The 60907-nt window shown below is 44.3% G+C and overlaps 3 protein-coding genes across 9 annotated transcripts in view; all 3 read left to right on the top strand.

Moving 5' to 3' along the window:
• Positions 1 to 12342: 12342 nt before the first annotated feature.
• LOC101936567 (acetylserotonin O-methyltransferase) lies at positions 12343 to 27144 on the top strand. 2 transcript variants are annotated; one of them, XM_065580778.1, is made up of 8 exons: positions 12343 to 14295; positions 15908 to 16082; positions 18280 to 18409; positions 19568 to 19636; positions 20197 to 20315; positions 23914 to 24054; positions 25282 to 25404; positions 26050 to 27143. In XM_065580778.1, the coding sequence occupies exons 1-8, from the start codon at positions 14182 to 14184 to the stop codon at positions 26259 to 26261; spliced, it is 1083 nt and encodes a 360-aa protein (XP_065436850.1). In that variant the 5' UTR covers positions 12343 to 14181; the 3' UTR covers positions 26262 to 27143. The 2 variants fall into 2 exon arrangements, with proteins under 2 accessions (XP_065436850.1, XP_065436851.1); XM_065580779.1 differs by lacking the exon at positions 19568 to 19636 and having other exon boundaries at positions 26050 to 27144.
• A 256-nt stretch (positions 27145 to 27400) lies between these two features.
• On the top strand, positions 27401 to 48654 carry LOC135980767 (acetylserotonin O-methyltransferase-like). 6 transcript variants are annotated; one of them, XM_065580782.1, is made up of 9 exons: positions 27401 to 27539; positions 28329 to 28462; positions 28561 to 28735; positions 36483 to 36612; positions 38019 to 38087; positions 38658 to 38776; positions 43608 to 43748; positions 45717 to 45839; positions 46566 to 48654. In XM_065580782.1, the coding sequence occupies exons 2-9, from the start codon at positions 28391 to 28393 to the stop codon at positions 46775 to 46777; spliced, it is 1041 nt and encodes a 346-aa protein (XP_065436854.1). In that variant the 5' UTR covers positions 27401 to 27539; positions 28329 to 28390; the 3' UTR covers positions 46778 to 48654. The 6 variants fall into 6 exon arrangements, with proteins under 6 accessions (XP_065436854.1, XP_065436855.1, XP_065436852.1 ...); XM_065580783.1 differs by having other exon boundaries at positions 27403 to 27534; XM_065580780.1 differs by having other exon boundaries at positions 27404 to 27539; positions 28206 to 28462.
• An 8402-nt stretch (positions 48655 to 57056) lies between these two features.
• The window catches only part of LOC135983961 (acetylserotonin O-methyltransferase-like), a 7796-nt gene continuing 3945 nt past the window's right edge, over positions 57057 to 60907 (top strand). The window contains exons 1-2 of the mRNA XM_065597937.1: positions 57057 to 57257; positions 57355 to 57529. Of these exons, the coding sequence (XP_065454009.1) occupies positions 57186 to 57257; positions 57355 to 57529 (247 nt within the window). The 5' untranslated portion in view covers positions 57057 to 57185. The remainder of the gene's footprint in view (positions 57258 to 57354; positions 57530 to 60907) is intronic.

The following is a 60907-nucleotide window of genomic DNA, read 5'->3' as shown; positions in this document are numbered from 1 at the left end:
CCTGCTGTTGCCGATCTCTGTGTAAGGGGTAAGATTTTCTTATAGCCTGAGTCTGCTGAAAACTTTTCACCTTCCCCTCAGTTCTAGCTGCTGAAAAAGGAGCATTTCCCCAACCCTCTGCATGTGGCTACTGTACCCCACCCCTAGGCTTTTTAAGACTTCCTTCCCTCTGAATAGCTCCTGTACCTTCGTCATCTGTTTTTAGAGCTGGGAAAATAATTGATTTTATTTTTCATTCTCTGGGAGTTCTGAAAAATAAAATAAAAATTAGTTCAGACTCAATGGAAACGGATTTTTTTTTTTTAATTTTTGGGTGGATCGAAAAAATTTCACATAGGTTGAATGAAACATTTTGTTTTGGGGCATTTTAAAAAGGTGTGTTTTTTTTTTTAAAGCAAAAAAAAATGGCCTAGATTCAAAAACAGTGGTAGCAGTGGTGCCCCCCTTATAACCTATAGCCCAGTGGATAGGGCACTCACCAAGGATGTTGGGGGATATTGGAATCCCTGCTCCGGAGCAGGATTTGAACCCAAGTCTCCCTCTCCCAGATGAGCACCTTGACTTCCAGGCTATTGGTTATTCTGGGGTGAGTCTCTCGATCTCTCCTGTTGAAGCAGTTCCACTTTGCATAAAATACTTCAATAGTGATAGGAGCAGAGAGAGAGAGAGTGTGTGTGTGATTCTGGTGGTTAGGTCACTTAGGTGGGAGGGGGAACACCTGGGTTCCAGTTCCTGTGCCAAAGAATATTTATTTATACAGAGTGGAACAGCTTGAACAGGAGGTCGAGAAAGACCGTTCCAGAATCTCTTATAGCCTGGTGAGTAGGGTACTCAAAAGGGTGGGTGGGTGGGGATTAGGTTAATCTATGTGTGTGATGGTGGTGGTAGTGTCAGGGGAGATTTGGATTCAAGTGCCTGCTCCTAAGCAGAAATTCGAGCCTGAATCTTCAACATTGCAGATGCGTGGGCTAAAGGTTAAAAGGGGGCAGTGGTGCTGCTACAATTACCAGTGGTTTTGTGACCGATGCCTACATCCCCTTGTGAGGCTAGCTTAAAAAAAAAGATTCATTTTGACATCTCAAAAAAAAAAAAAAAAAAAGTTTTATCTGAAACAATTCACCAAAATAGATACAGTTGACCCAAATCTGCATATTTTGGTGAAAGAAGTTTTGTCCAAAAAAATATATGCTCAGCTCTGGTTAGCTTTTTCGCTTCCCCAACTATCAAAGTAAATGTTGCAGTTCTTGTCAGATTAACTACTATCCAACTCCTGATTAGCACTAGTGAAAGATAACAATAGTTGATGCTTGGCAAAGACATGAGTAGAAACAAAAGCATTGCCCCACTGTCTGAAGTAATCTGTCTGAAGCTTTGTTGCTTCATCTAGGAGCCATAAAAGGGGTGCCAATTGAATACAAGGAAAGAGGCTTCTACTTCCTGATTTCCTTATGTCTTCATCTTATTCTAGATCTGAGCAAACTACATACAACTTCTCAGGTTCAGGATGGTACCCCTTCCCTCCCATTATTCTGTCACTTCAAGCTCAGGACGGTTTCATGGCTCTCGACTTCCAGGATGCGTACTTCTATATAACCGTCCATCTAGCCGCAGGAAGTATCTGAGATTCACAGTACCTGAGGTAGTCATGACCAGTACAGGATACAAGCCATTCAGATTCTCCACATCAGCAAGCGTTTTCACAAAAGGCCTAGCAGTGGTAGCACTGTTTACCCATACGTAGATGATTGGTTGATCTGAGGCAGGTCCCAGCAGGAGACAGACAGCCCTAGAGTATGTCCTCTCCTTGTTCACCAGCTAGGTCTCCTTGTATGCTGTGAAAAATTCTCACCCCATCACAAATAAAGAGTTCAGAGGGACCATGATCAACTCTGTCAGTGAAAGCCTACCTCCCAGAGGACAAGTTCCAGTCTCTCCAGCCACTAAAAAATGACCTAAAGTCAAGTCTGACTATGATGTTGAATACTTGCCTGCGTCTACTAGGCTACAGGTCAATGTGTATATCTGTGACACCGCTTGCCAAACTACTCCTGTGGTCCCTGTAAGTGTTGCAGCTTCCCCATTATACCCTCTTACAAGCGTATGAGGAGACGGGGTAAATGTGTGGTCCTGAGGAGACTGCTTTTCAAAAGATGCCAATCTCATGCGCATAAGGCACATGCACATCTACATTGGGATCCACATTGACTATAACATCTTGAATAAACACATTTACTAGAGGATAAGTAACTCTTCTTTGCTCAGAATCCGTTGTGTATCAAACACGTTTGTTGGTGACGTAGTGTCTTTAGCTTTCAAATCAGATGTCATTGGATCCCAATGGAAACTAAAACAGGTTCTGGAAATCATGTACCTGAATTTTAAAAACTTGACTAATTTTTTGCATCCACTAAAAGTGTTTTGGTGGCAATAGATAAGTTGTTCTATGTGAAATCTTACAGATTTTTTTAAAAATAAATCACTGACAATCTCATCACTTTAACAGGCAAGACTGACTTCCAAGAGCAGTCTGATTAAAATCTGGTACTATTTCTGTGATTTTCTACTGAATTAATGTAGCCTTGGCGAGTGACTTCATGGTCATATAATCAGAAAGATATTTGTTTAATCTATTACCCTTTGCCATCTGTAGTGGCTTTAAAACAGATACTCCTGTTCACTGAGGTTTAATCTCTCTGATCAATGGGCTCTTAGCCTAATTAACATGTACTGCTTACACTCCATAGCACTGTTGTTGTTTTTTTCCATTTAAAATGTGAAATGAACATTGCTGGGGGAGGTACTGGTATGTCAAGAATACCAAGAGTAATGGATCTTTTTAGCTTTCACTGCAGGTATGTCTGTAAATTAACAAGTAGTTGCAAATCAGTTTTGAAACAATTTAAATTTAAAATATAAATAACTTACTACTTTGGGACAGGGAGTTTCAATGTCAAAGAGATGCATTACTGCAATAAAGCAAACTGTAAACTGTTGCCTGATTTAGGATGTTAATCGTATTAATTTGGATAGTATGGGGGGCTTGCCAATTTGTTTGATTGGAAGATGAGTTTTTTGTTCCGAATTAGACTTCACAGAATTTACCTTTTCCTTCACTGAAAGGACCCTACGGGGTATGACAGGAAGCTTATACTGAGACAGGTATAGCGTTAAAGACATTTTATTAAGATAAATGAAGTAGTAATTAAATGGTAAAATAATTAGCATTACAAAGTTACAATTGTATTGCTGCTATTTAAAAGATACATATGATATTATGGAATTATATGCTACAAAGCTTTGGTTAATATACTCACACCCTTCCTTGATAACCCGCTGGTGAGAGAGACAGGACTGGCCTCGCCTTTGGTGATTTAGGTTGCTTAATTTTTGAGTGAGAGGTGCAAAGCTTAGGAGAAGCTAGAGCTAAGAGCTACCAAAGGTAACTTAGAGTTTACTTAACTAACTTAACCTTAAAATTAAAACCTAATAAAACTAAGAAAAGCTTAGGGAAACCAAGCTTAGCCTAGTTCCCTTGGAACTTAGAAAGTTTAAGAAAAACAAGTACAGCCTCCTAATTTACTCTAGCAAGATGGGTTACCTCTTTTATAGGGCACAGGTGCCTGAAATCCTTTTTTCTATGCCCAAACTTTATTTTTCACCCACAAAAATGTTAGGTTACACTTACTTCATAGGCTAGTATGTTTGTATGTATTGATGACATGTACATACATATTAATGACATTAGATTATACACAGGTGTTATTTTTGTTCTCCCAGTTATTTTGGTTCTTTTTTTGTGGTGTTCCTGTTAAGTCTGAGGGTACAGACTTGGAAACCCCCTATGCCATTCTACCATTATCTATCTATCTATCTAGGTGAAAGGTCTTAGCAAAGTCAGCACCCACACATATGTCTATCTGGGTGAAAGGTTCCAGACATAGATTTGCTAATATAGCCTTAGCTTAACATACAGGACATGGCCTGTAGGTCACTGCTCCTTGTTGGTATGAGATGTTAACACTGCGTTTTCAAGGGTGGTATCCATATCCCAGAGTTTCGTGCATCACAGGAGATGTTCTAGGAATAGCTTTGATTCATATGGTTGGAATTGGTCTCTGCCTTCACACATCAGTGATGGCAGCTCCCACTCACCTCTCCCTTCTGCCCGAAGACATGGACCAGGTCATGAATGATAGGGTTCTGTTCCGACACACAAGAAAGGTTCATGACGCCAGGGTGCTCAGGAGATTGGGATTGTACTCGCAGAAGGAAAAAGGGACTCTGGGAGGGATAGTCAGTGGTTTGAGCATTGGCCTGCTAAACCCAGGGTTGTCAGTTCAATCCTTGAGGGGGCCATTTAGGGAATCTGGGGCAAAAATCTGTCTGGGGTTTGGCCCTGCTTTGAGCAGGGAGTTGGACTAGATGACCTCCTGAGGTCCCTTCCAACCCTGACATTCTATGATTCTATATTCCCCAAGAAACAACATAGCTCTGCACAGCGTCTCAGGGCAACAATTATTGTAGGGGACCTTGCCAGCCCGATTCTAACTTGGCTTATGAAGCTGTACCCTGACAGCAGCGACCCAGACAAAAATTCAACTACAGACTAAGGCCTGGTCTACACTGCGGGCGGGGGGATCGATCTAAGTTACGCAACTTCAGCTATGTGAATAAAGTAGCCGAAGTCGACATACTTAGATCGACTTACCGTGGCGCCTTTACTGCGGTGAGTTGACTGCTGCTGCCCCCCCCCCCATTGACTCCATCTGCCCCCTCACGGTGGTGGAGTACAGGAGTCGATGGGAGAGCACTTGGATCAATTTATCGCATCTAGACTAGACACGATAAATTGACCCCCGTTGGATCGATCACTGCCTGCCGATCCAGCGGGTAGTGTAGACATACCCTGAGTAGCTTCAGAATGGTTGTTGAGTAGATGTTTGGATGGCTTAACGCTCATTGGCAATGCCTGCGCACCTATCTAGTTTCCACTGGGGCCAGTGTGGTTCAGCTTATAGTGGCTTACTGTGCCATCCACAATGTTTGTGAAGAAAAAGCAGAGTACTTCTGTACCAAGTGGGCACAGGACAGAATGGGTTTGCAAAGCTTGTACAGACAGCTGGAGCTCAGCTGTGTGCACCCTGTCCTAGTTCTCAGTGGGCAAGAGAAATCTGGGATGCCATATGCTCATGCATCCTGGAACAGAAGGGAACCAGAGGGTAACTTCTAATTCCATGCCAAGGGACATATCCCTCTATGCTGCTGCAAGAAAAGCGTGGGCTGACATTGGCTCTTACTTGTGTGCCTGTGTATCTTTGGGTTTTGATCCCCTGTAGCCAAAGTCTACACCTATGGACCACAGAACAGGGAGCGGTCAGACACCAGGGATTGGGAATGGTATAAAATACTTCCAATGAAAGAGCTGATGTGAGCAAAGGGTTCCTTTTCCCTTCCCAAACCTAAGTGGGCCCATTCCTAACCCACTCATGTACCCTCCTCCCCTAACTTCTGTGTGGCTCCCATTTATAAGGGGATGGGGAAAAGGGGGGAAGGCAAGGCTGTGGGGTCTTTGAACAACTACATTTTCTAAAACTGTCCTATCCCCAAAACCAGTCCCTGGCCAAATCCATCCCCACCTCCTGTATGGCCCTGGGACTACCACATCCAGCATGCTCACTGGGAAATACACAGACACAGGGTCACAATGATAGTTCATTAATGATCTGTGTTATTGCTTCCACAGAATGTGTAACAGTGGTTCATGGGTTTTCAATAAAATTGTTCTGTAGACGTATCTTGCTGCTGGAGCATTTTGGGATGGAGTGGCAGGAGGGCAAGGCTTCAGGAAGGGGTACTGGTGGGGACAGAGAGGATAAATTGTAAAACTTTCCAGCCTTAGATTCTGGTTCCTGCCATGAGTCAGAGTCCTCCTCGGGGGCAGAGAGAGAGAATGCTGCTGAACCAGCTGTGCTAGGTAGTGGTAGTGGTGCAAAATTATATGCTCTTCTTGGCCCTCATCAGCTATGTAAAGCTGTTACTTTGTTAAATCTGCAAGGAGTTGTCCATGCGCTTTTGATTAATGAACCTCTCTTTCCACAAATCACTTGCTGTAGACAAAGATTACAACACAAAATAATTACAGCCACAAAAAAGTCACGCAGAATAGGAGAGATTTTAAAAAAATGATATGACTGAATCAGATTTGAGAATAAAATGTGATTACATATGAAAAAACAACAAAGCCGCCCATGAAAAATGAGGACTGATACCAATTTACCATGTAATATATACACTTGATAAGGATAGATATGTTACTAGTATGGAAGTGACTAGGCTAGTGAGATGATGTAATGCTAGTATGGCAGTAACTATGCAACTGTTGGTATGAAGGTACAGAGCATACTCAATATAAAATAGATGTCTTTAGAAGCATGAGCAGACGCAGAGTGAGCTGAGGGCTTATGAAGATAACACAGTGCTGTGCTTTTTTGCCTGACTCCTGAGTGCTTATTGAACATTGCACTGTATGTCTGTTTGAAGGAATATGCAATATTGATATGCAACAAGTTTTCTTTCCTTGTGTATTGTCTTTAGCTTCTAGACACTGCAAAATAAATCCAGTTCCCATCTGCATTTAGCAAACTTTTTGCACAACACACCAGAAATGGTGACCAAAATGAGTTTCCCTGCTTATGTTAGATTAACTATTAGCAGACACTTGGAGTATATGGCGCTCCAGAGATTCCCACCACCTCCATCTCCAAACAAAAAATTCACAGTTTCAATCTTCCTCACAGCTCTAGGAGGTCTTTAAGAAATAAGCCTTTTAAGAAGAGAGCTGGGGACCAGAAGCCATTGTTGCTCCATTCAGTTTTGCAGAGACACTGTCTGTCAATAACCCACTTGAACTCAGACCTTGCTACCAAAATGAAGCCCCAGAAAAAAAAATTGCTTTGTGAGGCCTGACAGATTCAGAGCACGAAGCAGTGCGGCTGAAACTGAAACAAAGGAGAGAGTCAAAAAGGGGAAATAAAGGGGATAGTGACTGGTGCAGGCGTGGCTGTAGGGAATGGCTTGCTCCAACCCTCATCACAAATGTAGTAGGTGAACACATGCCTACTGGCTACCCCATGCAGATCTTGCCATTACCTGACCTTCTCTCTCCCTGTCTGCTGTACAAACTAATCTTCAGCAAAAACTCTAGCTACAGCTTCATCTTGATGTTGTAGAACCACTGGAGTCTTCTGTTTTGGGGTCCTTCACTCTGTGTGAGTGGGGAAATTGTATATAGAGGGGAAAAGACTCAGAATGGTGGACCTTGAACACCTGTACTCACTCTCTCGGGAGAAGCACCTCTTCTTGCTGAGAACTGCTTTCCATGTCACCTGTTGAGGGTTAAGGCAAGCAGGCATAAATGAAGTTATAGATTGAAATAAAGATGGTCTCTATCTACAACAAGACTTGTGGTAGCACCTCCTAGGGTGGTCATTTTTTTGACAGGTGGGAGGAGGAGAAGAAAGGGGCACTTTTCCTCCCTCGGCTATCTGGTTGGAAGAGGTTGGGGGAAGAACCATTCCCAGTCCCCCAAAGAGTGTTGAAGAGACTGATGGTGAGGTTGGAAGGGAGAAGAGACAGATGGAAGTGTAGCAGGCTTCACTTCATGAAGAGCAAGCGGAAATTCAGTCAGCTGGCTCCACCGCACATGACTAGCGCTTCTGTTCTGATTACCCCTCCCAGCACCAGATGCCCTAGATGGTTGGAGCTGGAGCAGAGAAACTCCTCTCTCATCACTCTGCTCCAGTAGAATTATGCTACCCTGTGCCACTGATAACTCTGCCTAGTTTTACTAGATACACTACATTCAAGCACCCTCATATTTCTGGATTCTGCAGGAGCTGAAGAAGTGTGTCCGTCCCCTGTTCGCATGTTCCTATTCTCATTGGAGGACTTTCTCTATCATAATTTTCAGAGGAATCAGAGAATTTTTTTTAATGGTCGATGTGAAGTATTTGCCCTGAGGTATCAAGAGTTGTATTTCGGGAGTGGAGGAAGGCAGTGCCTGACTTCGTAAAATCTCAGCTCCTTTGCCTGTATTGGCTCTAGTGACTATATTTCCCAAAGGGAAAATGGGACACCATGTGGGGCTTACCCAACCTTCCCTGGAGCTTGCCTGAACTGCTCACCTGAAACCCCCCATCTTGCACAGGGCTGGCCTTAAAGGGTCCCCCTTCCCATGTGTGGGGCAGGCCTGAGTTGCCTGATGTCACTGCTCGCTTGAGCCCCACTGCATGGGGCATTGCTGCTCACTCACCCCTCACCGCAAGAAAGGGACAATACTGTTGTACCATGGATTCTTCTAACACTGTATCTTACCTGCTCTGTTCTTTTTTTAGATGACTTTTCTTAAGAGGAGCATATCACATAGGCACACTTTAATTGAGTTTTCCCGGCAATAAGAACGGCTGTCATTAACCTTTCCGTGTATTTTTACTAATTTTGCTTCTTGCTGCTGTAGGTATGCTTCACACACAACATACAGTTTGGAGACTAAATTAGTCTGTTACCCTCAAATTAGGTAAAACCTCCAGAGAAAGTCTGCAACTGTTAGTCACAAGATTTTTGGCAGGGGATGAGGGCAGGGGAGTACAGTGAGAGATCAAACAGCATTCCTGAAGTGGAGTCAGTTATTTGGGCATGTGGCCAGGAATACCTCAATTACTCAGGCTCCCTTTGTCTTTAACTGTAAAGGGTGCTTTTCCCCACCTCTACCCAGTACATCCAACATTGCCGTGAATTAACTGAGATATATATGCTAGCATCCAGGCAACCTCAACTAGTCAAATACCAGATTGGAACAGGAAAAGATACAGTTCTTTGTCTAGCTGGATCCTTCATTCTCCAGCTATTTATCTTCTATATAGACATTGCTAGCTATTTACAAATGGATGACAGATGGAAACAGGGAGACAAATAAGTCCTGGAAAGTGGGTTCAGGGTACAAACTAAGGCCATGTCCACACTGGCATATGTACAGGCATACGTGAGCTTTGTTGTGCCATACCCCTCCCTCTCCTCCTCCCACTGTCAACATATGAACCCCTGAAACACGTGTGAAGGAGAGCGCCTGGTGAGAAAGCTAGCATGCCTGAGAGGTGTGAGTATGTACACGCCTCTGCTGTGGCATGGGTCTGTACCCATGTTACCATGCAGTGTGGACGGGGGCAAGGAACATGCACTAGGTCCTGAGTTTCAATAGTCCTCCAGGCCCATTCCCACAATGCATTGAAGCCTTTCCTATCTGACCCTTACCCATTGTATGTCCCTTCCTCCCCCCCCCCCATCGTCAGTGGTAGTACTGCACTGCCCACTTCAGAACACTTTTCTACTATCCTCTGGCCAGTACAGGTTAACGTGAATCATGTTCCAAGAGCTGCTACCTGATCCACCAAACACATCCAGGTACTCTTCAGTGGGTTCGGAGTACACCATCCTCCACAACTTCACCCAAGTCAGCAGGAACATTAAGCGGGGAGATTTCCTGGAGGCTGGAGGAGGCATGCATTTACTGAACTCCATCCCAGTGCTGGGAACCTGAGGCTCCTATGCTGGAGGGTGAAGGCCTCCAACAGTTGCTCTCCAGCAGTCCCAGACCCTGAAGTGATGCATGACTCCTCCTCATCCTCAACCCTGCTGGCCTCATTATACAACAGCTTTACATAGCACATGTTCTTTGGCATTGTGCTAATATGTCTGATGGTGCTTCCAGAGAACGAAAGCATCCTTAATTTTATTTTTTAGAGTTCCTTCATATCTTAACAGGAGCTTAGAGTTTAAAACACTATCAGGCTAGTGCAGTTATCTGCAAACCTCATCATCACTCCTCGGTCTCCTTGCTTCTAGTAATCTTCTAAGATGATTATCTCTGATGTCCTTCAAAATAATCTTGGTAGCCATGGTACAAAAGCTCTCCAAGTGGGCTTAATCAACTGTATGGCCTTTTTATTACCCAGGTCTTTTCTGTCCTTTGCTGGGACTGAAATAAAATGTCTGTCAGTCTTGTGGCAACACAGCAGTTTAGTTAGTTATTATGCCCTTAAATATCTGGCTATGCAGCCAAAGCTACAGCAAGAATAAAACATCAAAAAACATTTTCACAGTGGTGAACCTTTAACCAAAGTGTAATTCATACTAAGGTGTCATTCACCTCTAGAGACTGCTCTACCCGGATGGAGGCAAGCAGCCTGCAAGCTGGAGGATAATAGCTGCCAGCTAATGGAATTATTGTTTTTAGTTCAAGTGGCAGAAGTCTGTGCCGCAATGCTGGAAGTAGAGCAGGTTGGGAAATTTTAGCCAAAATGTTGTTTTTATCAGAAAATGCAAATTCATCAAAACCAAAACCTTCTGTGGAACAACTCAGTTTAAATGTTAAGTTTCTCAGGTCCAGTGTTGCCGGCACAGGGGCCCGAGGACAGCAACAGTGGTATAAATCTAGCTTGTTACTAACTTCTCCCTGAACTGTTATTTGGTTCTGTTTACCCTTAGTTTATTACCCCTTCCCCAGCTAGAAACATGCAAACCTCATCATTATCGTTTGGTACCTGGTTTGAGCAAGGTCGTAATTGCTAAATGGCTGTTTACACATTCCAATTCCTTGGCTTTTGAGGTCCATTATTGTTAAACATGGAAGGACAGAGTTTAAACATGGAAGAACTTTGGCTCAGGCAGGCCTAGTAACCCCAACACCAGGATGGAATTTTGAGAGCATGAGTGTAGTAGGTTTGCACCGGGGCTCTACCCTCTGGGACGGAGGGGCGCCACACCGACTCACCACAGCACAGACAGTCAAAGCTCAGGCCCCTTTACGCAGGGGCTGAGCGACCCACAGTTCAGGGAGCTCAGGCCCTCAGGCAGGGCTGAGCAAACACTCAGCTAAGGGGCTCAGGCCCTCTGGTGCAGGGGCTGAGCAACCACCAGTTAAGGGGATCAGGCCCTCTGGTGCAGGGGCTGAGCAACAATACACTTGGGGGGGGCCCAGGTTCCTACCTGAGCATTGGGTGAGGGGGAAGCCTGCCACCCGTGAGCGGGGGGTGGCAGGGGGGGGACGCAGGCCCACCCACTCCACTGCGTCCCAGCCCGGGACCCTAGCAGCGGTTACTGCCGCTGCTGGTCAGTGGGGTGTCCTGACCGAAACACACTGACATCGGCTCACATGTGTCTACAGCCTGACCGGGGTCGGCTACCCCCGGGCTACTTCCGTGTTCCCCCTCGGGGCCTACCTCGTTGGTGACGCTGGGTTCGGGCCAGTCCAGCAGCATCGGTTCCTCTGGTGCGGGGCTTGGGAGCAGGTCCGGCAGCTCTCCACCAGGGTAGCTGGCACGGGGCAGGCTTGGCTCCTCCTCGGGGTAGCGGGCCTGGGGCAGGCTTGGCCAGTCCTCCTCGGCGTACCTGGCGAGAGGTAGGCTTGACCGAGAGGAAATGCAATTTGAGCAACAATGGTGGATCTGATTTGAATAGACAATCACTCTATGATTGAGGGAAAGATTCTACAATATCTTGGACATAAATTACTTGTAGGGAATCTGGCATACACAGTGTGGTACACTGTGCAGAAGATGATATGTGTATCTAACACTGTAAAAAAAACTGTATGATATACTGTGCTACTGAGAAATAACAGCTAATTACACATCTACCTTGATATAACGCTGTCCTCGGGAGCCAAAAAATCTTACCGCGTTATAGGTGAAACCGCGTTATATCGAACTTGCTTTGATCCACCAGAGTGCGCAGCCCCGTCCCCCCCGGAGCACTGCTTTACCACGTTATATCCAAATTTGTGTTATATCGGGTCGTGTTATATCGGGGTAGAGGTGTGTGTAATTAGAGTTTGCGTCGTACATACACACAATGAGCAGAGTTAAGGTTGTGAGTTCATCTGCAATAGTCATACCATGACTTCTGAATGGTGAAGCATAGCATTCTCTTAAAGAAGGACAGTGCAATGTAAACCCCCCTCTCTCAATGCTGACTTCTGGCTTTGACCTTTTCAGGGGGTTCATCTACCCTCCTTAGACTTCAGCCAAAGAGGCAGCACATGCCTGTAAAGACAGACACTGGAGGGCTGGGTTGCTTGGAGTTCTTGATTGGGGCTCTTGATTTGCAGCATCCTACTTGGTCGAGGTGTCTCAGTCTTTAAGGCAGGGTGGAGGTGGGGGCTGGGACTGGGGATTCCAGCCCTTCCCACTTCACTGGGTCCCAATCCAGGGCCCTGTGTAAGTCAACTCCTGAGTAGAGGACCTCCCTAAATCCACTGCCCAGGGCTACTTCCTACCACTGTGAATTTGGGGTGTGACCCCTATAGTCCAAGCCACTGTGGTGGCTTGTCTCTAGTAGTGCCCCCTCATGGACCATGAGTTGCACCCTGCCATGGTCCCAGGTTCCTCTGGGCAGGGCAGTCATAAGTTTGGCAGGGTCAGACCCCCACAAGGTCTCTGTGCTTCGGTCAGCTGGGTTTCTCTTAGGCTGGGTGATCCTCAGCCTCTTCCTCAGACTCCCTTGATTCTTTCCTGGTGTCTGCCTTCGCTGCCAGGATAGTGACCCTTCCCCTCAGGTAGGGAGGCAGCCAGCTCCTGCCTCTTTGCCAATCAGCCCCAAACTGAGCCAGGTTCTCTCTTTTTCTCTCTCCTCTGGGCCTGACACTGGCTGCAGGTATAATGGGGCAGGGCTAGCTGGGCCCAAAGGCTCTCCTTAACCCTTTCCATGCTGGTGGACGGTTTCTCTGTTTCATGGCAGACGTGCTCAGAGAATACAGTACACTGGTAATGTAAGTGCATGTAACATGTTTGTAGTGGCACTATGTAGTGAAGACAGAGAAAATATGGCATTTTAAATAATAACATTCTGTACATCCACACGTAGGCCAGAATGCTTGTAATAATTTAGGCCTAAATTTAGGCCGAGTGTCTCCAACAACCTTTGGATAATTGGGGTATACTTTTATTTTGGAATAGAGTTCTCCACATAAGGCACTATTGAGGAAACGCTTATTCTGCAATAGCTACGCTGGTCAATTTCCCTGTGTAGACAAGGCCCAAGTGACTAAAATGCATGATGTTTTGTGAGCTGTATTTCACTTACAAGTTTAGTCTTGTCTAGAAATTATGTTAAATCAGTAAGTAGTTGAGAGTACTGAGGCTGGAGAAACTAATTACATTAACTAAGCCTGCTACTACTATTTGTTATAGGAAACTGTGCTTATCTACAGCAAAAGTGAACAATGAAAAACCCTGAGTGTTTCAAAGAGTTTAGCTTAGAAATCACATATCTTTTTCATGATCAAGAGAATTGATAGTTCTTAGAGAGAAAAAAAGCAAAAAGGAAGAAGCTTTGAACTGGCTTGTAAACTAAAGATTTTCCCATCACTTGTACCTTTACTTAAAATAAGGCTTACAATACTGGTGAAATTCCAGAAAAATTAAAATAGTTTCAAAATGACACCTGCATATTGTATTTTGTGTATAATGGGAGATAGTCTTGTGCTGGTATAGGTGGCAAAACTTGGCTATATATACCTGGAAAAGGTAATTTCAAGCTGTTTGGGGATTGTTTGATAATTCATTTTCCCGAATTTTTAAACTCTACTTTAGAATTGTATGGTTGAACTGACACAAGCAATTCCATAATTCCACTGGCTGATAAACTTGCTTAGAGATAAATAAGGATCTATATTTAAGGATCCTATAGTTCCACACTGGTGCCAAAATCACTGCTCAGAATAGCATAGAACTAGGATAAAAGTTTGTCGTTGTACCATGGTTGTGATTAGACCTTGAATTAATGTAACTGATTTATTATGTCTTTATAAACTGTAACATCCCCTGTTCAGGTTTTCGACATTGTAAACACTATCATCTAAACATTTTTATTTTGCTTTCTATAATTTCTCATTAGCTTTTTAAACACCATTTTGGCTGATGAAATACATAAATTCATAGTAATTCTCCAGCCTGTACTTTATGGACAGAGAGCCAAAGAACAGCAAGAAACCTAATAGAAGTAACTAGCTGATTCAAATTCTTCAACCAATATGTGTGTGTTTTTAATAACGTCTTTCTCACAACTAATAAGGTTAAGTGAACTACCCACTGTGATCTGTATCTAGTGGAAAAGAGGCTTATTTATATGACGAAGGCAAGAGGATCTCTCACAGTGCGCAGAAGGAAAATGAGCTCCACAGAAGACCTTGACTATCCTCAGCTCTTATTTCAATACAACAATGGGTTTTTAGTCTCAAAGGTAAGAATTACAAATAATGCCTGGAAATTATATTAAAACTAGGTAGGTAGAAATTTCCAAACTCAATTTAGATGGTTATTTTAAATCTCGAGAAAGGAACAGACTCAATACAAGAGGTCCCAATTTTAATCTCAATCTCCTAGTAATTTGTCAGATTTTAACTTGAAATAGGCATGATGAAAGTTTGCAGGAAAAAAACCCCGTAAGAGACCTTCAAGGATGGGCCAACTCTGAGATAATTTATCCAACTCCTGGAATTTAGGGGCTTTGGGTAAAGGGAACCCAGATCTGAACCAAGTTGTATTATTATAAAGTCTTCCAAATGATGCTTTGCTAAATTAAAATCACCCACAATCATGCCAGTCTGTTTTGCTAATAGAATATCTCCACATACCTCTACATTTTGGGTTTTTCAGATAAACAGACCACAGATCCAAATGATCCTTGGTTTTGATTTTGAAAAATCCAAACCCAGATAACACAGTTTTGCAAAAATATTCTCAAATGCAGTGAATTTTACATATCTGTACTTACCTTGTGCTGCAAAATAGAACACAGTGGCTTAGTTTTATTTTGGCAAATTTATATCTGTTGGGGGAGGGGGGGAACAGATCTAGTTTAATGACTGTCTTTCAAGAAACAGTAGTAGTGGTAGTAAGGCAAGGTGGAAACCCAGAGATTTCATTTCCCTCTTTGAAGATTTTTTTTACAAACCATGTGTTCCAATTAGTATTTAATATTCCTGCTCTGTCAAAATCCAACACAGCAAAACAAGAAATACCATTCATAGGTGTGTGTGGAGGGTGGGGGGGGGGGGGGAATTAAATGCCCAATGAGTCTCCTTTCCACTGTGGAGAGAATATAGGGTAGTTCAAACAATAACAGTTTTTTAAGCACTCAGAGACGCAGTGGATGGCCAACATTTTTCAAATTCGCACTCTTAAAATATATTTTTGAAAGATAATCTGAAGATAATTTTGATTCTGCTGGATAGTGTTATCTTATCTCTGAGAGGGAGAGGGGGAACTCTGTGAAGGTTTACAAAGGATCATGGCAAGAAGGAGATTAGAACTGCCACATTTGGCATTTTCGTGAACTTTTTCTATGACAACAATAAAATATGCAATCTAGAATTATGCGTTCCATGCTAGATAGAAAGACATTTGTTACAATTTGGGGATAGGCTATTAGATCTATCTAAGGGCTCCAAAGCTTTTAGGATTGTTTCTGGCTTTGATGCATGAGACTTTTATTGTTTTTTTAAACAATATGTCACATCATCAGTCCCTTAATCATAGCACAGTGCCTTTAAAATGTGGTATTGTAAGGGTCTGTTCTAAACCTATAAAGGCAAAAAAAAATGCATACACAATACCTGGCCTTAATATGTGATCATTTAATGGGTAGTTCAGCAGGGAACAGAAATGAAAGAAGCAGTGCAACTTAAGCAACGGTCTCAGTGCTAAAAGCAACTGCAGCGTTTTGATGGTTGAAAAACACTTTAATGGTGGTTTTTACAATTCTTGTAAAAAATTTTCACCTAAGGAGCTGCTCATCAGGGGGCATCTGCACTTTTTCTTACTCCACTGTATCCACCGCCATTTGCTTTCAGATTATGTTTACTGCCTGTGAATTGGGAGTGTTTGATCTATTGCTGGAGTCAGAAGGGCCCCTGTCTTCAGATGCCATTGCTGAACGTTTGGGCACCAGCGCCAGCGGAATGGAACGGTTGCTTGATGCCTGTGTAGGATTAAAGCTCCTGGGAGTCGAAATGAAAAGTGAAGGAGGTAATGTTGTCAGGAAAGGAGAAGACTAACAATTAAATCACTGTTGGTTTTAAGGCCTCATTAAATAGTATGTGTGTGACTGAGTTATAATATTAAAAGCAAAAATGCCAGAATGAGGGAAGAGGTACAATGTGGTTTGAGAAATCTCAATGCATCAGATTTACAAAAACTGAACGTGGGTAGAAGTAAGAGAGTAAAACAGATGCATAGTCACTTTTCTACTTCTCCTAAGAACCTATTTAACTCATTGGACCAAATTCACAAGCAATAGTAATTACCCATGTGTAAGGGAATTTAAATTTAAGCAGCTGTAAGGGAATCTCTAAGAGAATGTTGTAAGATGTGTAACGAATATAGTCTGGAGGCCAGAGGATGGTATTAGTTACACTAATTTAGACTTCTTTAAGATCTCCCGCTAACTTGGCCAATTGTCTTTATATCAATTATCTTTATTACATAAAGTGCAGTTTCAGACTTCCTGAGCTAAAGACAAGAGGTCAGATCCTGAGCAGGTATAAATGGGTGAAACTCCATTGAAATTGACAGAGCTATGCCTGTTTACCCTGTCTAAAGGTCTGAAGCTCTGCAGTGTGAAGTGTACTTTAGAAATATTTAGAGATAGCTTAGAAAGAGATGTGTTCAGACAAAGTAACCCTGATCGAAAATCCTATGTATACAAAGAAACTTCTTTGCTGTGTGTTCTCTGCTTTCAGCCTGAATTGTTCTCTCAGTACACAATTTAGCAGGCAGAAATGAGGAGAAAAGCCCACAGAGAGCAGGAAAAGACTGTACCAGATACAATATCTATCTACTCTTCCTAATCTGTTGTATTCCATATGCAGCAAACATCGGTGGATCTCTCTGTAAATGCCACTCACACATTTTGCTGACAGAAGCTGCAGTAGGTGTTCTCCCCTTGGGAATCAAGCAGTGTTCTAAGGATTAATATAAACCCATTGGTACACAGGGACTGCTATGATAAACACCCAGAAGAGTGGCCTTTTTACAAGTACGTTCTCTGCTCTGAGGCCACGTCTACATGGGGAAGTTATTTTGGAGTAAGGAAGGGGGAATTTAAAGCGCTATAGCCATTCCACAGTAGCTCCCCGTGTGGATACTCTTATTCTGGAATAAGAGTTGGCTTATTCCAGTTTTGCTTGATCCACTTCCAAAATGGATTAATCTAAATTGGAAGAAGATACTGATATTCCACAATAATAGTGTCAGCATGGGGAACTCTTACCAAACAGCTATTTCAGTCCATTTCACCATGTAGACAAGCCTTTAGAAATCTGTGGCCACTTCAGAAGCCACCTACACCCTTTCCATGGCAACCAGCCCAGCTGCAGGAGCATAAATGAGGCAGCATCCACCCTACTAATGGAAATTCAGGTGGATGCTTCAGAGGAACTTTTTCACCTCTGTGGCAGCTGCCTGGGTGTAGAACACACACAGCGACTCTCCTGGAGCTGCCCAGACCCCAGTCTTCCCATCACACAGAGTTGAAGAATAGATTTAAAGCCTAACCTGGCTCTCATTGAATTCAGTGGGAGTTTGCCTGTGCTGTAAGAGAGAGAACACATTCTATACCAGCCCATATATCTGTCCATGAAAGAAATATTGTAAGCATAGTAAGAGCCCAAAACTTTGCATCTGTCAGATGACTCCCATAATCAGCCAGTGAGAATATTGAAATTCTGTAGCACTAGATGACCTCAGAAGTGTCTGAGCTTTTCAAGTTAGGGATTATGGGTAGTTTTATGTCCTGCGGACTTAACTCTCCCTATTGGTTTCCTCAGCAGACGAAAAAAGACTGGTATGTTAGGTATTATTGCTGAAATAAGATGCTTTTGAGCACCTACACTAAAAAGCATAGTGGAAAGAGATGTCACCACAGGCGTTTGGCTTATACACTTTCACAAAGAAATGGTGATGGTGCTGGGGTGTGCTTTTTACATCCTGGAATCCTTCATTCCAGATCTTGCAGAATCTGATGGGTAGCTATGGTATGCTATGCATTCGTGCTCCCAGACCTTCCTCCATCTCTGGTCTATCTAGAGTGGGGAATCTCCTGCAGTTTCCTTGTTGCTTTGGTTGCATTCCTACAGCTTGTTCTTGTTACACGGATTATGCTGTAAAACAGGCTTTGCACAATGACAAGTTTGTAAATGTTAACTTACCTTCTTTTTCCCTTTAGCCTTTTACAGGAACACAGAGCTTTCCAACCTCTACCTTACAAAATCAAGTCCCAAGTCTCAGTATCATAATTTGATGTACTACTCCAAAACTGTCTATTTGTGCTGGCACTACCTGACAGATGCTGTGAGGTAAGGAGATGAAAACTTATGTAGTTTGTACAAAACTCATGTGCCAACATCCATTACAATAAAGCACTTTGCTACATTTGTGAACCTGCTCAGGAAGAGGCATGTCTTTGGAGAAACAATAGAAAATGAAGAGATATGTAACCCACACACTTCCTGGGTGTGGTGCTCTGTCCCATGTAGTAGCACTGAGACCACTTGGAGATTAATGAATGTGCTACAGTGTTAGCTAACAGCCATGTGGCTTGAGGGGCATGCATTTAGCTCCAGAAGTCCCAGGTTCAATCCTGCCTGCTGATGATACATACACCTCTACCCCGATATAACGTGACCTGATATAACATTTAAATTGGATATAACACGGTAAAGCAGTGCTCCGGGGGGGGTTGCGCACTCTGGTGGATCAAAGCAAGTTTGATATAACGCGGTTTCACCTATAACGCAGTAAGATTTTTTGGCCCCCAAGGACAGCGTTATATCACGGTAGAGGTGTATTGACTGGTAATTGTTTCAGAAGCATGTTGAAGTGCAAAGTATCACTATTATTACATGAGCTTATGTTTGCTAGTGCTTCAGTGAATGAATTCACTGCAGAGTCAGGAAACAGACTTTTATACTATGCTTCTTTGTTGTATCCCAAGGGGAACATTTAATCATGATAATAGTTTCTGTGGAGGGAAGCCCTCGGCCAGGCAAATGATGATGAATAGTGACTGAGGGATGCTTGCAGGGATCCTAATTGGTTGTGTTGCCAAAGGCAGAAGAAAGTGAGGAAGGAAGTCAATGTATATTGGGCCAGAATCTCAGCCGATACAACTCAGCACAGCTCTTTATGGAGCTGTGTCAATTTACACCAGCTGAGGATCTGAGCCCTGTCTCTGGTACATCAAATAGCAGTTGTGTTTCCTTCCTCTTAGTGGTGTCCAATAATGAACTTTAAATAATAACAAAGTAGAGACTGATTTCCTTTTTGAATCTTTTGGTGTGGCACAGACAGTTTTCAGAATGATTCAAGCAATCAAAGAGTAACCCTTGTCATGCCAAAGGTGATTCCCTTTTTCCTGAATAAGTTTAATTAAATAGGTACTTTAATACAATTGCCACCAATGCAGCAAGGTGTTAAACCAAAAATATGCTCACAATTTTGTAATTTTTTTTAAGAGATGGGAAAAACCAGTATGAGCGAGCATTTGGCGTTTCATCAAAAGACCTCTTTGAGGCTCTCTACAGGTAATAATCAATTTAGTGTTGGGATAACTTTTCTATTTTGTATTACTACTTCAATGGTGAAATATGATGATTAGTCCTATTCACATGAAAACCCTGTCATTTCAATGGTATCCAGTGTTGAGAAATATCTGGTATTTCAAATATGCTTGTCATTTGGTATCAAAGCAAAAAATTCTTACTTGCAACCTATCATGAAAAGTTTGTTATGTACCATAGTTGGTATAATGGAAAATTCTGTTAAATGAGAAACATCTGGGGACCCTTAGGTTTAGCATCATAACACACTGCTAGATGATAAGTGTAACATGTTTTTCTTCCAGTAAGTCTCATAAAAGTGTAGGAAACAGGGTGGATATATTTTTAATGTTTTGAATAGCTACTAGTGTAAGTTCTTTTTACTAGTGGTCTAGTCTATTGTGCATGCTGGCTGAGAAGTATTAATAATAATTAATAATATAGTATTTGAGATAAAGGTTAGTGAAAGAGTAATATTATGCTAGCCATCAATGAATGTGTCATAATTTACTTGTGCTACAAATAATGTTCTTTGAAATCACTAGATCAGAAGAAGAGATGATCAAATTCATGTATGGTTTAAATGCAATTTGGAGTATATGTGGCAGAGATGTGATTGGTGCATTTGACCTTTCACCTTTCACCATCATTTACGATCTGGGAGGTAAGTGTCATCAGAACTTTTAACTGCCTTTTTTTGTAAGCTGTGGATAAATAGCACTTATACTATGACCTGTGTGAGCAATAGAAAAACAGGACAGACTTCAAGGCCAGGATCAATCACAAGGGAAGCATTTTACATTTTGAGCCAAAGTCATATAAAATTATGAAAATGATAAAAGCATTATAAAGTGGAATGTTTTTGTCAGTCTAAGGAACCCCATAGATCTAAGCAGCAACTTATTTTCCTTCTCATTGATTGGGTAGGTTTTTCTTCTGCCATTGCTTAAGAAATTCTACCGGAACAGCTTCCAGGCTACTCTTCACTTCATTCTGTGACTTTAGGTTGATGAACTGCCTACATACTTCTTACCCCCAAACAGCTTTACCGTTGTCTCTGTATTTCGATCCTGTTAGGATTTATAGCACCATGCAATCTCCATTACTACGTCTCCCCTGCTGTTTTGCTCTCCCAAGTTTCTAAAACACAGAAAGCAGAAATGAAGTCTGGCTAATCTGCTCTGGCCATTTTCATTTCTCATCCTCTAAAGCCATTCAGTATGCCTCAGCTGTGTCTTATTCTTCTTTGCAGTGGCCTTACCTATGATTTTCTGACTAATATTGATGACAAATTTTTCCTCGAGCCATTCATAGCATTAGACCAGCCTCTGCCAATGTAGTTCTCTTATGGCAGGAAATATAGGCAACCTATGGCACACGTGCTGAAGGTGGCACGTGAGCTGATTTTCAGTGGCACTCACACTGCCCGGGTCCTGGCCACCGGTCTGGGGAGTTCTGCATTTTAATGTAATTTTAAATAAAGCTTCTTAAACATTTTAAAAACCTTATTTACTTTACATACGACACTAGTTTAGTTATATATTATAGACTTATAGAAAGAGACCTTCTAAAACCGGTAAAATGTATTACTGGCACGCGAAACCTTAAATTAGAGTGAATAAATGAAGACTCGGCACACCACTTCTGAAAGGTTGCCGACCCCTACCGTGTAATTTGGCTGTAAAAATTCTGCAGATATCTTCAGTCACACAGCAATCACGTCTGTGCTTTTCGTGATGCGACTGATGGATTAAGGTCTGCTGCAGATTATGATGATGATGATGTTTTCAGTGTTGTGTATTATTATTTCAAATTTTTCTTGGCTACATTTGTTGGGTTACTTGCATGCCCATAGCCCTGATTCAGCATCAATGGGAATGATCATGTATTTAGGGATAGACCTGTACTTAAGCACCTGGGTGAATCAGGGTCCGTAAACATGATTTGTTCTGCCCTCCGACTATTTCATTTTAAGTAGATCTGGCTGGGAAAATGAATCTCGCACTGCAAAAGTTTCAAGGTTTTAGAAATAAACTGTATCCCAACTTGGGATGAAAAGCCAAAATCTCAAACATTTTTGCAGTAGAGAAATTCTGGAATACTTCATTTTAGAAACACCAAAGTGCAACCTCACCACAGGAGCTGCAGAGGAGCCAGAGAGCTGGGGGATCCCGGAAAACTGCTCACCAGATGGGCTGCTGGTGAGGCAGAGTAGGCAAGCTGGCAGGAAACCAGGCAGGCTTCTATTGAAAACTCATCTGGTTTCCTTTTGAAAGATTCCCATGGAATATTTTGCATTCGACGAAGTAGCATTTTCTGATGGAAAAAATGTGTTGTGGAAAATTGATCACCAGCTCTATTTTAAGTACGTTATCCTGAAGCTCAATGTGTTCAGAGCCATGGAATCTTTCCAAAACGTCCCATGCCCCACCCATCACTTGAACACAACTTATAGTTCCTTTTCCCCTCTCCTGCCTTCTCCCCAAGACAAATGTACTGGTTGTCTTGCAATTTCAGTCCTCTGCTTCCCAGACTGGAATCAGTGTTTTTATTACAAGGGATTTAAAAGTGTTCTTGGTGGCTGTTTGTATAGAATTAATACTGAAGAGCCACTATACAATTTGGTAGTCTCAAAATTTGGACCACTTGCTTCCCTCCCATCCTTCTTTCTGTTTGCAAAGTCTATGTACAGAAAATCTTTTGGTGCCCTTTTTTGGTCTGAATCCAAACCCTAAAATAGTTGATGGGAATTGTCCCATTGACTCCACTGATCTTTGGAGAAGGCCATTGTTTAATGCTCACTGCCCGCAGTCTTATGCAAATGAATAGCTCTGCAGGAACAAATGCATGTGTGTGTGGGATGGAGCAATAGCAGCCGAAGCAGAGAAACCAGATCAGTTTTCAGTTCACTGTTGTAAACAGTGAGAAAAACATGAATTTAAATATCATGGGAAAAATAACCTCAACATATGCTGTCCTTTTAAGGTAAACTAACTCAACTCATGCTCCTCACCAATTTCTTTCCCCCTCTGGGCTTTGTTTTTACAATACAAACAAAACCCATCCTGAACATTAACTGTATGGTAATGTTTTGAATGGTGAATACTGGATGTGAATCTTTCAGATTTTTAACAATTCAGTTATTTTGCTCATGTCTCAGTGTGGCATTTTCTATATACCAAGACCTGGCTTTGGTGTAACCCTAATGGGAGGAGGTAAGGGCTTTTGAAATCCAGTTTGTAGGGAAGGGTGCCTAGAGTTCTAATGCATTGCTGCAGCGACTGTGCTGATTGTGACTATGCTGGGACACAGGAGACTTGTGTTCTATCCCAGCTCTGCCCCTGGCCTGCTGGATGACCTTAGGCAAGTCATTTCCCCTCTGTGGGCCTCTGTTGTCCCATCTGTACAAAGGAGATTATGATATGTGCCTTCTTTGTGAAGTGCTTTGATATGCATAGATTAAAAGCACTATAGACTCATAGACTTTAAGGCTGGAAGGGACCACTGTGCTCATCTAGTTTAATAGCACTATGTAAGAGGCTAAGTATTATTATTTGCTATATGCATTCCTAAATATTGAAGATGGGAGCTTTAAAACAGAAGAATGGTTCATCGATTTTAGATAAGGGGAAGCTTTTAGTTTCATGCAATGCTGGTTGAAATTTTTTCAGAATGTTTTCATAAAAAATTGAGGTTTCTGTTTTCCAGTGTTCAAAACAGATTTTATTGGTTTAACACCTCCTGTTTTATGGCAAACACTGAAATGGTTATCTCCATTCCTGTTTAACAAAATAGAGGGTTTCAGTGAAATAAACTTCCATTAAAAAAAAAAGTCCTAAAAAATTAATGAAAACGAAAACTTAGAAAAAGTCAATATTTCATAAAGTTTTCATATTCAAACTGGTCATTTTTTGAAAGAGAAAACTCTTCATTTGAAAATTTCCAGCCAGCTATAGCTGCATCACACTGTGTTGTTAAAACAATATCCTTTACAGGCTGGTGGTTAGATCACAGGACTGGGAGCAGGGAAAATTGGGTCCTATTTCAGAGAAGACAGATAGGATGGGAGACCATGAACAAATCACTTATCTCTTTTGTACTTCAGTTTCTACTTCTGTAAAAATGGATAGTAACATTAACCTACCTCACAAGGCACCATGTGTCTGAGTTTATTGCAGTCTAAGTTTCTTAGATGGAAGATATAAAAATGACCAATATTGTTATATTTGAGCATTTACCCTGTATTTCACTTTCACTATAAGGATGTGCAGGTGGTTTGGCCCAGGAATGTATTTCTTTGTACCCAAATTCTACAGTCACAATTTATGACCTACCTAAAGTAGTACAAGTGGCAAAGGAGCGTTTTGTACCCCCAGAAGAACGTCGGATCACTTTCCATGAAGGTAAACTTGGTTCATTTTGTGTATGCTCATATGCAAAGAAAAATGTGCTGAAGGGACCGTGTTTCATTATAATAGAGTGTAATGAGCAATGTACGCCATTTGAGCTTGGTTACTCACCTGGGAGAAGCTGAGCTATTAATTGCCAAGGATGCAAGTATATTCCAAGGCCTTGAACATCATCCCAATTAAACAGCAACGTAAAAATTAAAAACCAAACTCCATGCTGTGTGCCTCCTAGCCCTTCTGTGTCACTTGGTGGGGATGTGGCTTTACTGAACAATTGTGGGGAGGTCCAAAGTGTGCAAAATTGTTGAAAACAGTAGGTTGTATAGATTAGTGCAATGTGACTAGCAACAAAGGCCCCTAAGGAAGTCCATGTTACATTTGAAGGGATAAATGCTGTTGGGGTCCTGTTACGATATAAATTGAGTGTTGAGACATCTTGCTTTTAGATGTCTATTTTTACCGTTTAAATAAAAATAAATGGTCAGTTTTGGGGAAGTGGGGGTCGGAGGAGGAGGGGAGAGACAGAGAAAGGGGATCCAGCAGTGAAGAAGGGGAAAAAGTGGAGGGGGGTGATGACCTAAAAGCAAAGACAGAGAAGTGTGACAGACGGTTTATATGGGTGAAGCAGACAGGAAAGAGAAAGAGAGAGAGAAACGAAATTGGCATTCAATTGGATGGATAAAGAGCACACCAGCAATTATTCAATACTGGGAGATTTGCTCCCTAAGTGGGCTGTGAATCTTCTTTATTTGTATTGTGGTCTCACCTAGATTGGAGGAGTTTTTTTAAATGTAATTGGTGTAGAAGAAGGTGAAAAATAACTTTTTTTGGTTTGTTTAGAGAACTCTCGCCATCCCTTTCTTTTTACTGCATTACGTGTACGTTCATTTCTGTCTCTTCGGAGAAATTGTGAAGCACTAAAATTTTTCCAAAGAATCAGATATGTCTCTTAAATGTTTGGCTGCTTACATTTTTCAGGCCTCTTCCACTCTTAACACGAACAAACCCCCTTCACACTGCCACACAGCATTGAGAATTTTTGCCATACACTCTTAGTCACTGCTTAGCATTAGCCGTGAGCATGACGAGCCAGAAGAGTGTAGTTTCCCAGCAAGTCTTTTGAGTAGTTTTGGAGCTAGCTTGTGCTTTTTGCAACACCAAATTTAAAATGTTTGCTTATTCAGGCCTGTTTTTTGCATTGTTTTTTCTTTTTTGTTACAGGAGATTTTTTTAAAGATCCAATACCAGAAGCTGACCTGTACATTCTGGCGAGGATCCTGCATGACTGGGCAGATGACAAGTGTATGCAGCTACTAGCAAAAATCCACAAGGCTTGCAAGCCTGGTATGTTTTCCTCTTTGCAAAACACAGACTTATAGATATCATTTGGTTTGGACAGGGGTTTTGTGCTTTTTTTTAAAAGGTCCATTTGAATGAAAGATTAAGTAAAGAAACATACACTGAAAACCTTTCTCCTTTTCAGTCAGTGATTTGCATCCAGGCCACGTGAGTAATAATGGCCAATGTGAAATTTTTCACAATTGGTTTCTAGGTTTGGGCACTTCACTTTAGACATGGAAGGCCAGATATTTAAAGTTATTTAGGTGCCTAATGATGTTGACAGGCACCTCTTCAATTTCTGAAAATTGTTAATCTGCGTTTCTAGGTGCCATGGGGTTTGATTTTCAGAGAGGCTGAGCAACCACACCTCTGGGGTTCATTTCTGCTGGTGTAAATAAATGTTTCAATCCCAGCTAATAGGTTCCCCTTCACTCTCTACTTTTGAAGTACAGGAAATAAGTTAATTGATGCACAGAATCCCTCTTCCTATTTCATTAAATACTGTAGCAATATAACATGATTTTTCTTTTCATTTAAGGGAGATCACTAAGGTTTTGGAAATACCTAAAAATGCAGTTGAAAAATAAGCTTTAGCGTCCTCCTCTGACAAATTAACGTGTTTGTTTTTAAATCTCTTTATCCCATCAGGGGGAGGAGTGCTGCTGGTTGAAACACTTTTGAATGAAGACAAAACTGGGCCTTTGGAAACCCAGCTTTACTCTATGAACATGTTGGTTCAGGCTGAAGGAAAAGAACGAACGCCAGCCGAGTACAGCAAGCTCCTCGCTGCAGCTGGTTTCAGAGAGATTCAGGTCAAGAAAACAGGAAAGCTCTATGATGCCATTTTAGGAAGAAAATAATTCTGTCTCTTCTTTCTTGCCTATTGTTAGATGTGTAAATGCAGTGAAGTGACCATCTTTTACTAGACTGCAGCAGTGAACCCTGCTCATAGTTAACCTTGTCACTTTGTTTGTACAACAATACACTGCTAGAACATTCATTCATTATGTATGTTGAGCCTACAGGGATTGACAGTGCCAGCTTGAATGTGACTCCTGTTTGGTTCTGGACTCTAACTGTGGGAATAAAGTAATTAACACATGTTTAACAAGAAATAGCATGTGAAAGCAACACTATGGAAAGCTTATACTCTTTGCATTATACGTTTTTTTCTATTCTGTCAGACTTTGTACTTTCCTCACTTTTTGCATATTTAACATAATGTCTGACCCGTCTGGGTTTGTACTCAGCTTTCTTCTTGTAAATATAAACTGTACATCACTGTACTGATTACTATTGGATGCACTGAGATTCTATGAAAATGTATACAGTGTAAAGGGAGTGAACTCTCTCTTGTCAGGATTTGCCATCTTTCAGTTTCTTCAAATGTTTCTTAATTCAGTCTCACATCAGAACAACAAGAGGACAGTCAGTATAATGAAAAGTATGAGATTCAAAACTGATCAAATGAAGTGTTTCCCCCCACACTGTCTGTGGCACTCATTGCTACAGGATACCACTGAGGCCAGGAGCTTAGCTGGATCCAGAAAAGTGGTCAACTTTTATATAGATAAGACTATTCCTCCTGTTCCCTCCTCCTTCTTAGCAGGCCCAAATATGCCTGCAATGCACTCCCACAGTCCCACCCCTTACAGCTTAGGGTCATGTTCCATTTTGGGCCTGGGGTCTTCATCCCACCCCTTTTGTACCCCATGGGTGGGGTAAGGAGTGAGGTTGTGCTCTTGTCAGTATTTCTTTGGTCTTTTAGTGTTTTATACCTCCCTGTCCCCCACACCTTTGCCCCTCCCAACCGATTGTTTGATTTTGCCTTGAGATAGTGGTTGAGGCAAACTTAAAGTGTGCTCTGAGTAACACTTTAACTGCTCTATTCTGTTCCCATTGTACTAACAAATCCAGCTGACTAGACAGAAGCAACATCACAGTGTCCTTGTCCCTTGTTTACACAGATTAGTATAAGAGTATCAAAAAGTCAACTCCAAAATTCTATTCCAGGCTAACAAACAGACCTATATATTAACACTGATCCCTGGGTATTGGGAGATAGGAGGATAATTTTTCTGGAAGCAAGTCATCCCTCAGACACCTTAACCTGGACTGAGTTGACTTTTTGAGGTGAGGTAAGCGGAGTGGGTTTGGGACTCAGCCTCATCTGTGGCACTGTAGTTTGCCTCACCAGCTGAAGGCAATGAGTACAGAAGTCATGTGTTGGAGACCATGTGACTAAGAACCAGGCTTACTGGGAGATATAAGGGCAGCCTGGGTTTAGTCAAGAGAGAGACTTCAGGGAAAGCAGATGTGGGTCCAATTGCACCTGCCCTGCACCCCAACCCTCTGCCTCAGCCCTGAGCCTCCTCCTGTACTCCAAACCCCACATCCCCGGCCCCACCCCAGAGCCTTCACCCCTAGCCAGAGCCCTCGCCCCCTACACCCAACCCTCTGCTCCAGCCCTGAGCATGATATGGTATTGCCACCTCTACTTCTGCACTGCTGCCTGTAGAGCTGGGTCCTCAGTCAGCAGCTGCTACTCTCCAGCACCCAGCTCTGAAGTCAACAGTGCAGAAGTAAGAATGGCATATTATTATATTACCACCTGTACTTCTGTACTGCTGCTGGGCGCCACCTTCAGAGCTGGGTACCCAGTCAACATCTGCTGACCCCGGCGAGCCGCGTGCCAAATGTTGCCGACCCTTGGTTTAGTGCATGAGCCTCTACTGCATGAGTTAAAAGCCAACTGCCTAATAGATAAGGCTGTAGCGTGGACTAATTTTCTCTCTCCCTCTAAGTGCTCTCTGTGCCACTAGATGGGACAGAACAACACACCTCCATCCCAACTCCCCTGGGGAAGAGGCTAGGGACACTCCTGACCAATCAGATTAAGTGAACTGCCCAGTGTGATCTGTATCTAGTAGAAACGAAGGTTATTTGAACAAGAAAGGCAAGAGGATCTCTCACAGTGCGCTGAAGGAAAATGAGCTCCACACAAGACCTTGACTATCCTCAGCTCTTATTTCAATACAAGAATGGGTTTTTAGTCTCAAAGGTAAGATTACAAATAATGCCTGGAAATTATATTAAAACTCATCAGGGAGCATCTGCACTTTCTCTTACTCCACTGTATCCACCGCCATTTGCTTTCAGATTATGTTTACTGCCTGTGAATTGGGAGTGTTTGATCTATTGCTGGAGTCAGAAGGGCCCCTGTCTTCAGATGCCATTGCTGAACGGTTGGGCACCAGTGCCAGCGGAATGGAACGGTTGCTTGATGCCTGTGTGGGATTAAAGCTCCTGGGAGTCGAAATGAAAAGTGAAGGAGGTAATGTTGTCGGGAAGGGAGAAGACTAACGATTAAATCACTGTTGGTTTTAAGGCCTCATTAAATAGTATGTGTGTGACTGAATTATAATATTAAAAGCAAAAATGCCAGAATGAGGGAAAAGGTACAATATGATTTGAGAAATCTCAAAGCAGCAGATTTACAAAAACTGAACTTGGATAGGAGTAAGAGAGTAAAACAGATGCATAGTCACTTTTCTACTTCTCCTAAGAACCTATTTAACTCATTGGACCAAATTCACAAACAATAGTAATTACCCATGTGTAAGGGAATTTGAGTCTAAGCAGCTGTAAGGGAATCTCTAAGAGCACGTTGTAAGATGTGTAATGAATATATAGTCTGGAGGCCAGAGGATGGTATTAGTTACACTAATTTAGACTTCTTTAAGATCTCCCGCTAACTTGGCCAATTGTCTTTATATCTTTATATTAATTATCTTTATTACATAAAGTGCAGTTTCAGATTTCTTGAGCTAAAGATAAGAGGTCAGATCCTCAGCTGGTATAAATGGGTGGAACTCCATTGAAATTGCCAGAGTTATGCCTGTTTACGCTGTTGAAGGTATGGAGCTCTGCAGTGTGAAGTGTACTTTAGAAATATTAAAGATAGCGTAGAAAGAGATGTGTTCAGACAAAGTAACCCTGATCGAAAATCTTATGTATACAAAGAAACTTCTTTGGTGTGTGTTCTCTGCTTTCAGCCTGAATTGTGCCCTCAGTACACTATTTAGCAGGCACAAATAAGGAGAAAACCCCACAGAGAGCAGGAAAAGACTGTACCAGATACATCTACTCTTCCTGATCTGTTGTATTCCATATGCAGCAAACGCTGGTAGATCTTTCCGTAAATTCCACTCACACATTTTGCTGACGGAAGCAGCAGTAGCATGCTTTAAACAAACAAGAACATTGTTTTTTTTTTAAAAAAATTTGAATTAAACACAGGAAGCATACAAATGTTGTTGTGAGTAGGGTTTTCAAACAATACATAACTTTTAACATTGTCTTTGGATAATTTCAAAAATCCGCAGTTCCAAATGAGCAATTTAAATTAGTGAATGACAAATGTATTCAGCGTTCATGCCAGGCCCCGTGCATACAAACCTCTTTACAGTTGTTGTACTTACTTAGGGTTACCATATCTAATAAATAAAAAAAGAGGACCCTCCACGGGCCCTGGCTCCGCGGCCGGAGGCTCTGCTCCTCCCCTGACTCTTTGGCTCTGTTTAAGAGCCGAGCTGCCCCAGCGCTACCGGCTTCGGGCAGCCCCCATGCCTCCGGACCCTGCGCCGCCGGAGCCCGGAAGGGGAAGTGCCCGGCCGGCGGCTGGGGTCCGGAGGCAAGGGGGCTGCCTGAAGCCCATAGCGCTCGGGCAGCTCAGCTCTTAAACAGAGCCGAAGAGTCAGGGGAGGAGCAGAGCTGCCATTTTCCCGGACATGTTCGGCATTTTGGCAATTCCCCCCGGACGGGGGTTTGAGTGCCGAAAAGCTGGACATGTCCGGGAAAAAGAGGACGTATGGTAACCCTAACTTACTTGCAACCTCAGACTGCTCCTCATAGATCACACACACGTACACGCCCTCCCAGCTATCAAGCTCTCAGGAGATCCTCTCCCCATTCCTTCCATGGAAATCAAGCAGTGTTTGAAGTTTCAAAAACAGACTCCAACGAGAAACTGCAGAATTGGAATTAATTTGCAAACTGGACACCATTAAATTAGGCTTGAATAAAGACTGGGAGTGGATGGGTCATTATACAAAGTAAAAACTATTTGTCCATGTTAATTTTCCCCATACTGTTACTCACACCTTCTTGTCAACGGTTGGAAATGAGCCATCCTGATTATCGCTACAAAAGTTTTTTTCCTTCTGCTGATAATAGCCCACCTTAACTGATTACTCTCATTATAGTTAGTATGGTAACACCCATTTTTTCATGTCCTCTGTATATATATATATCTTCCTACTGTGAAAGTTACTAGTGACCCCCCTTAATAGCTAGTAGCCGTTCTGTCAGCCAGCGGCCATTAGAAAAAAGCAAACACCTTAAATACACAGTAGCCTGAACTTTTCAACTGTCTTCAACTGTAAAAGGCAATCAAAAATCTAAAAAAGTTAATTGTGTCCCTTTTTAAGTAAAAAATTTTAAGCTATAAATAGCTTTAAATCTAAAAGCAAGCCAAAAAGCATCTATATTAATGCAATTTTCTAACTAATAAGGCAAAAGCCACTAAAACCTGAGCTGCCTATAAAACAAATACAAAAAATATAAAGTAATTCCTCTGTTTTGTCTAAAATCAACAAAAATATATGTATATAAAAAAATATTTTAAGCAATAACTAACTGCCCCAAAACAGTAAACCTCTGTTCTTTTGTCTTTCAAATCATCAAAAAACAAAAACAAATGCCAGCTAAATAGCATTCAATGTACCATGCATTTACTGGCGCAATAAAAATTATTTTTGTGTTCCATGGCCAAAATTATTGTTAAAATTTGCATACCAACAGTCTTTAAATGCAAAAACATAAAAAATTAACCCACTCCCCATATTGCCCATGGGATACTTCTGGCTACCTCAAATTTCTAGCGAAAGGGCTAAAAAAAAAAAAAAAAGCTATTAAACACCAAAGGTTGTACCGAGTGGACTCCTCAAAAGTGGGTGTGCTTGTCCTGGTTTGTTGCTCCAAAGCTCTATAATAAAGAAATTTTACTAAAAGGGTATACATAGCATACATTAAGTAGTAAAACTAATGTACTGTATAATAGCAATATGTATGTGTTCATTATTAAAAAAAAGTATATAAGTAAAAAATAAAAATTTCCTTTGTAAATTAAAAAAAGCCAAAAAAAAAACAAAACAAAAAAACCAAAACAAATTAAAAAAAAATCGCTAGCAAGTTCAGTCCAAAAATAAAATGCTGGCCCCATTCAAAAACACTGTCCACAGCTAAAACTTGGCTAACAGCCAAGAAAAGGGGGGTCTAAATGTGCCCAAGCAACTATAAAATCTGCAAAACACTGCCAGGCATTAATAAAATAGTTAGGTTTCTTGTCTCACAAATAAAAGAAATGCTACCCAAAAACCCTAGCAGCCCTGCCATTCATTACAACAAAAAAACTAAATCTATGTAAAAATCCACCAACAAAAAACTGCTTTGGCTCCATGCTAAAAAGGCCCTTTCCAAGTCCCGTTAACCACCAACACTGCTGTAAAGTGCCAAAAACTGCCTACCTAAACCCATGCTTCTCACTGTAAAAAGACCCCTCCACCTCAAAAAAACTCTCCAACTAATAAGCCTATTTCTCCTTCTAGCTCTGCTGTGCCTTTTAAACAGCAAAAAAACAAAACAAAAAAAACCAAGGTAAAGTGCTAGTAACTTCTCCCTTGTCCACTGACAAACCTACTGTGCCTTTAAATTTTTTCAAAAAACGCAAAGCCATTAGAATAATGTGCTAGTAACCTCTCCCCTATATAATACTAAACCATAACTGTTTCAAAAAACAAAACAAAACAAAAAAACACTTGCTTCATTAAAACCACCAAAATCCAGAAATTCCTGCCTACAAAAAACATTAAAAACTAACCCTAATAAAAAAACAAAAAATTATACACTAGCAAAAAAAACCTTTATAAAACCCATGCTTAATAATATGGTATAATGCTACACCAAAAAAAATGTATTAAAATATCAATTAACTGTAATTAACACTACACTAAAAACTGTTAATTTTTTATTACCCTTATCCAGTTTCCAGATCACCTCTACATACCCAAATTGCTCACAGGGGGCTGCCATTAAATTAGCACAACAAAAAGCTTAGGTTATTTCCTCTAAAAAAAAAAAAAAAACTTAACCGAATCCCTTTGGGATGGGGCCAATAATGCAGCAGCAGTTTAAAATATTTTTAAAAACCAAAAACATAATAAAAAATTGGAGCCCAGCTAACCCAAGTACAAGCTAAAATTAGTAAGTTACATGTTATCTTCGCCCTTAGTTCTATAACCCAAAAATTGCTAACAAAAATGGTATTAAATATCACTAAAGCTAAAAAAGCATTGCAATAAAATCTAGCATATTCAGGCTTGGCCCACTGCCCTTACAAACACATCAAAAATACTATCTAATCTGTGGCCATAAAAACATACTTAAAAACTTTCTAAGTAAAAATGCAAACGTTCTCAATGCTCCTTCCAAGCATATAAACCAATTGGGGGGGGGGGGGGGGTGGGTTATGCTCACATTAAAAAAAATGTTATTTCTATGTTAATCATTCCAGCTTAATTAAGCAAAATTTACACGCCATTAAAAATGCTGCTGTTATTTTCCATGCTGTATCTCTTAATCACACCTTTAATTTTAAAAACCTCCTTCCAAACCTTAGGTCATAGTTTATGGGGCTCTTTCAAACAATTGTTAAATAAATTATTTTCTTTCTTTTCTTTCTTTTCTTTCTATGTGTTATTTAAATAATAATACAATGTGCCAAATGCCTGTGTAATGCTATAATCAAAAGCTCTGCTGTCCATAAAAAAACCCAGTATCTGTCCCTCCAGCTTAATCGCAAATTGCATAACGGGCCTGACAAGTTTTAAACTTGTCAGGCCCGAATTGCCGTTATGTCAGCCAGCGGCCATTAGATAAAAGCAAACACCTTAAATACACAGTAGCCTGAACTTTTCAACTGTCTTCCCTTTCAAGGCCTTAAGGTAGTTGAAGCTGGTCCCAAGCCGGTTTTCACTGACCAGATAGCAAAAGCACGGGTCTGAAAACCACCAATCAAATGTTAACACGGCAAGGGCCTTTGTCTGAATGTGTATAAAGGAATGGTAAAATGTGTGTAAGACAGAGTCTTTTAGGGTTACCATATTTAGTGCCTCCAAAAGGAGGACACTTTAAAGGGGCCCCAGCCCCGCCCCCAGCCTCGCCCCAACCCCGCCCCCTCCCCAAAGTCTCCGCCCCCTCCCCTGCTTCCCGCGAACATTTGAGTCGCGGGAAGCCTGAAGCAGGTAAGGGTGTGTGTGTGTGTGTGTGGGGGGGGGGGGGACGAGGAGGCGCGGCCCACCCCCGGCACCGCAGGTCCCCAGCCCGTCCCCCGAGCCCCCGGCCCGGCACCGCCGGCCGAGCTCCCGGCCCGGCACCCGGCCCCCCCGAGCACCGCCGGCACCCGGCCCGGCACCCGGCACACGAGCCGCCGGCCGAGCCCCCCGGCCCGGCCCGGCACCGGGCCCCCCCGAGCACCGCCGGCACCCGGCCCGGCACCCGAGCCGCCGGCCGAGCCCCCCGGCCCGGTCCGGCACCGGGCCCCCCCAGCACCGCCGGCCGAGCCCCCGGCCCGGCACCCGGCACCCGAGCCGCCGGCCGAGCCGCCCGGCCCCGGGCCCCCCCCCCGAGCACCGCCGGCCGAGCCCCCGGCCCGGCACCCGGCACCCGAGCCGCCGGCCGAGCCGCCCGGGCCCCCCCCCGGCACCGCCGGCCGAGCCGCCCGGCCCCGGCCCCCCCCCCCGAGCACCGCCGGCCGAGCCGCCCGGCCCCGGCCCCCCCCCCCCGAGCACCGCCGGCCGAGCCGCCCGGCCCCGGGCTCCCCCCCGAGCACCGCCGGCCGAGCCGCCCGGCCCCGGGCCCCCCCCGAGCACCGCCGGCCGAGCCGCCCGGCCCCGGGCCCCCCCCCGAGCACCGCCGGCCGAGCCGCCCGGCCCCGGCCCCCCCCCGAGCACCGCCGGCCGAGCCGCCCGGCCCCGGGCCCCCCCCGAGCACCGCCGGCCGAGCCGCCCGGCCCCGGCCCCCCCCCGAGCACCGCCGGCCGAGCCGCCCGGCCCCGGCCCCCCCCCCGAGCACCGCCGGCCGAGCCGCCCGGCCCCGGGCCCCCCCCCCGAGCACCGCCGGCCGAGCCGCCCGGCCCCGGGCCCCCCCCCCGAGCAAGGCCGGCCGAGCCGCCCGGCCCCGGCCCCCCCCCGAGCACCGCCGGCCGAGCCGCCCGGCCCCGGCCCCCCCCCGAGCACCGCCGGCCGAGCCGCCCGGCCCCGGGCCCCCCCCGAGCACCGCCGGCCGAGCCCCCGGCCCGGCACCCGGCACCCGAGCCGCCGGCCGAGCCGCCCGGCCCCGGCCCCCCCCCCCGAGCACCGCCGGCCGAGCCCCCGGCCCGGCACCCGAGCCGCCGGCCGAGCCGCCCGGCCCCGGGCCCCCCCGAGCACTGCCGGCCGAGCCCCCGGCCCGGCACCGCCGGCCAGGCCCCCGAGCCCCCGGCCAGATGTCCGATTTTCCCGGACATGTCCGGCTTTTTGGGATTTCCCCCCGGACGGGGATTTGGAGTCCAAAAAGCCGGACATGTCCGGGAAAATCCGGACGTATGGTAACCCTAGAGTCTTTGTACCAAGGTGCAAGGTTCTCCTTTCTTCTGCAGAATAAAGCAACTCTTCCTTATCCCTGTCTGGCTGTAATTGGCTCTCAGCTAGGTGGACCCGATGTTTCGGTGACACTACTGTGTTTTCCACTGCATGCATCCAATGAAGTGGGTCTTAGCCCACGAAAGCTTATGCTCAAATACGTTTGTTAGTCTCTAAGGTACTCCACATCCAAGAAGAGTGGCCTTTTTACACATACCTTCTCTTCTCTTAGGCCGCATCTATAAGGGGAAGTTATTCTGGAATAAGGAAGGGGGAATTTAAAGTGCTATAGCCATTCCACAGTAGAATAAGAGTTGGCTTGTTCCAGTTTAGCTTGATCCACTTCCAAAGTGGATTAAACTAAGCTGTCAACATGGGGAGCTTTTACCAAACAGCTATTCCAGTCCATTTCACCATGTAGACAAGCATTTAGAAATCTGTGGCCTCTTCTGAAACCACCTACACCCTTTCCATGGCAACCAGGCCAGCTGCAGGAGCACAAATGAGGCAGCATCCACCCTGCTAATAGAAGTTCAGCTGGATGCTTCAGAGGAACTTTTCTCCGCTGTGGCAGCCGCCTGGGTGTAGAGCCCACACAGCGACTCTCCTGGAACTGCCCATACCCCAGTCCTCCCATCACACACAGTTGAGAAACAGATTTAAAGCCTAATCTGGCTCTCATTGAATTCAGTGGGAGTTTGCCTGTGCTGTAAGAGAGAGAACACATTCTATACCAGCCCATATATCTGTCCACGAAAGACATATATTAAGCATAGTAAGAGCCCAAAACTTTGCATCTGTCAGATGACTCCCATAATCAGCCAGTGAGAATATTGAAATTCAGTAGGAGTACATGGCCTCAGAAGTGTGTGAGCTACTCAAGTTAGGGATAATGGGTGGTTTTATGTCCTGGGGACTTAAGTCTCCCTCTTGGTTTCCTCATCAGGTGAAAAAAGACTGGTATGTTAGGTATTATTGCTGAAATAAGATGCTTTTGAGCACCTACACTAAAAAGCATAGTGGAAAGAGATGTCACTACAGGCGTTTGGCTTATACAGTTTCACAAAGAAATGGTGATGGTGCTGGGGTGTGCTTTTTATATCCTGGAATCCTTCATTCCAGATCTTGCAGAATCTGATGGGTAGCTATGGTATGCTATGCATGCGTGCTCCCAGACCTTCCTCTATCTCTGGTCTATCTAGAGTGGGAAATCTCCTGCAGTTTCCTTGTTGCTTTGGTTGCATTCCTACAGCTTGTTCTTGTTACACAGATTATGCTGTAAAACAGGCTTTGCACAATGAGAAGTTTGTAAATGTTAACTTACCTTCTTTTTCCCTTTAGCCTTTTACAGGAACACAGAGCTTTCCAACCTCTACCTTACAAAATCAAGTCCCAAGTCTCAGTATCATTGTTTGATGTACTACTCCAAAACCGTCTATTTTTGCTGGCACTACCTGACAGATGCTGTGAGGTAAGGAGATGAAATCTTATGTCGTTTGTACAAAATTCATGTGCCAACATCCATTGCAATAAAGCACTTTGCTACATTTGTGAACCTGCTCGGGAAGAGGCGTGTCTCCGGGGAAACAATAGAAAATGAAGACATATGTAACCCACACACCTCCTGGGTGACACTGACTGGTAATTGTTTGGGAAGCATGTTGAACTACTACTACACGAACTTATGTTTCCTAGTGCTTCAGTGGATAAATTCACTGCAGAGTCAGGAAACAGACTTCTATACTATGATTATTTGGTGTGTCTCACGGGGAACATTTAATCATGATAATAGTTTCTGTGGAGGGAAGCCCTCGGCCAGGCAAATGATGATGAATAGTGACTGAGGGATGCTTGCAGGGATCCTAATTGGTTGTGTTGCCAAAGGCAGAAGAAAGTGAGGAAGGAAGTCAGTGTATATTGGGTCAGAATCTCAGCCTGTACAACTCAGCACAGCTCTTTATGGAGCTGTGTCAATTTACACCAGCTGAGGATCTGAACCCTGTCTCTGGTATATCAAATAGCAGTTGTGTTTCCTTCCTCTTCGTGGTGTCCAATAATGAACATAAAATAATAACAAAGAAGAGACTGATTTCCTTTCTGAATCTTCTGGTGTGGCACAGACAACGTTCAGAATGAACAAGCCAGGGGTTCTCCCCACACTCAGTTTTATTTGAGGCCTCGGGATGCAGCCAACTGATGATGGTGGCCACGCTGCCCTGTGGGCCAGGAGCTCCATGGCCACCAGGGGCCTGAAGTCCCACTGGGGGCCCTGGACTGGGATCCCAGGTGCCCTGGGACTGGGAGCCCAGCTGCCCTCTCTACCCTTGGGGGCTCCACTTCCCCCATGGATAGGGGCCAGGACCTAGGCTGCCCCAAAGGGGTCGTACTGCACCACCTGCCGAAGCATTGGGCCCCTGAAGCCCCATTGCCCTGAGAGCCCCGCTGTCCCAGTAATGGGGGCTGGAGTCCGATAGCCTGAGGGCCAGGGGCTGGAAGCCCGGCTACCCAAGGGGACCCCGCTGCCACCAGATGGGGGATGGGAATCTCGCAGCTGCCACTGTCCTGGGGGCCTCGCTTCCCCATGGATGTGGGTTGGGAGCTTGGCTGCCCCAGGGGACCCTGTGCCCTGACTCCTGAAGCGCTGGGGCCTCTGAAGCCCTGCCACCCCAGGGACGAAGTACCTGCTGCAGGCATCCCCGTGGCTGGAGGAAAAGCGGTTGGTGGCCGCATTTCAGAATCCCTGATCAAAGCAATAATATAAAGGGTAACACTTATACCTTAATAAGTAGAATAAAATGAGTACCTTAATAAGCCAAAATTGTCACCAATGCAGTAAGGTGCTAAAGCAGAAATATCCCATATTTATTTTTCTTTAAGGGATGGGAAAAACCAGTATGATCGAGCATTTGGTATTTCCTCAGAAGACCTCTATGGGGCTCTCTACAGGTAATAATCAATTTAGTGTTGGGAGTTTTATGCTTTTCTTTTATGTGGATGACTTTTCTATTTTGTATTACCACTTTGACTGTGAAATATGGTGATTAGTCTCATTCACATGAAAACCCCGTCATTTCAATGGCATCCAGTGCTGAGTCTCTGGTATGTCTAAGGTGCTCATCACCTTGGTATCTAAGCATCAAGTTCTTACTGGCAGCCTATCATGAACAATTTGCTATGTAGAATATTTGGTAGAATGGAAAATTCTGTTCAATGAAAAACAGCTGGCGACCCTTAGGCCTAGCATCATAGCGCACTGCTAGATGATAAGTGTAACTTACAGTAAGTCTCATTAAAATGTAGGATATGAAACAGGGTGGATTTATTCTTAATATTTTGAATGTCTGCTAAAGTACGTTTATTTTAATAGTGATCAAAAGAGACGATTGTGCATGCTGGCAGAGAAACAGGGTTTAATATAGTATTTCAGCTAAAAGCACAAGAGTTATATGATGCTAGCCATCAATGAATGTGTCATAATTTCCTTGTGCTACAAATAATGTTCTTTCAAATCACTAGATCAGAAGAAGAGATGATCAAATTTATGTATTTCTTGAATGATTTTTGGAAGATGTATGGCAGAGATGTGATTGCTGCATTTGACCTTTCACCTTTCACCGTCATTTATGATCTGGGAGGTAAGTGTCATCAGAACGTTGAACTGTTTTCTTTGGTAAGCTATGGATAAATACTGCACTTGTTCTATGACCTGTGTGAGTAATGGAAAAACAGGGCAGACTACATGGCCAGGATCAATCACAAAGGAAGCATTTTACATTTTGAGCCAAAGTCGTATACAAACTTGAAAATGATAAAAGCATTAGAAAGCAGAATGTTTTCCTGAGTCTAAAGAACCCCATAGATCTAAGTAGCTGCTTATTTTCCTTCTCACTGGTTTGGTAGGTTTTTCTTCTGCCATTGCTTAAGAAATTCTACCAGAACAGCTTCCAGGCTACTCTTCACTTCATTCTGTGACTTTAGGTTGGTGAATTGCCTGCATACTTCTTACCCCTAAACAGCTTTACCGTTGTCTCTGTATTTCAATCCTGTCAGGATTTATAGCACCATGCAATCTCCATTACTACGTCTCCCCTGCTGTTTTGCTCTCCCAAGTTTCTAAAACACAGAAAGCAGAAATGAAGTCTGGCTAATCTGCTCTGGCCATTTTCACTTCTCATCTCCAGAAAAACATGAATTTAATATCATGGGAAAAATCACCTTAACATATGCTGTCCTTTTAATGTAAAATAACTCAAGTCACGCTCCTCACCAGTTTCTTTCCCCCTCTGGGCTTTGTTTTTACAATACAAACAAAACCCATCCTGGACATTAACTGTATGGTAATGTTTTGAATGGTGAATACTGGATGCTGGATGTGAATCTTTTCCATTTTTAAGAGTTAAGTTATTTTGCTCATGTCTCAGTGTGGCATTTATATATACCAAGACCTGGCTTTGGTGTAAACCTAATGGGAGGAGGTAAGGGCTTTTGAAATCCAGCTTGTAGGGAAGGGTGCCTAGAGTTCTAATGCATTGCTACAGTGACTGTGCTGATTGTGACTATGCTGGGACACAGGAGACTTGTGTTCTATCCCAGCTCTGCCCCTGGCCTGCTGGATGACCTTAGGCAAGTCATTTCCCCTCTGTGGGCCTCTGTTGTCCCATCTGTACAATGGAGATTATGATATGTGCCTTCTTTGTGAAGTGCTTTGATATTCATAGATTAAAAGCACTATAGACTTTAAGGCCAGGTGCTAGTTTAATAGCACTATATAAGAGGCTAAGTATTATTATTATGCTACATGCCATCCTAATGACTGAAGATGGGAGCTTTAAAACAGAGGAATGGTCCGTCAGTTTTAGCTAAGGGGACTATCTGTTGTAGTAGGTCACTTGTACTTTGGCTTTTAGTTTAATCTAATGCGGGTGGAAAAAATTTCAGAATATTTTCACCAAAAAATTGAGGTTTTTGTTTTCCAGTGTTCAAAACAGACCCAATTTTATTTGTTTAAATTCTCATGTTTGATGGAAAACAATAAAATGGTGATCTCCGTTTCCTCTTTACCAAAATACAGGCTTTTAGTGAAAAATACTTCTAGTTATATATTTTATTTAAAAAAAAGTCATAAACATTTCATGAAAACTAAAATTTAGATAAAATCAATATTGCACAAAAATTTCATATTCAGAATGGCCATTTCTTTGAAAGAAAACACTCTTCCTTTGAAAATTTCCAGCCGGCTGTAGTTGCACCATACTATGTTGTTTTAAAGCAATACCCTTTATGGTCCAGTGATTAGATCACAGGACTGGGAAACAGAAGAATTGGGTCTTATTTCGGAGATAGGCTGGGAAACCATGAACAAATCACTTACCTTTTTTGTACTTCAGTGTCTCCTTCTATAAAAATGGATACTAACATTAACCTATCTCGCAAGGCGGCATGAATCTGAGTTCATTGCAGTCTAAGTTAAAAAATCAGTTTCACACATACAGAATGGGAAGAGACTGTCTAGGAAGGAGTACGGCAGAGAGGGATCTAGGGGTTATAGTGGACCACAAGCTAAATATGAGTCAACAGTGTGATGCTGTTGCAAAAAAAGCAAACATGATTCTGGGATGTATTAACAGGTGTGTTGTGAGCAAGACACGAGAAGTCATTCTTCCGCTCTACTCTGCTCTGGTTAGGCCTCAGCTGGAGTATTGTGTCCAGTTCTGGGCACCGCATTTTAAAAAAGATGTGGAGAAATTGGAAAGGGTCCAGAGAAGAGCAACAAGAATGATTAAAGGTCTTGAGAATATGACCTATGAAGGAAGGCTGAAAGAATTGGGTTTGTTTAGTTTGGAAAAGAGAAGACTGAGAGGGGACATGATAGCAGTTTTCAGGTATTTAAAAGGGTGTCATAAGGAGGAGGGAGAAAACTTGTTCACCTTAGCCTCTAAGGATAGAACCAGAAGCAATGGGTTTAAACTGCAGCAAGGGAGGTCTAGGTTGGACATTAGGAAAAAGTTCCTAACTGTCAGGGTGGTTAAACACTGGAATAAATTGCCTAGGGAGGTTGTGGAATCTCCATCTCTGGAGATATTTAAGAGTAGGTTAGATAAATTGACCCTGGACTTCAGAAAAGCAAACTTTGACTCCCTCAGGGAACAGATGGGCAGGATCCCCTGGGAGAATAACATGAAGGGCAAAGGGGTCCAGGAGAGCTGGCTGTATTTTAAAGAATCCTTATTGAGGTTGCAGGAACAAACCATCCCGATGTGTAGAAAGAATAGTAAATATGGCAGGCGACCAGCTTGGCTAAACAGTGAAATCCTTGCTGATCTTAAACGCAAAAAAGAGGCTTATAAGAAGTGGAAGATTGGACAAATGACCAGGGAGGAGTATAAAAATATTGCTCAGGCGTGCAGGAGTGAAATCAGGAAGGCCAAATCACACTTGGAGTTGCAGTTAGCAAGAGATGTTAAGAGTAACAAGAAGGGTTTCTTCAGGTATGTTAGCAACAAGAAGAAAATCAAGGAAAGTGTGGGCCCCTTACTGAATGAGGGAGGCAACCTAGTGACCGAGGATGTGGAAAAAGCTAATGTACTCAATGATTTTTTTGCCTCTGTCTTCACGCACAAGGTCAGCTCCCAGATTGCTGCATTGGGCAGTACAGCATGGGGAGAAGGCGACCAGCCCTCTGTGGAGAAAGAAGTGGTTCGGGACTATTTAGAAAAGCTGGACGTGCACAAGTCCATGGGGCCGGATGCGCTGCATCCGAGGGTGCTAAAGGAGTTGGCGGGTGAGATTGCAGAGCCATTAGCCATTATTTTTGAAAACTCATGGCGATCGGGGGAGGTCCCAGATGACTGGAAAAAGGCTAATGTAGTGCCCATCTTTAAAAAAGGGAAGAAGGAGGATCCGGGGAACTACAGGCCAGTCAGCCTCACCTCAGTCCCTGGAAAAATTATGGAGCAGGTCCTCAAGGAATCAATTATGAAACATTTAGAGGAAAGGAAAGTGATCAGGAACAGTCAGCATGGATTCACGAAGGGGAAGTCGTGCCTGACTAACCTAATTGCCTTCTATGATGAGATAACTGGCTCTGTGGATGAGGGGAAAGCAGTGGATGTGTTATTTCTTGACTTTAGCAAAGCTTTTGATACTGTCTCCCACAGTATTCTTGCCACCAAGTTAAAGAAGTATGGGCTGGATGAATGGACTGTAAGGTGGATAGAAAGCTGGCTAGATCGTCGGGCTCAACGGGTAGTGATCAATGGCTCCATGTCTAGTTGGCAGCCGGTTTCAAGTGGAGTGCCCCAAGGGTCGGTCCTGGGGCCGGTTTTGTTTAATATCTTTATTAATGATCTGGAGGATGGTGTGGACTGCACTCTCAGCAAGTTTGCAGATGACACTAAACTAGGAGGCGTGGTAGATACACTAGAGGGTAGGGATCGGATACAGAGGGACCTAGACAAATTAGAGGATTGGGCAGAAAAAAACCTGATGAGGTTCAACAAGGACAAGTGCAGAGTCCTGCACTTAGGACGGAAGAATCCCATGCACTGCTACAGACTAGGGACCGAATGGCTAGGTAGCAGTTCTGCTGAAAAGGACCTAGGGGTCACAGTGGACGAGAAGCTGGATATGAGTCAACAGTGTGCTCTTGTTGCCAAGAAGGCTAACGGCATTTTGGGCTGTATAAGTAGGGGCATTGCCAGCAGATCGAGGAACGTGATCGTTCCCCTTTATTCGACATTGGTGAGGCCTCATCTGGAATACTGTGTCCAGTTTTGGGCCCCACACTACAAGAAGGATGTGGAAAAATTGGAAAGAGTCCAGCGGAGGGCAACAAAAATGATTAGGGGTCTGGAGCATATGACTTATGAGGAGAGGCTGAGAGAACTGGGATTGTTTAGTCTCCAGAAGAGAAGAATGAGGGGGGATTTGATAGCAGCCTTCAACTACCTGAAGGGGGGTTCCAAAGAGGATGGAGCTCGGCTGTTCTCAGTGGTGGCAGATGACAGAACAAGGAGCAATGGTCTCAAGTTGCGGTGGGGGAAGTCCAGGTTGGATATCAGGAAAAACTATTTCACTAGGAGGGTGGTGAAACACTGGAATGCGTTACCTAGGGAGGTGGTGGAGTCTCCTTCCTTGGAGGTTTTTAAGGCCCGGCTTGACAAAGCCCTGGCTGGGATGATTTAGCTGGGAATTGGTCCTGCTTTGAGCAGGGGGTTGGACTAGATGACCTCTTGAGGTCCCTTCCAACTCTGATATTCTATGATTCTATGATTCTATGAAATGTCTATCAGGGATGGTCTAGACAGTATTTGGTCCTGCCATGCGGGCAGGGGACTGGACTCGATGACCTCTCGAGGTCCCTTCCAGTCCTAGAATCTATGAAAGTTTCTTAGATGCAAGATGTTATAAAAATGACCAATATTGTTATATTTGAGCATTTACCCTGTATTTCACTTTCACTATAAGGATGTGCAGGTGGTTTGGCCCAGGAATGTATTTCTTTGTACCCAAATTCTACCGTCACAATTTATGACCTACCTAAAGTAGTGCAAGTGGCAAAGGAGCGTTTTGTACCCCCAGAAGAACGTCGGATCACTTTCCATGAAGGTAAACTTGGTTCATTTTGTGTATGCTCATATGCAAAGAAAAATGTGCTGAAGGGACCGTATTTCATTATAACAGAATCTCATGAGCAATGTATACCCTTTGAACTTGTTTACTCATCTGATGAAGCTGAGCTATTAGGTGTCAAGGATGCAAATATATTCCAAGTCCTTGAGCATAATCCCTATTAAACAGCAATGTAAAAAGAAAAACAAACTCACTCCATGCAGTGGCCTTCCTAGCCCTTCCAGGTGTCACCCTGGCGGGAGGGAGGATGTGGCTTCACTGCACAATTGTGGGCAGTCCAAAGCAGGCTAAATTGTTGAAAACAGTACGTTGTGTAGATTAGTGCAATGTGACTGGGCACAAAGGACCATAAAGATCTCCATGTTACATTTGAAGGGATAAATGCTGTTGGGTCATGTTACAATATACATGTGACCCACTGCCGGGTGATTTCCTCTTTAATTAGATTCACCAACCCAGTAACAAAAGAGCTCCTCTCATACCACACTGCTTAACAAGAAGCCAAAACATGCAGTCCCCTTAAGCATTCCAGCCCCTAGTTCGCAATCCAGACAAATAGATCTTGTACAGTGAAATGTTACTGAGTGTGACCCAATTCCCTGTACATTAAGGTTTCTCAATCTCAAAGGATTAGCCACAGGTCCCAGGTCAATAAATATTTCAGATCTTACCAAAATCACGCTGCCAGTCAATGTTTAGTAAACTAACTAAGAATGTATTAAAAATAAAGAAGAAAGTTCTAAAATAGGTAAAAGATATATACATTACAAAAAAAAAATTGCTACGTCCTGAGATCAGGTTTGTAGCTTTGATGTAATAGTCTGTTGATTTGCAGAAGTCTCTCTGGCAAACTTCCAAAAGCTTGGAAGGGCCTCAGTCCCTAGCTTAGAATACTTCTTTTGTTATAAATCTACAGTGCAGAGAAGTTTGGAGCAGGAATGAGGCAAGATGGAGTTTTCTCCGCTGTAATTTATGCCCTCTGCCATGTGCCTGGAAATTTACTGTCCCAAGCCAAGGCCATCATACAGGTACATGGAGAGTTACTGGCCAACATGGATTCTTAGGTCACATGTCCTCACCACATGTCCATACATGTTTTGCTGAATCACATTAGACACCATTGGCTCCTTGCTATCTGAGGCATCCTCAGGAAGAGGCTATCTGGAAAGATGATTCTTTCTAATAGCCCTTCCACACTTGGATAGTACATTCACAACGGGTTGTCGAGACCGGATGTAAACATCCTTGTGGGCGTCACTCCAAGAACAAACACATTTGAGATACAAATACATAGCCAATATCATAACTTCACATACAGTGATGATACATAGATTTAAACAGGATTTGTTAGCATGTATATTTTCCATTGTTATCTTACATGACATACTTTGTACAAAGTTTGTTGCAATTATATAATAGTATAATACCAGCTATGATAAATATAGTTATCCTCAATCATATAGCATCATCCATCACACCAGTGTAGGGGTATGTTGGTTTTAGGTGTCTAGTTTTACTATTTAAATAGAAAGAAATGGTCAATTTTGGAGGGTGGGGGTCAGGAGAGGAACGGAGAGATAGAGAAAGGGGACCCAGCAGTGAAGAAGGGGAAGAAGGGGAGGGGACGGGGGATGACCTAAAAGCAAAGACAGAGAAGTGTGACAGCTGGTTTATATGGCTGAAGCAGAGAGGAAACGGAGAGAGAGAGAGAAATGAAATCGGCATACAAGTGGATGGATAAAGAGCACATCACCAATTATCCAATACTGGGAGATTTGCCCCCTAAGTGGGATGTGAATACTCAGCATGACAAGCCAGAAGAGTGTAGCTTCCCAGCAAGTCTCTCAAACAGTTTTGGAGCTAGCATGTACTTTTCCCAGTACCAGATTGGAAATGTTTGCTTATTCAGGCCTATTTTTTGCATTCTTTTTCTTTTTGTTACAGGAGATTTTTTTAAAGATCCAATACCAGAAGCTGACCTGTACATTTTGGCGAGGATCCTGCATGACTGGGCAGATGACAAGTGTATGCATCTACTAACAAAAATCCACAAGGCTTGCAACCCTGGTATGTTTTCCTCTTTGCAAAATACAGACTTATAGATATCATTTGGTTTGGACAGGGGTTTTTTAAAGGGCCATTTCAATGGAAGACTTTCTCCTTTTACATTAGTGATTTGCATCCAGACCCCATCAGTAAGAATGGCCAACTTGAAAATTTGCTTCTAGCAATATTGCCGAGTTTCCAGAATTGTCCTGGCATCTCCAGGAATTAAAGATTCATCTTTATTAAAGATTATGACATCTGACAAAACCTCCATGAATACATCCATCCAAATTTGGCAACTCTAGCTTCTAGGTTTGGGCATACACTTTAGACATGCAAGGCCACATTTTTAAAGTTATTCAGGTGCCTATGATGTTGGTAGGCACCCATTCAAATTTTGAAAATTGCCAATGTGCATTTGTAGATGCCTAAATTATTTTAAAACTCTAGCCATGGGGCTTGATTTTCAGAGATGCCGAGCAGCCACATCTCTGGTGCATTTCTGCTGGAGTAAATAAATGTTTCAATCACAGCTACTAGGTTCCTAGTACAGGAAATAATAGCTAATTGATGCATAGAATCCCTCTTGCTATTTCATTAACTACTGAAGCAATATAACATGATTTTTCTTTTAATATAAAGGGGATCTCTAAGGTTCTGGAAATACCTAAAAATGCTGTTGAAAAATCAGCTTTAGTGTCCTTCTCTGACAAACCAACATGTTTTTAAATCTCTTTATCCCACCAGGGGGCGGCGTGCTGTTGGTTGAAACACTTTTGAATGAAGACAAAACTGGGTCTGTAGATGCCCAGCTCTTCAATCTGATAATGTTGGTTCAAACTGAAGGAAGAGTACGAACGCCAGCCGAGTACAGCAAGCTCTTCACTGCAGCTGGTTTCAGAGAGATTCAGGTCAAGAAAACAGGAAAGCTCTATGATGCCATTTTAGGAAGAAAATAATTCTGTCTCTTCTTTCTTGCCTGTTGTTAGATGTGTACATGCAGTGAAGAGATCAGCTTTTACTAGACTGCAGCAATGAACCCTGCTCATAGTTAACCTTGTCACTTTCTTTGTACAACAATACACTGCTAGAACATTCACTCATTATGTATGTTGAGCCTACATGCAGGCCACATGCAGCTCTTTTACAGTAAAGTGCGGCTCATGTAGGCCCCCCCTAGGGTGACAGATGTCCCGATTTTATAGGCACAGTCCCGATTTTTTGATCTTTTTCTTATATAGGCTCCTATTACCCCCCACCCGCGTCCTGATTTTTCACACTTGCTGTCTAGTCACCCTAGCCCCCACGCCCATTCTCCACCTACCATACCCCACCTGCACCTCCCAGGTGATAACAGGGAGGGGCCGCTGCTTTAGCTCTGCAGGGAGAGAAAGCAGCAAAAGCAGCACTCTCCCTGCAGCTCCCAGCTGTTCGCTGCTGCCTCTCCCATGGCTGCAGCTTCCAGCTTGCTGGCTCCATCAGCTGCCATGCAGGGAGGAGCCCTGGTGACATCATGTGACTGCGTGGGGCCAGCAAACCCTGGCAAAAATTTGGGTGGGCATATGACCCCCCGGTGCCCCTCCCAGGCATTGACTCTGACTTCTGCCCAGCAGGGAGGGGGGGTCTCGGGGCTGCAGCCCCCAGGGGTGTGCTTGCTGGGGCTCAGCACTTCAACAGGAGTCGGCCTGAAGCCCTGGCAGGCGCCTCCTCCGAGGCAGAAGCCCTGAGACCTCGCATCCCACAGGGCTGAAGCTCCAAGGCCCGGCTGGTGAACCCTGGCTCTCGAACTTCTGAAGATTGTGTTATGTGGCTCAGAGGGTCAGTACGTTTGCTGCAGGGACCACGACTGCGGCAGGGACTGACGATCTGCTAGTTTGAATGTGACTCTTGTTTGGCTCTTGACTCTAAATGGGGGACTAAAGTAATTAACACACGTTTCACAAGAAATAGCATGTGGAAATCTTATACTCCTTGCATTATACATTGTTTCTATGCTGTCAGACTTTGTACTTTTCCATTCTTTGTGTAAGGGGACTGTTGCCCCCTTACTAAAATTCAGTGGGGGTGTTTTGGTTGGCTAGCTCCCAGCACTAAAAGGGGAGGGGTCGATGGGAAATCAGGACCCTGAGACTGACAGTCCCCAGGAACAATGGCGAGAGGCCAATGCTCCAGGTAAGCTTGATTGACAGGGCGGGCAGGCTAATCAGCATGACAGGAGGCCAGGGTGGGTCCCGTCCTCCGTGTGAGTTGGAATTACCTGGGTCAGACTGAGTGGGGCCAAGCTAAGGAGAGAGCAGGGACCCAAGCTGAGCTGGAGAGCAGAACCGTGCCAGATCCAGAGGGGCCAGAGGCGCAGCCACAGAGCCAGAGACGCAGCCGAGGGAGAGCAGATCCTGTGCTGGGAGCAGAGCTGCAGCCACAGAGCCAGGTGTGGTGAGAAAGTGGGGCCAGCCAAGGGGGGACCTTGGGCAAAGGGCCCAGCACAGAAAGACACCCCCAGACAAGGGCCCTTACAGGCCAGACCGGGAGGGGGACCTTAACCCTATGGGGGGCTGATGCTGGGAAGAAGGGTCCCACCACTCAAAGCCCGGAGGTGTGTGGCCACCACCATTGCAAGTGTCCAACCCGCAGCGTCTCTGCAGCACGGCCAGGGCCTGAGAAGGAGGCCTGGGACCTACAAGGAGCAGATTGTGACCTGCCCTGATGTTCCAGAGACACTGTTTGTGATGTTCCCTGCCACAGAGCGGGGTGATGTGTTTTCCTTTAACCTTTCCCATTTTTCCTTGTTCTTTCCTTTAGATTAATTGTTAATTAAACAACTTGTATTTGCTTTAAATTGTATGGAATAATCAGTGGGTCAGGGAGGTGCCCAGTGCAGAGAGAGTACCCCGGAGTGGGGACACCCTAGCCCCTGTCCTAGGTGACCACAGCAGGGTTGGGGGTCGAGCCCCCCAGGAATCCTGGGCCCAGCCTTGTTGGGGTTACGAGGACTCAGCCAGACAGGAGAGTGGAAGGTGAGTGCTCAAGGGCAGGGAGGCCTCTGGGTAAAGGGAGTGGGAGCGAGGACTCAGATCCTTTCACTAGCCCACCTCACCGGGGTAGTGCAGAAGTCAGGAAAGTTCCCCACAATAGTGGGACCATTCCCCCGCTTACATTTGCATGTTTAACATAACGTCTGACTGGCCTGGTTTGTACTCAGCTTTCTTCTTGCAAATATAAACTGCACATCACCGTTGGATGCACTGTGATTCTATGAAAGTTTCTACAGTGTAAAGGAAGTGAACTCTCATGTCAGGATTTGCCATCTTTCAGTTTCTTCAAATGTTTCTTAATTCAGTCTCAAACCACAGCAACAAGAAGACAGTCAGTATAACGAAAGATATCAAATTCAAAACTAATCACCTGAAGTACTTTCCCCCACACTGCCTGTGGGACTCATTGCTACAGGATACCACTGAGGCCAGGAGCTTAGCAGGATCCAGAAAAGGAGTCGACTTTTATATAGATAAGAGTATTGTAATACTCACTTATACAAAGCAAAGGAATTCCTGGAACACTGAAAGTAACAACTCTAGCACATACAGGCAGGACTTGACTGCCCATTAACCCCCCCGATCAGACACAACACATAACATACAAGACTACAGCTTCACCCTAAAACAGAAATGCAGCACCATATGTTGGTGGAGGTGCTGTCAGGACTGATCATTATACTAACCAAAGTTGCTGTAGTAAGCATTAACAAGGGGGGGGGGGGGGGGGAAGGAGTTTTGGAAGAAATAAGAACATAAGAAAGGACGTACCGGGTCAGACCAAAGGTCCATCTAGCCCAGTATCCTGTCTACCAACAGTGGCCAATGCCAGGTGCTCCAGAGGGAGTGAACCTAACAGGCAATGATCAAGTGATCTCTCTCCTGCCATCCATCTCCATCCTCTGACAGAGAGAGGCTAGGGACACCATTCCTTACCCATCCTGGCTAATAGCCATTAATGGACTTAACCACCATGAATTTATCCAGTTCTCTTTTAAACTCTGTTATAGTCCTAGCCTTCACAACCTTCTCAGGTAAGGAGTTCCACAAGTTGACTGTGCGCTGCATGAAGAACAACTTCCTTTTATTTGTTTTAAACCTGCTGCCTATTAATTTCATTTGATAGCCCCTAGTTCTTGTGTTATGGGAATAAGTAAATAACTTTTCCTTATCCACTTTCTCCACATCACTCATGATTTTATATACCTCTATCATATCCCCCCTTAGTCTCCTCTTTTCCAAGCTGAAGAGTCCTAGCCTCTTTAATCTCTCCTCATATGGGACCCGTTCCAAACCCCTAATCATTTTAGTTGCCCTTTTCTGAACCTTTTCTAGTGCTAGTATATCTTTTTTGAGATGAGGAGACCACATCTGTACGCAGTATTCGAGATGAGGGCGTACCATCGATTTATATAAGGGCAATAATATATTCTCAGTCTTATTCTCTATCCCCTTTTTAATGATTCCTAACATCCTGTTTGCTTTTTTGACCACCTCTGCACACTGCGTGGACATTTTCAGAGAACTATCCACGATGACTCCAAGATCTTTTTCCTGACTTGTTGTAGCTAAATTAGCCCCCATCAGATTGTATGTATAGTTGGGGTTATTTTTTCCAACGTGCATTACTTTACATTTATCCACATTAAATTTCATTTGGCATTTTGTTGCCCAATCACTTAGTTTTGTGAGATCTTTCTGAAGTTCTTCACAGTCTGCTTTGGACTTAACTATCTTTAGCAGTTTAGTATCATCTGCAAACTTTGCCACCTCACTGTTTACCCCTTTCTCCAGATCATTTATGAATAAGTTGAATAGGATTGGTCCGAGGACTGACCCTTGGGGAACATCACTAGTTACCCCTCTCCATTCTGAGAATTTACCATTTATTCCTACCCTTTGTCCCCTGTCTTTTAACCAGTTCTCAATCCATGAAAGGACCTTACCTTTTATCCCATGGCAGCCTAATTTACACAAGAGCCTTTGGTGAGGGACCTTGTCAAAGGCTTTCTGGAAATCTAAGTACACTATGTCCACTGGATCCCCTTGTCCACATGTTTGTTGACCCCTTCAAAGAATTCTAATAGATTAGTAAGACACGATTTCCCTTTACAGAAACCATGTTGACTATTGCTCAACAGTTTATGTTTTTCTATGTGTTGGACAATTTTATTCTTAACTATTGTTTCGACTAATTTGCCCGGTACAGACGTTAGACTTACCGGTCTGTAATTGCCAGGATCACCTCTAGAGTCCTTTTTAAATATTGGCGTTACATTAGGTAACTTCCAGTCATTGGGTACAGAAGCCGATTTAAAGGACAGGTTACAAACCTTAGTTAACAGTTCCGCAACTTCACATTTGAGTTCTTTCAGAACTCTTGGGTGAATGCCATCTGGTCCCGGTGACTTGTTAATGTTAAGTTTATCAATTAATTCCAAAACCTCCTCTCGTGACACTTCAATCCGTGACAGTTCCTCAGATTTGTCACCTACAAAAGCCAGCTCAGGTTTGGGAATCTCCCTAACATCCTCAGCCATGAAGACTGAAGCAAAGAATCCATTTAGTTTCTCCGCAATGACTTTATTGTCTTTAAGCGCTCCTTTTGTATCTCGATCATCAAGGGGCCCCACTGGTTGTTTAGCAGGCTTCCTGCTTCTGATGTACTTAAAAAACATTTTGTTATTACCTTTGGAGTTTTTGGCTAGCCGTTCTTCAAACTCCTCTTTGGCTTTTCTTATTACATTCTTGCACTTAATTTGGCAGCATTTATGCTCCTTTCTATTTGCCTCACTAGGATTTGACTTCCACTTTTTAAAGGAAGTCTTTTTATCTCTCACTGCTTCTTTTACATGGTTGTTAAGCCACGGTGGCTCTTTTTTAGTTCTTTTACTGTGTTTCTTAATTTGGGGTATACATTGAAGTTGGGCCTCTATTATGGAGTCTTTAAAAAGCGCCCATGCAGCTAGCAGGGATTTCACTTTAGTCACTGTACCTTTTAACTTCTGTTTAACTAACCCCCTCATTTTTGCATAGTTCCCCCTTTTGAAATTAAATGCCACAGTGTTGGGCTGTTGAGATGTTCTTCCCACCCCAGGGATGTTGAACGATATTGTATTATGGTCACTATTTCCAAGCGGTCCTGCTATAGTTACCTCTTGGACCAGCTCCTGCGCTCCACTCAGGACTAAATCCTGAGTTGCCTCTCCCCTTGTGGGTTCCCGTACCAGCTGCTCCATGAAGCAGTCATTTAAAGTATCGAGAAATTTTATCTCTGCATTTCGTCCTGAAGTGAAATGTTCCCAGTCAATATGGGGATAATTGAAATCCCCCACTATTATTGAGTTCTTAATTTTGATAGCCGTTCTAATTTCCCTTAGCACTTCATCATCACTATCACCGTCCTGGTCAGGTGGTCGTTAATAGATCCCTAATGTTATATTCTTATTAGAGCATGAAATTTCTATCCATAGAGATTCTATGGAACATGTGGATTTGCTTAAGATTTTTACTTCATTTGATTGTACATTTTCTTTCACATATAGTGCCACTCCCCCCCCTGCACGACCTGTTCTGTCCTTCCGATATATTTTGTACCCCGGAATGATTGTGTCCCATTGATTGCTCTCAGTCCACCAGGTTTCTGTGATGCCTATTATATCAATATCCTCCTTTATCACAAGGCACTCTAGTTCACCCATCTTATTATTTAGACTTCTAGCATTTGTGTACAAGCACTTTAAAAACTTGTCACTGTTTATTTGTCTGCCCTTTTCTGATGTATCAGATTCTTTTTTATCCTCTTCCATCCTCTGCTCCTGACTATAACCTGGAGATTCTCTATCATTAGACTCTCCCCTAAGAGAAGTCTCTGTCCGAGCCACATGCTCCTCTGCAGCAGTCAGCTTTCCCCCATCGCCTAGTTTAAAAACTGCTCTACAACCTTTTTAATGTTTAGTGCCAGCAGTCTGGATCCACTTTGGTTTAAGTGGAGCCCATCCTTCCTGTATAGGCTCCCCCCATTCCAGAAGTTTCCCCAGTTCCTAATGAATGTAAACCCCTCCTCTCTACACCATCATCTCATCCACGCATTGAGTCTCTGAAGCTCTGCCTGCCTACCTGGCCCTGCGCGCGGAACTGGGAGCATTTCTGAGAATGCCACCATAGAGGTCCTGGATTTCAGTCTCTTCCCTAACAGCCTAAATTTGGCCTCCAGGACATCTCTCCTACCCTTCCCTAGGTCATTGGTACCTACATGTACCACGACCACCGGCTCCTCCCCAGCACTACACATAAGTCTGTCTAGATGCCTTGAGAGATCCGCAACCTTCGCACCAGGCAGGCAAGTCACCATACGGTTCTCCCGGTCATCACAAACCCAGCTATCTATGTTTCTAATGATCGAATCTCCCAATACTAATACCTGCCTTTTCCTAGCAACTGGAGTTCCCTCCCACAGAGAGGTAACCTCAGTGCGAGAGGCAACCCCAGCACCGTCTGGAAGGAGGGTCCCAACTATGGGAAGGTTTCCCTCTGCTCCCGTTGACTGCTCTGCTTCCCTGGGCCTTTCATCCTCCTCAACAGCACAGGGGCTGTCTGACCGAAGGTGGGACAATTCTACAGTGTCCCGGAAAGCCTCATCAACATACCTCTCTGCCTCCCTTAGCTCCTCCAGTTCTGCCACCCTTGCCTCCAGAGTCTGTACGTGGTCTCCGAGGGCCAGGAGCTCCTTGCACCGAATGCACACATACGCCACCCGCCCACAGGGCAGGTAATCATACATGCTACACTCAGTGCAATAAACTGGATAGCCCCCACTCTGCAGCTGGGCTTCTGCCTGCATTTTCTCCTAGTTAATGAAGGGGTTGTTTAAAGCAAGAAGTTTTGAATGTAGTTTGGGCTATAGGTTTTAAGGGGAATAAAGGGTATAAGATAGAACCAGCAAGGGACCCTCGCTCCCTTCCTGCTCCCCTTCCAAACTCCCTTGCGAAACTCCCCTGTTCGCAAAAGCTCTTATTCCAGCTGAGTATCAACTGATCTCTGAGTATTGGAAGTTAGGAAGATAATTTTTCTGGAAGGATGTCATCCCTCAAATATCTTGGCCTGGGCTGAGTTAACCCTTTTGGGTGGGGTGGGGTGGGGTGGGTCGGGGTGGGGTTTGGCACTTTAGTCTGCCTCCTCAGATGAAGGCAATGAGTACAGAAGTCATGTGTTGGGGATCATGTGACTAAGAACCAGGCCTGCTGGGTTTAGTCAAGAGAGAGATTGCAGAGAAACTCGCCGTGGGCCTAAGTGTTTCATTAATGAGTAAGACCTAGCCAGGAAAGGGCTAATAAGGAGGTGGTCTAGGTTGGTTGCATATGAAGAGGTCCCAAGAAGAAAAGTCAGGGTAGTTTGGGTTTTGAGGCAATCAGCCCAATTTTGTAGGGTCCAGTGGCTGGACTGATAGTAGAAGGTGGGTGCAAATTGTCCTTCCCCTCTCACTACCTGTTGAGATGGTGTAATCTTCCTTATTATAAAAGGAAGACGGGATTGTTAAGAGCCCAAGTGGGAAAGCTGAGTTAAAGGGCTGAAGGACAAATATGGCAGGTCCTGGGAAGAAGGGCTATGCCAAGAATGAGTCTGTGATAGAAAACTCATCTTGTTTCCTTTAGAATTTAATTTAACTCCAGAAGTGCAGTGAGCTCTGTGTCTTAGCTGGAGGGCTAAGTCGCCTCAGTGATGGTTGTGCGTAAGAACCCCACATCAGCCGACAAGCATGTTGATATCTGTTAAGAGGGGAAACTGGGGCAGTAGAGTGGCACTGGCCTGGGTAAGTCTCTGATATATGCTTACTGCAGGTTTTCTTAGATCTTCCTCTGAAGTACAAAACCCCTTAATTCTGGCATTTCCTAGCTTTTGAGTACTTGATTTGCAATCCTGCCATTTTCTTAATGTAGCTTTTTGTATGTAATTTCAGTATGACATGGAGTCTTCTTGAAAGCAGGGTATTATACTACATACCACTACATCAGGATTGTAATTAAAGCTCTGATAATGCCTGTGCAGAGCTCTTTGAAGGACTGGAGCCTAATTAAGTACCTTATCTCAGATCCTTTTTAGACTGATATACAAATACTACAAAAGCAGCTGACATACACCACTATAAAAGCACATTTCAATGAACTTTGCAAAAAGCGTGAGCCAGGCGTTCCTAAACTCTTTCACAGTGTAGGCCACTTTTTAATTCACAGGTTGTTTTGTGGACCCTTCTCATTCAGAATCACATGCCCCATTCTCTTTCTCATTTGTGATCATGTAACACTCCTGTGGCTACTGTAGCAGTTGCTTACAATGGAAAAGCATTTCATTTACTCTGAACTGTCTTAAGGTGATTAAGCAGCTGGAAATAAAGTTAAATAGCGCTGACTCTTCTACCAGCAAACTTTCCATGGACCATGGTGTGGGAGACTCTGCAATAGAGCAGGGTCCGCAGTAAGGTATCTAGGTGTTGCTGGGAAGAGTCCTCGTAAGACTCCAGGTGCTGCTCTGAGGACAGCATGTTGTATGCTGGAATAGAGAACTTCAGTATAATTATCTCTATACAACTATGGGCTGCATGTGTTTTATACATATACACATTGAATCATAAATTTTAGATGGACTTTCCTGATTGCTAATTTTATGATTTAAAAAGTATATATTGTATAGTGCTGAGAGCCCCAAGTCAAGTTTTTTGTCTGCACTCCTCCTGCACCCCAAAGCCCTCATCCCCAGCCCCATCCCAGAGATCACACCCCCAGCCAGAGTCATCACCCCCATTTTGTGTCACCCATCACCTCCATATTGGTGCACATAACAAAATTCATTCTGCAAATGGACGTCAAAAATTAGAGGGAACACTGCTTGTAGGGGGGAGGGTCGCGAGGTTATTGTGGGGGTGTTGCAGCATGATATGGTATTGCCACCTTTACTTCTGCACTGCTGCCTACAGAGCTGGGTCCTCGGTCAGCAGCTGCCACTCTCCAGCCACCCAGCTCTGAAGTCAACAGTGCAGAAGTAAGAATGGCATATTATGGTATTGCCACCCCCAATTTGAGAAACGCTGGTCTCGCCTGTGAAATCTGAATAGTATAGGGTAAAAGCACACAAAAGATCAGATTTAATGCAGGGAGACCAGATTTCATGGTCTGTGACACATTTTTCATGGCCGTGAATTTGATAAGGCCCTAACAATACCTCTTCCTAATAAGCATCAATTCCCCAAGCATAAACCCTCAGTAACTATGTTGGCCTTACACAGTATCCTGATTGGCAAACAAAGCAGGTATAGCTCCAAGTCCTGGATGGAGACTTTTTTTCTTCTCTTCTCTTTCCTTCTCAAGTACTTGGTCTTGTTAAATGTCCCCTGAAGCAGGGTTTTGGCTACGCCAAGGCTCTCTGTCTTACAGCATCACTGACCTCTGCAGATTTAATTGTGGAACTAACTAGCTAAGCAACTAACGCTGTAGGTATGATATTCTTAGTACTTATGTCCCTTGCTCTCAAAAGACTCACATCCCAGAAATATGCACTGTGGGCGTTTCATTACTGGTATTTCTAATTATATTGTAGAAGGGACAGCAAAACAGACAGAGACCAAAGGTCAGTTGACGGTTACCCTCTCATCAATCACTCATTTGAGCTATTAGTGTGGTGCCATCCAAAAGGGTCGTTTTGATCCAGCTCATTATGTTCCAAGCTCACTGATTGCATGGCTTTTGCGTTTTCTTTAGGTTGCGAGCTGCCCAGCAGCTGATATGACCAAAGTTTCAAGTTGAAACACACACACAGATAGAGCCTCTGATTAACCAATTTCAGCACTCTCAGTAAATTTCAGTACCAACTGTCTGATGCCAAGAGAACCCTGCTCCCAGAATCCTCTAGCAAATTCAGACATACCAAGCCATACCAAACTCATGCTCACCACATTCATTCATATCAATCACAGTAATTCATAACAATAATTTGGCACTGTCCCAATGTAATGCTGACAGAACCCGGTCTTTGGCAGATGGGATCGAACCTGAGACCTCTAGAGTTTAGTGCATGAGCCTGTAGTGCATGAGTTAAAAGCCAACTGCCTAATAGCTAAGGCTGTAGAGGAGACTATTTTTCTCTCTCCCTCTAAGTGCTCTCTGTGCCACTAGATGGGACAGAACAACACACCTCCATCCCAACCCCCCTGGGGAAGAGGCTAGGGACACGCCTTACCAATCAGATTAAGTGAACTACCCAGTGTGATCTGTGTCTAGTAGAAACGAAGCATATTTGAATAAGAAAGGCAAGAGGATCTCTCACAGTGCGCTGAAGGAAAATGAGCTCCACACAAGACCTTGACTATCCCCAGCTCTTATTTCAATACAAGAATGGGTTTTTAGTCTCAAAGGTAAGATTACAAATAATGCCTGGAAATTATATTAAAACTCATCAGGGGGCATCGACACTTTCTCTTACAGCACTGCCCCACCCCTGTTTGCTTTCAGATTATGTTTACTGCCTGTGAATTGGGAGTGTTTGATCTATTGCTGGAGTCAGAAGGGCCCCTGTCTTCAGATGCCATTGCTGAACGGTTGGGCACCAGCATCAGCGGAATGGAACGGTTGCTTGATGCCTGTGTGGGATTAAAGCTCCTGGGAGTCGAAATGAAAAGTGAAGGAGGTAATGTTGTCGGGAAGGGAGAAGACTAACAATTAAATCACTGTTGGTTTTAAGGCCTCGTTAAAGGGTATGTGAGAGATGGAGTTATAATACTTAAAGCACAAATGCCAGAATGAGGGAAGAGGTACAATGTGGTTTGAGAAATCTCAAAACAGCAGATTTACAAAAACTGAACGTGGGTAGGAGTAAGAGAGTAAAACAGATACATAGTCACACTTTTACCCCTCCTAGTAACCTCTTTAACTCATTGGATCAAATTCACAAGCAATAGTAATTACCCATGTGTAAGGGAATTTGAGTCTAAGCAGCTGTAAGGGAATCTAAGGGTATGTCTACACTACGAAATTAGTTTGAATTTATAGAAGCCGGTTTTATAGAAATCGGTTGTATACAGCCGATTGTGTGTGTCCCCACATAAAATGCTCTAAGTGCTCTAGTCGGCGGACCGCGTCCACAGTACCGAGGCTAGCGTCGACTTCCGGAGCATTGCACTATGGGTAGCTATCCCACAGTTCCCGCATTCTCCGCCGCCCATTGGAATTCTGGGTTGAGATCCCAATGCCCGGATGATGCAAAACAGTGTCGCGGGAGGTTCTGGGTACATGTCATCAGGCCCCTCCCCCTCTGTCACAGCAACGGCAGACAATAGATTCGCGCCTTTTTACCAGGGTTACCTGTGCAGACAACATACCACGGCAAGCATGGAGCCCGCTCAGCTCACCGTCACCATATGTCAGCTGGGTGCCGGCAGACGTGGGACTGCATTGCTACACAGCAGCAGCAGCTAACTGCCTTTTGGCGGTAGACGGTGCAGTAGACTGGTAGCCTTCATCAGCGATCTGGGTGCTGGCAGCTGTGGGGCTGGCAGCCGTAGGGCTGCATTGCACCAGCCCCTTGCCTTTTGGCAGTAGATGGTGTATTACGACTGGTAACCGTCCTATTACAAGTTGGATCATCGCACATTAGCAGAATCTTCCCTGAGCAGCAGATCGTGCAATAGGCCTGAAGGCCATCGTAGTACAGTAACTGCCAAGCGCCCAGTATTTGCTGCCAAGCACCCAGAAGATGCCGAGGGCTATCAGTCACGCTGCACCGTCGTTTTAAGATGTAAAAAATAGATTTGTTCTGTATTCATTTGCTTCCCCCTCCCTCCGTCAAATCAACGGCCTGCTAAACCCAGGGTTTTCAGTTTAATCTTTGGGGGGACCATTCTGTGTGACAGTTGTTTGTGTTTCTCCCTAATGCACAGCCATCTTTCTTGATTTAAATTCCCTGTACCTGTACGCCATGTCGTCACTCGGCCAGCCCTCCCTCCCGCCCTCCCTCCTTCCCCTGGTCCGTCAGATACTAGTTTCGCGCCTTTTTTCAGACCAGGCGCCATAGCTAGCACTGGGATCATGGAGCCCGCTCAGATCACCGCAGCAATTATGAGCACTATGAACACCACGCGCATTGTCCTGGAGTATATGCAGAGCCAGGACATGCCAAGGCGAAACCCAGACCAGCCGAGGAGGCGATTGCAGCGCGGCGAAGAGAGTGATGAGGAAATTGGCATGGACATAGACATCTCAGAAGTCACAGGCCCCAGCAATGTGGAAATCATGGTGTCACTGGGGCAGGTTCATGGCGTGGAACGCCGATTCTGGGCCCGGGAAACAAGCACAGACTGGTGGGACCGCATCGTGCTGCAGGTGTGAGACGATTCCCAGTGGCTGCGAAACTTTCGCATGCGTAAGGGCACTTTCATGGAACTTCGTGACTTGCTTTCCCCTGCCCTGAAACGCCAGAATACCAGGATGAGAGCAGCCCTCACAGTTGAGAAGCGAGTGGCGATAGCCCTGTGGAAGCTTGTAACGCCAGACAGCTACCGGTCAGTTGGGAATCAATTTGGAGTGGGCAAATCTACGGTGGGGGCTGCTGTGATCCAAGTTGCCAGGGCAATGAAAGACCTGGTGATATCAAGGGTAGTGACTCTGGGCAACGTGCAGGCAATAGTGGATGGTTTTGCTGAAATGGGATTCCCAAACTGTGGTGGGGCCATAGACGGAACCCATATCCCTATCTTGACACCGGAACACCAAGCCACCGAGTACATAAACCGCAAGGGGTACTTTTCAATGCTGCTGCAAGCCCTGGTGGATCACAAGGGACGTTTCACCAACATCAACGTGGGATGGCCGGGAAAGGTACATGATGCTCGCGTCTTCAGGCAGTCTGGTCTGTTTCGAAAGCTGGAGGAAGGGACTTTCTTCCCGGACCAGAAAGTAACCGTTGGGGATGTTGAAATGCCTATCGTGATCCTTGGGGACCCAGCCTACCCCTTAATGCCATGGCTCATGAAGCCGTACACAGGCAGCCTGGACAGGAGTCAGGACCTGTTCAACTATAGGCTGAGCAAGTGCCGAATGGTGGTGGAATGTGCATTTGGACTTTTAAAAGCGCGCTGGCGCAGCTTACTGACTTGCTCAGACCTCAGCGAAAAGAATATCCCCATTGTTATTGCTGCTTGCTGTGCGCTCCACAATATCTGTGAGAGTAAGGGGGAGACATTTATGGCGGGGTGGGAGGTTGAGGCAACTCGCCTGGTCGCTGATTACGCGCAGCCAGACACCAGGGCGGTTAGAGGAGCACAGCAGGGCGCGGTGCGCATCAGAGAAGCTTTGAAAATGAGTTTTGTGACTGGCCAGGCTACTGTGTGAAACTTCTGTTTGTTTCTCCTTGATGAACCCTCCACCCCCCCCCCCGACCCGGTTCACTCTACTTCCCTGTAAACCAACCACCCCACCCTCCCCTCCCCACTTTGAGCACCGCTTCCAGAGGCAATAAAGTCATTGTTTTTTCACATTCATGCATTCTTTATTAATTCCTCACACAAGTAGGGGGATAATTGCCAAGGTAGCCTGGGATGGGTGGGGGAGGAGGGATGGAAAAGGACACACTGCATTTTAAAACTTTAACTCTTATTGAAGGCCAGCCTTCTGATGCTTGGGCGATCATCTGGGGTGGAGTGACTGGGTGGCCGGAGGCCCCCCCACCGTGTTCTTGGGCGTCTGGGTGAGGAGGCTATGGAACTTGGGGAGGAGGGCTGTTGGTTAAACAGGGGCTGTAGCGGCGGTCTCTGCTCCTGTTGCCTTTCCTGCAGCTCAACCATATGCTGGAGCATATCAGTTTGATGCTCCAGCAGACGGAGCATTGACTCTTGCCGTCTGTCTGCAAGCTGATGCCACCTATCATCTTCAGCCCGCCACTTGCTCTTTTCATCCCGCCATTCATCCCGCCACCTCTCCTCTCGTTCATATTGTGCTTTTCTCATGTCCGACATTGACTGCCTCCACGCATTCTGCTGTGCTCTATCAGCGTGGGAGGATATCTGGAGCT

This window comes from Chrysemys picta, chromosome 1, assembly GCF_011386835.1.
Source record: "Chrysemys picta bellii isolate R12L10 chromosome 1, ASM1138683v2, whole genome shotgun sequence".
Taxonomy (NCBI): Eukaryota; Metazoa; Chordata; order Testudines; family Emydidae; genus Chrysemys; species Chrysemys picta.
Note: the sequence above shows the minus strand (reverse complement) of the source record. Positions and strands in the feature narration are given on the sequence as shown.

Coding starts and splice junctions, on each gene's coding strand:
- LOC101936567 (XM_065580778.1), top strand. CDS start 14,182: ATGACGAAGGCAAGAGGATCTCTCACAGTGCGCAGAAGGAAAATGAGC. Junction 18,410..19,567: donor TACCTGACAGATGCTGTGAG/GTAAGGAGATGA, acceptor ATTTTTTTTAAG/AGATGGGAAAAACCAGTATG. Junction 25,405..26,049: donor CCACAAGGCTTGCAAGCCTG/GTATGTTTTCCT, acceptor TTATCCCATCAG/GGGGAGGAGTGCTGCTGGTT.
- LOC135980767 (XM_065580782.1), top strand. CDS start 28,391: ATGAGCTCCACACAAGACCTTGACTATCCTCAGCTCTTATTTCAATAC. Junction 28,736..36,482: donor CGAAATGAAAAGTGAAGGAG/GTAATGTTGTCG, acceptor TTTTCCCTTTAG/CCTTTTACAGGAACACAGAG. Junction 43,749..45,716: donor TCGGATCACTTTCCATGAAG/GTAAACTTGGTT, acceptor TTTTTGTTACAG/GAGATTTTTTTAAAGATCCA.